The sequence below is a fragment of the Mirounga angustirostris genome, unplaced genomic scaffold (genome assembly GCF_029215605.1).
Source record: "Mirounga angustirostris isolate CCGP_5_RB_7025 unplaced genomic scaffold, mMirAng1.0.hap1 SCAF_3, whole genome shotgun sequence".
Taxonomy (NCBI): Eukaryota; Metazoa; Chordata; class Mammalia; order Carnivora; family Phocidae; genus Mirounga; species Mirounga angustirostris.
The window spans coordinates 186,849,358-186,919,298 of record NW_026991711.1 but is presented as its reverse complement, the minus strand read 5'-3'; the positions used below and the strand labels follow the sequence as shown (position 1 = coordinate 186,919,298).

Genomic DNA, 69,941 nt, shown 5'->3' with positions numbered 1-69,941 from the left:
AATTGGATTCAAGAGAATAATTTTTTTTCAAAAAGGATATAAAGGACATTTAGGAGATAATTGGGGAAACTTGAATAGGGACCGTCTATTACATAATATGATTATGTCCCTGCTACATTTCCTGTGTGCAATGATGGAATTTTGGTTATATAAGGGAATTATCCTCCTTTTTGTAGAAGCAAGCTAAGTACTTAGGGGTGAAAGTGATCTTATGTCTGCAACTTACTTTCAAAGCATTCAGCAAAAAAAGGTGTGGATATACATATATATGCGTAGCTAGAAAAAATTGGTGAAAGGTAAACGGGTATTTGTCTTTCAACTTTTTTGCAAGTTTGATATGTTAAAAAATTAGAAGTTTGTAATAAAACCCAGGTTCCAGATGAATGCTAGGACAAGACTTCCCACTGGCCTAGGCATTGGGACTCCCTCCTTGGGAAAATTAGAGAGTGTCTGTCTTGAAGGCATAGGCGTAATCTTTTCTGGCTGCATTTTCCTGTGTGTCTTCTTTATGGACATCTGGTCCACCAAGGTAAGTAAAATCATTCTGTACACTTGAATTATATTTGGTTTTGCTGTACAGTTCCAAGAAGATTTCCATTGAGCTAATGTTTACTAGGCTCCTGAGTCGTGATACGACTAATGCACTACTATATTTGGACACTAGGACTGCCTCGAGCAGGCTCAAGAAAGAGTGCAATGAAAAAAAGCATATGTTTATGTTGTGGAAATTTCACAATTATGTGGGAAGAACAAGGAGTCTGTGTGAAAGCCACTTTCCTTCCCAAGAACATCCAATCTCCCTGTCACACATGCCTGTAATCATGACTCAGACCCTTGGTCCCCTCAGGGAAACATAGAAAGTAGGAAGTTAAGATCTTTTTACTGGGTGATCCCTAAAGAAGTAACAGAACAATTAGACAACTAACAGTGTCTAGGTTGGTTTGGATTGTCTTACATCATGTCAATAGCGGACTACGATTTATTCTTTTCTTTGCCACTCAGAGCAGATGGAGATGATCATGTCACAGGAAGGATGAATGAGATGGAATGCCAGTTCTTGGGGACAGAGGAAATTACTGTCACACAGTAACGGGGAAGGGGGGTAGGGGGTGTTCAAAAGATGAATCCATCCCTAACGGCAATTGCATTAAGGGATGGCACGTTGGTTTATTTTCACCTGCCGATTCCCATTGTTTGATGAGGACTGGTTCTGGAGGATGAGGTTAAGATGGATTCCTGGCTCAGGGAGGCAGAGGGCACTGGCTGATTAGTGACATCTGTGTTACGATTTTTGAAAGACCATCTTGGTGTTCATGTCACACGGCCATCTTTGAATTCCCAACACAAACTAAACTGAATGCTGGAAAAACACTAAAGTCTTCAAAAAAGCATTTGTTAAAGTAGTGATTATAACAATACCTAATATCTGTGAAGCACTTACAATCGGCCAGGCAGTAACCTGAATGCTTGGTGTGTATTAACTTAATTGATCCTCATGACGATTGATGAGGTAAATGCCATTATTATCGTGCTCATGTTACAAACAAGGAACTGAAGCCGGCTTCCTCAGGTCTTTCCTCACCTTCATAGTAAGCCCTTTCTGGCTATCCTATTTCAAATTTCAACCCCCATCACTCTTCTCTGCTTTAACTGTCTCATTGGCACCTGTCACCGGCCTGACCTTGTATGTAAGTATGTTAGTTATTGTCTGTCTCTTCTCACTGGGATGTAAGCTCCCAGAGAGCTGGGGTTTTTTGTTTGTTGGTTGGTTTGGTTTGGTTTGCTTACTGCTATATCTCTAGCAGCTTTTCTAAGTCACTGCTTGGCACTTAATTGGTGCTCAGTAAATAGTTGTGGAATGAAAGAAGGAGGCGTAGAGTAGTTAAATCCCTTACCTTGAAGGTCATACAGCCATGTAGTGGTGAAAGGTGAGGGGACAGGGGAGACCTCATGGTTGGCTTTCTGTTGGGATGTTGACAAGGATGCCGAATATGACAAAGAGCCCTTGAAACTACAGAGTATCTGAGGTTTACAGATTTTGAGAGGAAAATGTAGAGGGAGGGACTGGTCTTCACGCCACAGAGGCTTCCAAACTGGCAAAGCAGGAGCAACTTGGGTAAGAGGTGCTAGGTGGCCCACACTGTGGGGCTTCCATTAAAGACAGGTGAAGCTGGTATTCACAGCTGGCTGGGATGGGGACAAAAGTGGCCTCTGGGGGCACCCAGAGCCATGTGGATGCCCAGGCTGTCACAGTCACACCCCTGTCTCTGAAGATTTTTTTTGTCTCAAGAACAAATAAATTGGGAGATGTTGACAGTGCACAGAAACTTCTAGGCTTCTGCCAATGACGTGGAAAGAAGGGAAATAAGGCTGTTGTCTGAAAGCTAAGGTTTAAAATCCACAGATAATGGCCCATAAGAGCACTAAGCCAAGTCCCCTTCAGGAGCCGGAATGGCTCCCGGGCCAGAACAAGGGCTTGGTTGTCATTGTGAGAACACTGAAAAAGGACTGTCATGGATGGGCCATTGGCAGCTCCATCTACACTCTGTAGGGGGTGGGTAGGCTGGGGAGACCAGGCCCAAGGGTACACAAAGCAGACCTGGTGCTAGTGGCAATATTGTGGACACGATTGTCAAGCTGTGTAGCAATGGTTATAAAATACTCAAGTCACAGAACTTGCTCAGAAGCCTTCTGGTTATGATTTTGCTCCCTGGGGATCTTGGCTCCAATGAGACAAGGCTTGCTCATCAGAAGCCCTCGGGCCTGCAGCCTTGGGAGCTGTGGTTCTCAGCATGAGCTTGGCTAACGTGAGCGCCCCGAGGCCCACCCACCAGGTCTTGGAGCCTCTAAGAATGAGGACCTGCCTTGGGAACCCTCCCAGGGCAGGTGGCTCCGGGAGACCCAGCAGACCACCAGCCCTCACTTCTGGTCGTGTGTAGATTCAAACTTACTCACGTTCCTGGTCTTTGACGGGGTCTACACTGGGCATTTGTAGCCTGGATGTATCTCACCTCTACAGCTTCCTGGGTGATCCTGCCTTCAGTGCCCTCATTACAGTCCCAGAGACCCAAGATAAACAGGCCTTTACCAGGTTCTCTTCCCTGATAGTGTCTATGAAGCTGTGTCAGTTTCCTCTGGCTGCTGTAACAAATGACCTCATATTCGGTGACTTAAAACACCACAAATTTATTATCTTACAGCTCTGTAGTTAGAAGTCCAACACAGGTCTTACTGGGTGGAAACCAAGCCGTTGGCAGGGCTGCATTCCTTCTGGGGGTTCCAGGGGGAGAATGCCTCTTCCAGCTTCCAGAGCCTGCTCTGCCTGACATCCTTGGCTCAGGACCCCTCCCTCCATCTTCAAAGCCAGCAACATAGGGTTGAGTCTCTCATATTGTATTCCTCTGACTTTCTCTTCTGTCTCCCTCTTCTGCTTTTAAGGACTCTTGTGATTATTGGGCCCACCTGGATAATACAGGCGAATCCCCCTATTTTTAGGGCAGCTGATTAGCAACCTTAATTTCATCTCTAAACTTGATTCCCCTTGCCATGTGACTCAACACATTCACAGGTTCTGAGAGTTAGTAAGGGGATATCTTTGTGGGGAGGGCGTTATCCTGCCCACCTCAGAAGCCCTGAGGAATGCTCCGTGATCCACAAAACCTTCCTGGTTGCTGCTGGTGTCTCTCCTTCCTCACCTCTGGCCACTTCAGAACCAGCTTCCCTGGGGCATCCATTCTCCCTGAGCCCCTGCAACCCAAGGGTGGGACCAGGCATCACTGAAATTCCCCAACGATGCTCTCCCTCAGGCTTCCCCCTCTCTGTAGGCCTACTGTCCCGTAGAGGACTCACCTTTGACCATTTGTCTCTACCTGAAGTCCAGTACCCTCCTCCATCCCCAGTTTAATCTTCTCAGGACCCAAAGATGGGGGGAAACGTTCTTTCTAACTCTCACTTCTTAGCTTCCAGGCCATTCCAAGCTATATCTGGTGCAAAGTGGAACTGTAGACGTTCATGTTACTTGGGGTCAAAGGGTAGGCTATTTTTAAGGCTCTTGATACATGTTGCCAAATTGCCTTCTAGAAATCGCCTGAGAAGGTCCTTCTCCCTAGACCTCTGCCAGCACTAAGAATTGCCATTTAACAAATCTCTGCCAATTTAACATGAAAAAAACACCTCATTTTCATTTTCAGTTCTTTGATTACATGTGAAGATGTGTTTTTAAAATATACACATTACCTCTTTGAATGGGATGAGCAATAATGAAAAGCTTATTTCAAATGTCATTAAGTCTCTATTTAGATATGAGAAAATTTCAATTCATATGAAGAAGGAAGGTGTTGTTATCTGTGCCACTTTTGTTATGAGAGTTTTGGCTAGGGGAGGAGACAGGAGAAAAATGAGAGAGCAGTGAGGAACAAGAATGGAAAGAGCAGAAGAAATAAAAGTGGGAAAGAAGACATAATAGAGAAGAGATAAAAAGGACAATACTCAGAATTGAGGGGGGAAAAAAGGTTTTCTCTTAAATGGAGTACAGAAAAGGGAGAGCAGAAAAAAAAAGTATGAATTGATCTTTTCATGAGACTCTTCAAATAAATTGTAAATAGTACAATGAACTAAAAAAAAAAACTAAAAACAAAACCCCCAAGAACCCCTGAAGACATCAAATCCAGCAACAGACTTGGTGTGAGTGGGAAAGGGGGGAGGGAATGTGGAATGGGTCCTCTTTCCCCTGAGCTGAAAATACAGGAAAATCCCTAATTACATCTTGCAACTTAGATGCACTCTTCCCGGATTGTGCTCGAGCTCTGGGATTGGGTTCTTGTCCTTCACACTAGAGCACACCTGGCTCACCTCTCAGATACGGCTGGCTGAGGTTCAAGGTTGGCAGCTTCTGCACACCTCACGACTTCCATCTCCCTGCATTGCTGTTTCCTACCACCGGTGTCGATGCTTTCACTTTTCCATTCACAGTCATAAACCAATAAAGACTAACCTCGGTGAAATAGTCCCATGACCAGCAAAACTACAGCGGCACAGACCAAAACTACAGCAGACGCACTATTGGTTGTTGGCCGCCAGGCAGGTGCTCGAGGCGAGAGTTCCAAATGGCCATTGGACAGCTAATGGCTCTCTCCGGGTTGGGGGTGTAAAAGGGGCAGAAGCTGTTGGTCTGTCTGGTGGCCAAGGGTGATGAGGCTGCTGGAAAGCTGAATGGACCAAAATCAACGACGGGAAAGCTGATAGTAGATTAGGTCAACCACAGTTAAGTAGGAACCTCTGTCAGTTCCTACTTACTTTGTGGGGTTCACTAAAATAGGTGACTAAGGTGTTTGGTTTGGGAGCGCGTCTCAAAGACCTTCAGTAGAGTCCTAAAGAACCACACTGAACACCCACCTGCCGTGACGCTGACTGGCCCAGGAGGTCCCCAAGGGCCCGGGGGGCCAGTCCTGTTTGCTTGTGTCACTGCTAGGGGAGAAAATACCTCCCCCTGCAGCCTGGTCCAGGTGTGGTCAGCAGCCGGGCCCCACCCCGCCTCCCTGGGGACACCATGCCACCACAGTCAACTCCCACCAACCTTTTTCCATGGATTTCATCCCTCCACTGGCCTCATGTCATCTCAGCCCAGTGCTTCAGGGGGTGTCTGTTCTGTTAAGGACACTTTAAAAAAAAAAAAAGATTTTATTTATTTATTTGTCAGAGAGAGAGAAAAAGAGTGAGAGAGAGAGACAGCGAGCACAAGCAGCGGGGAGCTGCAGGCAGAGGGAGAAGCAGGCTCCAGCCTGAGCAAGGAGCTCTGTGCAGGACTTGATCCCAGGACCCCAAGACCATGACCTGAGCTGAAGGCAGATGCTTAACCGCCTGAGCCACCCAGGGGAAGGGCACTTTTTTTTTTTTTTTTTTTAAGATTTATCTATTTATTTGAGGGCGGAGGCAGAGGGAGAGAGAGAATCTCAAACAGAGCAGACCCCCCTCCTGGGGCTCAGTCTTATTACCCAGAGATCGTGACCTGAGCCGAAATTAAGAGTCAGATGCTTAACCGACTGAGCCACCCAGGCGCCCCTGTTAAGGACACATTTAATGCAACTGCCATGTGCCATCATCATAGGAAACAAAGTCAAAAGTCATTCTTTAGGGGCGCCTGGGTGGCTCAGTCGTCAAGCGTCTGCCTTCGGCTCAGGTCACGGTCCCAGGGTCCTGGGATCGAGTCCCCCATCGGGCTCCCTGCTAGGTGGGAAGCCTGCTCTCCCTCTCCCACTCCTCCTGCTTGTGTTCCTGCTCTCGCTATCTCTCTCTGTGTCAAATAATTAAATAAAATCTTAAAAAAAGTCAGTCTTTAATATCATCTACCACCCAGTTCATACTCAGATTTCCCCCCAGGTGTCTCAAAAGTGTCTTTTTACAGTTGGTTTATTTGAACCAGGTCAGAACTCAAATGAGAGCACCTTTGGAGGGAAATACGTTGAATTCTCTTAACAGTCTACCCCCCTTCCTTTCTTTTCATGTCCTTGGTTTGTTGAGGAAACTGAGTCACTTGTCTGGGAGGACCTGCTCCATGCACAGCAAATAACTGGAATCCTCTCTCCAGTTCACCGCCTGGAAATGCTCCATACCCAGGGCTGCCTCCCTGAACTCCCTCCCTCTCTGGCTCTCCCTCTCAAATCCCAGCCACCCGACCGCACTCCCCGGGATGTGTTCTGCAGGGCTTTCCTCTCTACCCCCACTGTGTTTTGCACAGATCACCTGAGCCTCCGGCTCTTCTTTAGTGTTCTCTCTGCTTGCCGTTGGCCAGGATCAGTGACCACAAAGGAGACCCCGGGGCCTGAGCCAGCCGGCACCCTCCTTCTCTTAGAGGCTGGTGGAGGAAGCGGTGCAGGCCCCAGCGAACACGGAGGAGGATATGGGGACATCTTATCTGTGCGGATATCTGCCTTCTGCACCAGGGGAGTGCCTGTGGTTGGGATGCAGTCTTCATTCAGCGCCGCACTGCGTCTGAGCGCCTAGTGCTGTGCCCATCGCCGGCAGGGCATCTAGAAGGATGCCCCGTGTGACCACAGACAGGGGGCCTTCCGTGTCCTCTCTGAGACAGTGGCCTGTTCCTGACGAGTCGTGGCGGGCAAGCCCGGTGTAAATTTGTGACAGAGCGTTCAGGTACATTCTTCCCACTCCCGAGAGAGTCTGAACGGCTTGGCTGACATCACGCGGTGTGAGTCACTCCCAGGGCCCCCGCTCACACACGGTATTCTCACTCTTGCTCTGAGGGGTCACTCTCGTGCTGTGGCACAGTCATCTCGGCTGTGGGCTGTGGATGTTTCCCTCTGAACTAACCGCAGTGGTTACGGGAACCATGTCCCCTCCAGTCCCCTCTGTAAGCTTTCTTCCCTTTGCCTCCAAACTTGTGGGGCTCCCCCCGACCGGGATCTGAGTCTTCATGCTCATGAGGCCGGGACACAGCCCTGCTCATAAACTCAAGTGTGACAGGACCATAGCGTCTTCATTTTTTCCCAGGACTTAACTTCTGTTTTGAGGACCCCAGTCCTGGTTAACTCGGGATTCTCCTCTGTCCCCAGGATTGCATGCGTATGGGGGTGAGGCTGTGTAGGGAGTGTGGGGCCCGTCAGCCTCCAGTCCTTGGGACTTCTTTGATCCATGCTGAGTGGCATCCACAGAGATGCCTGGCCCCACGTGGCCAGGGCCATCGGCTCCCACAGGCTGTGTTAGCCCATCCCCACTCCTTCTATCTTGGACGCTCAACGTCTTCCTCCCCGCTCATGAACTCAGGGTTCTGCTGTGGTCCCTGATGTAGAACCCCCAGGGCTGACAGCATGAGGCACCTCATGGTTTCCCATGCCTCCTTGGGTGTGCGGGGCTCAGACAGGTGCTCCCATGCCAGGCTGGGCTGCTGGGATCTCTGGGAGGCTTGACGGACTGCCCCTGTCTCTACCTGGGCAGGGGGAACAACCCCACCAGCCTCGCTTTTGGATCCCCACACCCTACCCTGGGCTCTGTCATACCCTCCCCTTGGGGCTCTGTTCCTTCTGTGGGCACGAGGGAGGCAGGCACCGGGCTCCTTCTCAACGACGTGCCGGCATCTTGGGTTGTTTGCAAGGAGACCTTATAATGAGGTCAGTGAGGTCAGGAGGGGCGGGGAGGTCAGTGAAGAGATGGCAGAGGAAAGATGGTGGCCCTGGGGACTTGAGAATTGTTGGACAGCAGCTCCGAGCCATGGGTGGTGGTGTGCAGGAGCATGTGACCCGGGGGTGGCCGGAGGGGTTCAGGATTCCTTGGGCATTTGCTAGGAGACAAGGAAAGATCTCGAGGAGAGACTTAAGGGTCAGCTGCTCTTGCAAGGAGAGTCCACTAGATCCTAGTGGACTCTAGGATCTAGGGATCTAGGAACTCTAGGACTCTAGGATCTAGGAACTAGGGAACAAGGTTCCCTAGTCCCGGTCGTTAAGCTCGAAGAAGTTCTAGGAAAAACCATTCGGTCACAGGTGGGAGAGAAGTTGATTCATCCCTCCCCCCATCAGGTTTGTCCTTGCCCGGTGTCTAGTCTCTGGTAATTTCCATCACTGTCCCGGGAAGGCTTCTGGAGGTCCGTCCTGGAATCCCAGTAGCACGAGGATATTACTGTGTGAGTGACAGATGACAGAAGGGGTCCAAGTGGAGAGGTTTTTCTCAGTTGTCCTTACTACTAGGCCTGGGAGAGGAAGGCAGGGAGAACAGGGGCAGCCTGGGGCACCCCATGCCTGGCTCACCATGTCCCAACACAGAACCCTCTTGCCAGCTGGCCCCCTCCTCCCCGGGAAGCCCAAAAGGCCCGCTGTCCCCACAGGTTCCCTGGAGTCCCCTGCTGCCCCTGCCCTGCCAGCCTCCCTTCCCCGCCCTGCCCGCCCCGCTCTCTGTCTGGCTTCCCTCTCTGCTCTTCACTCTGCCTTTGCCCTGCACCTCCCTTCTGGCCCTGGGCTGGCCTCCAGCCACCTGGCTAGACCGCTCAGCTGCCCCTACTCCCCTCACACCCAGTCACCTCCTCCCACCGTCTCTCTACCCTTGGGCCATCCTGCAAACCTGCCCAGGGAACTGGCATCTCCGCCAGGGGGCACCTGGATCTCTGGGAGCTCTGGGAGTCGGGCACCTGCTGGGCACAGGGAGCAGCACGTGCCTGGCTGCTGCGGGGCAGCCCCGTGGGCCCCCTGGCCTCCCCCCCGTCTCCCCAGTGAGTTCTCAGCCACGTGGGGGTCTGGCCTGGGTCATCCAGTGGGTGCCCTTCCTCAGGATCAGTCCACAGGCCCAAGAAAACGTGACAAACTGCTCTGTGTCCACACTCGGGCCCCTCCAGGCCCTGGCTCCATGGGAAAGGAGCTCTGCACTCCAGTCTCCTGCTCAGGGCAATAGTAAGCACTGGGTTCTCGGAGGCTCAGCCAGGCCCCACGGCTAAGCAGGGCTCATTGTTAGCTGGTCCTTTGCTGTCCATCGTGTACGCTTGTCCTCTTAAGACAAGCTTCCAAGATGCATGATGCTTCCAACCTCAGGTGCTGAGATGATGAAAGTCATGTTGTAGTGCACTTTCCTTCTCAAGTGCTATTTGGGGGCAACATTCAATGAGCTCTTAAGAAAGGGAGTTGTTTACCGAGACCCGGAAGAGATGCAGCTGGAATCAAGATTCTCATGAGCAAATGATTAGACTTGGAGGTCTTATTTCCTCCCACCCAAAATGGTGTCCTTCAATGGCTCAAGAGGAATGAAAAGAAACAAGGTCATGAGATCCTATGGAGAGCTTATGGCTGCCCCAGTGCATGGGCCTCCTCCAAGCCCTGCCCTTTGCCTACTGCTTGGGATTCTGTAGAGTTTCATAGTTTCCAGAGCTGGTAGAATTAAGCCAAAGGAGTATCTGGAATCTTCACTTACAGTCCTCCTGATTCCAGTATCCCCAGCACCAGCTAGGCTGCCCCTACCTTTCCTTCCTTCAGATGAGATGCCCTCAGGAAATAGCAAATATTTTCCAAAGCAATATAAAATCCTTGTTCAGGGCACCTGGGTGGCTCAGATGGTTAGGCGTCTGCCTTCGGCTCAGGTCATGATCCCAGGGTCCTGGGATCGATTCCCGCATTGGGCTCCCTGCTCAGCGGGGAGCCTGCTTCTCCCTTTGCCTCTCTCTCTCTCTGTCTCTTATGAATAAATAAATAAAATCTTTAAAAAAAATAAAATAAAATACTTGTTCAAACCATTTCATAGAAAAACAGGACAAAAGGCTAAGGTACGCAGGGCTGGCTCAACCATCTTTTATTTTTTCGGTAATTTGGTTATAGAAAGAGAACTTTGATTGTACTTCTTATATATTTTAGAAGGAGTAAACAGCATTACATGGTCTATGGTAAAGAAAAGGGATCCTGTATGAAGCCCATCCCGACAGCCTCACTTTCTCAAGTGGCTGTTCAGAAGGTCCTTGCCTGACCGGCTTTTTATGTGAGGTCTTACATGACCCCCTCTCCCAATTATTAATATGAGAATGACTCACCCAACTTTAAAGGATTCAAGCATCTTCTCTCTTTGGTCAATTCTCTATTTTATTTGGTGATTTCAATAGCATCTATGCTACATAGTTTACAGATTTTGGGAAATTAGCATTAATGTTCTCCTAGATGAGGACTTTTGCCACATGACTTTTTTTTTTTTTTTTAACAAGTCAGGGTGAGACTTTTCAATGGCTCACGTTTTTACCCAGAACCACACACAAAAACTTACAAATTATTATATACTACATTTTTATTTAATGTTTCTAGTCATAAGGCCCAACCTATAATCAGGGCCATCTTATTCAAGGACACCAATTTAAAATTTGTTAAATTTGCGTTTAACTTGTTAACGTGTTTTAAAATTTATTAATAAACTTGGGAGACTAGAGAGGCAAAAAGAAAACCAGGGAAACATTTTTTGGCATAGGAGATCTGGCTCAGTTTAGACCGAAGAGTTACTACTTATATAAGAGGAATCATCATAAATATTACTTACCACTTAGTCTCCAGCCAAGCCATCTAATAAGCCCTGGGTAGCCTGGCTGATAAATAAGTTTCTAGTAATTCATTTTTGTGTTATGACAAGCTTTGGCCAATTTATCTTTAGGGATCATGTTGGACTCAAAGTTTTGATAGACAATTGATTTCCATAAGCTGAAACCTACTTTTTGATGTTTTCCTTGGTGCTCTGAGTGGGTAGGACCTCTAAAAGCATCACTGTCAATAAATGTTCTTGATTTTCCCTCCCAAAATTTAGTACCGGCCCCACCTCACCTTCTAGGCTCCTTCGCATGTTGGCTAGCCCTTTGCCTTGGCGCTTCCTTTGCCTTTTGTGACTTGTAGTTCTACCTCTGACCAGCTCCTTTCTGTCTTCATGGGTTCCAATCTTTCCACCAACTCCTTTACTAGTTCTCTTCCATGGAGTTAGCTCCTTGATTATTTTCTTTCTTTTTTTTTTTTTAAGATTTTATTTATTTATTTGAGAGAGAGAGTGAGAGAGAGCAAGTACATGAGAGGGGGGAGAGTCAGAGGGAGAAGCAGACTCCCTGCTGAGCAGGGAGCCCGATGCGGGACTCGATCCCGGGACTCCAGGATCATGACCTGAGCCGAAGGCAGTCGCTTAACCAACTGAGCCACCCAGGCACCCAACCTTGATTATTTTCTTACACTATGAATTATTTCCTACAAACCAGCAAGCTTCCTCTGCTATCTTTACCCTGACCACTCCCCTTTCTATATCCCCATGGAGAGTGGGTGGGACTTTGGGGTACCCCAAACCCTTGGGCCCAAAGTGGAACCGCTTCCCCCCACAACCTAGTCCTGAAGCCCCATGTTGCATGTCCTTACGAATTCTCCCATGACCCATCTAGTCCCGGTGTCAGAAGCCTCAGAACCACTGTTGTCTCCACATGCTTGCTTCATTTTCGTCCCCTGGTCTCCTAACTACTGCTGGAATCCACATTTCCTTCTATATTTCCTCCACCCTCAGTTCAGACATCATCTCCTCCAAGAAACCTTAGAGTTTCATCTGTGTATCCCCAATGGTGTGCACATGGCAGGTCCTCATTAATGCTTTATCAGTGAACTGAAGCACCATACATAAAGCTGGATCTTTCCAAAATGGCAAATTAGCAAGAGTGTGCTCAGTGTCAAACTCAATAAACTGGGCTCCTTCTGCTTCTACAAAGAAAGTATCTCTAAACGTTGGAGATATTGACCTTATTCTCTGTGGCTGGCTAGATTTAATTTTTATTTGCCCATTTGGCAGAAGTGTAGGAAAAGAGAATTTCCTCCCATCACTTGCATTTTCTTTCCTGTTTCCCTTCATCAACAGCTTGTTTATTCATATCGTTGTAATTCTTGTAAAAAATTCCACCCAAGTTTATTTTCTTAAAGCTATGGTATAGCTTATGTATTATTCCATGTAGCTAAAAATCAAATACAATTTTTTCATGCAAGATACATCATAATTAACCAAATGTTTCACTTTCATAAGCACTGCGTTGTTATTTTCTCATATGTAATTCTCCATAGGATTCATTCTTTAGTTGTTTTGATTGGGTTTGGGACTCTTTGAGAACCAAAAGACTTTTGGAATGCAGGCTGCAGGAATATTTTCAAATTTTCCCACTGCATCCTGAGGTGGTCGGAGGTCTGGGGGCTGTCCCCTGGCCTGTGGGCTGCCATGAGTAAATTGGATTTTGCCATATGGCAGGAAGGTGACTCTTTATGTCACTGTCACTGGCTCAGGCCAAATTTGCCCCCTGGCTCTGTCCTCTCTGGGTGCCTCTTGAATGATCTGCTATCTTTTCTCCTGCTAAGGGCTCCGGGCATGGTGTGCTTGGGACACCAGGACTATGGTCATGGGGAAGGACAGGAGGCTGTGGGTCAGTTATGTGGTTAGACAGAGCTGCATAGGATCTACATGTGGTTCGGGACTGTGCCATTTGAGAGCGTTAGTTAGCTCTGCGTGTGTGTGTGAGCGTGTGTAGTTTTCTGACTTTAGATCTCCATACGCATTTGCCCGATTTGTCTGAATATTTTGTGTGACTTGACAGATACACGTATTTGAAAGTGAGTGTGTGTATGGGGGAATAAACGTGTGTGTGGGGGGAGGGGTGGGTCCTTGTGTCTCTGCACATGTATCTTTGGATGAGTTTGTGTGTGTGTGTTTCTAGGTTAGGGTGTGTCTCTGGGTGTGTACGTGTGTGCGTGGGGGGGGTACATACCCATGTGCATGTGTGTCTATGCGTGTGTGTGCGCATCTCGGGGTCGGCATGCGTAATTGTGGCTGTGAGCCCATGAAGTTCTGAGGAAAGACCACAACACCCAGCATAATTATTCTGGACTCGGGGACTTGGGGACTCAACTAATTGCAGAAAGCCCCCTTTTATGGCAAAGTGGTATGCTCCCCATTTGCAGCCCCTAGGAGCCAGTTAAGAAGGACGCAGACTTTCTGACAGAGAAAATATTGGACAGACATGTGGAGTCCCATCATCCTTCACCACCTGGGCCCCTCATCCCCACAGGAGGCTGAGCTGGGGGAGGCTGCGGGGCCCAGCGACCACACACTCTAGTCTCGGCAACCCTGCTTTGTGTAACCTGAAGCTGCTTCCCTGATATGTTCCAGACTTTCCCACGGGCTGACAGCCAAGTGCAGCCCCAGGTAACACACAGCCCCTTTGTCACATCGTGGTGCTTGGAGCTTTTTCTTGGAAATGTGGTTCCCTGTGGTGTTGAAACCGGGGTGCCAGCCAGCCATCTGTGAAGACAAGTACCTCCTACCCACTCAGAGCACCAAGGAAAAGTACCTGCTGCACCCCCGGCGTTGGCTCTCAGACCCAGGGTTCTCTGCAGGGAAGGCTCCTGCGTGGGCTCATTTGTCCAGGTGGAGAAAAGGAGGGACCCATGTGCATCCCAGAAGCCAAAGAGCGTCAGGGCATCCTGGACACAGGCAGCTAGAAGCGGGGACCCTGTGGGGAGAGAAAACCACAGACTGGAGCCAGGGCCAGTCCCCAAGCTTCCTCACCGACCCGTGGTGGCCAGCTCAGCCATGTTTGTCAGGGACTGTCCTGGAGGTGCCCATAGCCCTGGGCACCGAGGATAGTTGGTCGCCCTCACCCCACCCCAGGTAGCATTGGGGTCTCCTGAGGGGAAGCTGCCTCTTGCCCAGGAAGTATCCTCGCTGAGTGCATTGGGTGGGGCCTAAGGATTGGGGCAGGTCTGGGGATTTTGCTCACCACCCTCAGACTGGCCGAGCCTGGGTTTTCCTGCTGCGTCTGGCCTGTGTCCACCTTCCCTGCCACCAGAAACGTGGGGCTGGGGCTTTCGGTGGAAGATTCAGGCTGTGAACAGCTGTTGGTCACCTCAGTTTGGTCTCCAGACCTATCTCCCCGAGGTCCTAGGGCAGAAAAAGCCAGTGGAGCCGGGGGATGGGGGTGGGTGGGGAGCTGCTGAGAGAGTGGCTGGGACCAAACATTGAATTTGAGATCCTTGCCCAGCTTTCAGTGAGAGAAGTGCAGAGAGGTCCTGGGCTTTTTGAAAACTGAGGTTTTGGGCGCCTGGGTGGTTCAGTGGGTTAAGCGTCTGCCTTTGGCTCAGGTCATGATCTAAGGGTGCTGGGATGGAGTCCCGCATCAGGCTCCCTGCTGCGTGGGGGGGACTGCTTCTTCCTCTACCCCTGCCCCCTGCTTGTGCTCTCTCTCTCAAGTAAATAAAATCTTTAAAAAAAAGAAAAAGAAAACTGAGGTTTTGTGATTCTAGAGCCAGGGCTGGGTTAGAAACCACCAAGTTCTGGGCACTGGGTGGCTCAGTCGTTAAGCGTCTGCCTTTGGCTCAGGTCACAATCCCGGGGTCCTGGGATCGAGCCCCGCGTCGGGCTCCCTGCTCGGCGGGAAGCCTGCTTCTCCCTCTCCCACTCCCCCTGCTTGTGTTCCCTCTCTTGCTGTGTCTCTTTCTGTCAAATAAATAAATAAAATCTTAAAAAAAAAAAAAAGAAACCACCAAGTTCTGTCATCAGCGGAGGAAGGCAATCAGCCTTCTGAAAGAGCCAGGGTGGCGAAGGGTCCCCCCAACAGGCGACACAAGTGCTGAGGCCATTGAGGGCAAACGAGCTGTTGCCATTGAAAGGGAGTTTACGAGGTGGATAAGGAAAGCGTCTGATCCCAGGGGCAACAGGGGCAGGCAAGGTGGGTGGGAGCAGGACGGGCTGACCGGAGGCCCTCTAGGGGGCAGGATGCTTTAGGGTGGCTGCAGGTGTGACCTCAGAAACCAAAGTCAGGCACTTCTGAGGCCAAGCCTTGGTAGGGAAGACCTGGTAATGCCTCCCCCCAAGTACCCAGACGTCCCTTCCTCCCCCTCCTTGCAAGTCTCCAGGCCCCAGCACCTTCTAGCAGGGCTTCACCACTCCTCCCGCCGCCACAGCTTCCCTCTGCCAAAGGGAGCCCTGGTCGCTGTCTCCTGGGGAGGCTGGCTTGGGGAATGGGGTATGTACCAGGCACAGGGCACCGTCGCTCCTTCTGAATGAGGGGGGCCGTGCTTGGCCCCAGGGAGGGAACAGCCTTGCAGGGAAAGGTACCCTGAGTCCACTGAGCCCAGCCACCCCCTCCCAGTGGGAACTCTGAGGGCCTGGAGGGGCCCAAGTGTGGACACAGAGCAGTTTGTCACGTTTTCTTGGGCCTGTGGACCGATCCTGAGGAAGGGCACCCACTGGATGACCCAGGCCAGACCCCCACGTGGCTGAGAACTCACTGGGGAGACGGGGGGGCCAGGGGGCCCATGGGGCTGCCCCGCAGCAGCCAGGCACGTGCTGCTCCCTGTGCCCAGCAGGTGCCCGACTCCCAGAGCATTCAGAGATCCAGGTGCCCCCTGGTGGAGATGCCAGGTCCCTGGGCAGGTTTGCAGAATGGCCCAAGGGTAGAGAGATGGTGGGAGGAGGTGACTGGGTGTGAGGGGAGTAGGGGCAGCTGAGCGGTCTGGCCAGGTGGCTGGAGGCCAGCCCAGGGCCAGAAGGGAGGAGCAGGGCAAAGGCAGAGTGAAGAACAGAGAGGGAGGCCAGGCAGAAAGCAGGGCGGGCAGGGCGGGGAAGGGAGGCTGGCAGGGCAGGGGCAGCAGGGGACTCCAGGGAACCTGTGGGGACAGCTGGCCTTGTGGGCTTCCAGGGCAGGAAGGGGCCAGCTGGTAAGAGGTGGGAGCTTGGCTGGCGAGCTGGGCCAGCAGGAGGAGGACCAGGCCAAGGGCCCAGGGTGGGGGTCTGCAGAAGGCAGGGCTGGAGGACAGCAGGTAGGGGGAAAGGGGCAAGGGAAGGAAGAGGGGAAGAGGGTAGGCTGTGGCAGCAGGATAATAGTAACACTGCTTTTTCTTCATTGCTGCCAGTAACAGGAGAGAGCCTGACCCAGGGTTCTGGAATCTGCCTGCCTCTGTTCCTTTAGGATTTCTGAGGTCCTTGTGACCTCAGGGGCAGAGAATTCTTGAGAGAGAGACCTGGAAGCCCTGCCTGCAGCACAACTGTGCCCATTGCAGAGAGGAGGAAACTGAGGCCCCATGGGGGCCCGGGGTTGCAGTGCTTGGGCTGGAACCAGCCAGACAGAGGTGGCATCAGGGAACGGGGTGTGGAGTTCTGGATCAGGCTGGTGGGCAGGACTCAGCCAGAGAGCCAGGCTGCAGACACATCTGGGCAGCTGAAAGATGCTGGACCTTCGGGCCCGGTGGAGACTGTCCTGGTCATTGCCATCTTCTTGAGTTGGGAACTCTGAGGTTGTTTGCCCGAGGCCTGGGGGCCTTTCATCACGTGTATATTCATACTCATGTGCTCTTCATTTAGAAGAGGTGTAGGTCCAATTATTTTGATGAATACTTTTACAGAGGTCTCTGCAGTTTTTAAAATGATTGAATGCATAAATGAAGACTTCTGGTCACCTTAGAACAAGTACCCACCCAATTCATGAATAATTTCCTACCTTCAAAATCCACAAGTAGGGGATGAATTTCTGTTCCTGGGACATTTGGCGAACATTTTCTGCGTCCTGCGGACAGCTGTCACCAGCAGCAGGGACAACTGGCCGGAGTGAGGACGTTCCCCGAGGAGACAGGTGGGATGGGCTGCCGGTGGGGCTGAGTTCCCCTAAGCAGCCCAAACGCCTTGGGGTTACTGGCTGGGTGCACTGGTTTGAGGACAAGTAGCCCGAGGGTCAGACCTGACTAGCCAGATTTTCTCTGTGAAGTTGGAAGCAAAGGTGTCGTGGATGTGGGGGGGAGGGGGGATGGGGCCGACCTTGTGCCAGGAAAGGGGTCCTGGAGCTCCACCACCACCATTTTAAGCACAACCCTTTCCGACGCCAGCTCTGCTCTGTTGCTCCTGGGGCGCCCTGTAGGCTCAAGACTGCTGAACCTCAGTTTCCCCATCTGTAAATGAGGCTCATGATAGTCTATACCTCATAGGCGGTTTGGAGAATGAACTGATTTTGTTTATAAAGTGCATTGCCGGCTGACTAACCCTGAGGACTCTTGATATAAATGGTGGAAGCTGCTGTCGCTGTCATTAATGAAGTCTCCTTGCAGGGTTGGGGTGACAGCTGAGACTGAGCCCAGCTGGGCAGGAAGGGCAGGGATTCGATGACAATGAGTCAGCAGAGGGGGAGGACTCCAAGTCTGGGGGCAGGAGGCCCCAGGACAAAGAGATTTTGCACGAGAATGGGAGTGTTGCCTTCACCCTTAGAGAGGACTTGAGGGGGTGCCTGGGACCCCCCCATAGCTCTGACCTGCCAGGTGCTCAGTATTGGAGAGGCTTTTTTTATCCTCTAACCTAGGATTAAAAAAACAAATCTATTTGAAGATTTTCGGGAAGGAAATGAGTACCGTACTTTAACTGTGGCACAGTGAAGATACACACATTATTAAAGTGCCCAAGACAGTTTATGGGAACAAAAGGATATACTCTTACACCCGAATGGACCATTTCCATGCAGCAAAACAAATATAAAAATGTTCGCCTGTGGGGGAGGGTTGGGAAGGGGTGGCGTGGGGAGAAAGAGCTCACAAAAAGTACGGTAGACAGTTAATAACGGAAGTGTGAAGGAGAATATTACACACCCGATGGACATGTGGGCTAGAGACTTAGTACACTTTATGCAAAAGGAAACATGAAGAGAAAAATATTTCAAAAGGATTCACCCTTCCCAACCCCCCACGTGTCCCTAGGAGACATACAAGTGCAACTCCCCGCTGGCTATGGCCTCTGACAGGTGCCAAGGAACCCAGGGCCCAGGCAGGAGTGGCAGGGGGCCCCATTTGTCAGGTGGGAGCAGAGGAACGTCCTGGAAGCTCTTTCCACCCCCACAGGGCATCAGGGAGCCTAGACCAGAGAAGCCCTTCTGTTAACCTGGGGGCCTCTGCTTAGAGTTCTGAGACTCCCTGGAAGTGGGAGGTCTTTCTGCTATAAATCACAGAACCTCTTCTCCGGAGTTCAGCAGGAGGGGGAGCTTTGCATGTCCATCTTTTCCAGAACCCCCGGATCTTTATAACCTTCACGGGAAGGGCCCCCTCTGCATGCTGGCTTGAAGACAGCTTTTGCTCAGGGGGACTTCGGGCCCCATCAGGGCCATACATGGTTGCAGGCAGGACGATATGGGGAGTGGGGAGCTCAGAAAACAATTTACAGAAGTAGTGGTGGCAGGAATGGAAGGAGAGCCCACACCCAGCTGTCTGAGAGTCCAGAACTTTATGCCTTAACCTCACGGCTACATTTCCAGTGAGAGCCGGAGGGGGCGTGTGGGAGGGGAAGGGGTGAGTTCTAAAGGGTTGCTGTCCCCCTCCCTGCTCCCCCCCCCCCCCGCCCCGTGTGTTTACTCCACCTCGCCTTGACGTAGCTGCTGTCAGCTGCCCCGTGCCCACCTTCAAGGAGGCTGAACGTTTTCCATCTCTACGGGTGGCGATCAGGGTCCAGCTGTCCTTCGGAGCAACTAGGGGGCAGCATGGGAGGGAGGGGTGTCGGGGACTTGGTTCAGACCCCAGGAAAGCGCCTCATTTCTGCTCCAGGGGAGTCGTGAGGCTGAATGCATAGGACGGGCTTGGGGACAGAACTGTGGCAGAGCCTGGAGGTTTGGGTCAGAGGGTGGGAGGGCACAGAGGGGCTGGACCCATCGTGCTCTTCCTGCCTTTCGGTCCTCAGTTTCTCTGTTGAGGCCTCCTCTTATTTCTGGGACCGTACCCTTGGCAATGAGGAAGGTCCTGTTCTTTATGTTGCTCTTTTTCCAAAGACCCTTGAGGCTTTCATATTGTCAGTGGGGGTTCGGGGGCTCAGTGTCGTCAAGTACCGGACACTTGCTGGGTGCCTTCACCCCCCCTTGTCATGCCAGCTCCTGAAAAGAGTTTTTGAGAGAGGTGCTACTGTCTGTCTTGATCACCACTGCCTGGTACAGACTAGTGATCAACAGATACTTGTTGACTGAAGGAACGTACGGCTGCAATTTACCGCAGTGAAGCAGTGAGCCAAGTTTACAAAGCAGCTACATGAGGGCGCGGCTCTCACTGGAATCAGGCTGCCTCAGATGATGGCGACCCTTCTCTCAGACACCCCCTTCCCATCCGACTCCTTCCTGTTTCTGCTATTGCCCTCCTCCCCGCCGGCCCTGCCACCCGAGGGAGTCTGGCCTGTGTCCAGTCCCTGAAGTGCCGATCCCACTATAGCTGGTCCTGATTTGGATGGGTGTGAGAAGAAAGGCATTATACCATTCCAGAACTTTCTCTTTGATGGGATGGCTTCTGGTCCATTGCATTTGTTCCCTGGGTCCTCTGAGCACCCCTGCTCTTCTCCGGTCTGGCCAGCCCTCCAGCCTCAGCTCCTGCCTGTCTCCCCCATACCCAGGCTTCAGCTGCACAGAGACTCCTGGCCCTCACCCAAAACATCACATTTCTCCCTCCTCCTGTCTGCTCTTAGGCTGTTCTCTGTGCTTCTAGCATCTTCTGTCCCCACTTTGTCCTTTGTCCCTGGTCCCTGGTCCCTGAGCAGCTCCCCAGTGGTGGGATTGGGGGGCATCCTGCATGGCTCTGGCCCAGCTCTGACGCCCTGTGATGCCCCAGGGGCAAGCCTGGAGGCGATGCCCCATGAATGAAGGGTGAACTTTAATCACTAAGGGAGCAAATTTAAGCAGCAACGGGAGATGGTGTGGTGAGTCCCCAGGTGCTGGGGAACCGATCTTTGGCAAAACCAATCAGGGTGGCTTGTTTCTCGCCCTACACGGAAGTGGCTCGTGGAACTCAGATGCTGCTCAGGACGTTGGTCAAGTTGGAGGTACGAGCCCCCTACTCTGGGCTTCCCAGCAGGCAGGACCGCCCCCCCCCCCCCGCCCCCCAGGCTCCCAGAGCCTCTGGTTTGTTCTGAAAGATGAGAGGGTGGGCAAGACCAGAGGGACTGGTTCTGGGAGGTTTGAGGAACCTCTGAGAAAAAAAGTCTTCATATTTGTGATTCCCCAGGGCCAGGGCAGGGCCAGGGCGCAGAGAGGAGCTGGGAGGACAGGCCGGAGCCATGGGTGGGGCCTTGGGCAAGTCCCTGCCTGGCCTACCCCTTAGGAGTCTCTCTGGCCCACACACTCTCCTGCCGGGGGTCCACCATTACGCCCTTGATGAGGGCCATTAGCAAAGCTCTTCAAGAGAGGGAGGGTGAGAGATGACTTGTATGCAGAACAGCCCACGTAGGACTCAATCTTTCATGTTAAAAGAGGGAGAAAATAAGAACACGTATGTCCGTGTGGTGGTTCAGACACTCTGGAAGAAGCTGTCGTCAGTGGTAACCTGAGGGGCAGGTGGGCACTGGATTCCGGGGGGCGGGGGGGCGGGCAGTGGTGGGGCAGAGACATCTTACTGTATGTGTTTACCAGTGTATTTGAACCAGGTGCATGTACTCAAAATTTTAGATAAGAAGCAACAACAATACAACAGAAATATTCATTAAAAAAGAGAAGATAGCCAGAAGGGGAGGTGGGCGAGGCTCTCTTTGAGGAGGGGCAGAGTGGAGAACCGCTCTCCGCGGGCCCCTCAGTACTGACCCCTCCCAGGCCAGCTGGGGGCCCGGAGCAGGGGGCGAACTTGGTTCTGCCTGAGCAGAGTCATAGTGACAGCTTAAAAGGGTGTCACAGTCGGCTCTGTCAACCCCTTCACCCAACGATGGGGGGCCCATGCTCTGAGGGCCAGGTGACCTCCCCGCAGTCACACACAGCTGCTATTTCTGCAGAGATGCCCATATGCTGGGATGAATTACCCAGGCCCACTTCGGGGAGTTTCCATTCCAGTAGACACCCGAAAGTCACAGCATGCCCGGCCTGTAAAAATAGCCCGAGCTTTGGTCTCTAATGGGATCTCCTGGTCCCTACGCCCCTCCTGTGTGTGGGCAGCAGTCCTGCGTCCTAAAGCCCCGACAGGGCTGCAAGTCAGGACAGCCTTTCCTGACGCTGGCTGTCCCTGGGTGACGCCCGGCTTTTCTACAGGCTTCTTAACACCTCTGTGAGCACCCCTTGCTCCTTGTACCCCCACAACCCCCACCCTCTTTTTGGAAGCTGAGTCAGCACGAGAGGTCATGGGAGGGAGACCCTCTTCCTGGAAACATGCTCCCCTGCCCCAATCTGGTTCTGCACTCAGTGGGGAGGGACCCTCTGCAAGGCCCCTCTCCAGACCCAAGAAAGCCACTTGAAAAGCATCTTGGTCCCACCCCCTCATTTCACCGATGAGGAAGCTGAGCCCCAGAGAGGGAAGTGGTGCTCTCCGGAGCAGACTGGTGACCAAGCTGGGAGGACAAATGACGTCTCGCAGCTCACTCAGCTGCACTGGACCCCGAGCAGGTAACAGCCCCCCGCGCCCCCCACCAGGGCCACTTACAAAAACCGAGGCACAGAGCCACGGACTGACCTGGCTTTCCGGGATGGCAGGTAACTTTTCTGAGGCCAGCGGGGCCTCCGTGGTCTGGGTTCTGTCCAGATCTGCCCAGACCCAGTGTCCCCGAAGGCCGGAGCCCCAGCAGCCTAGCAGCCCCCATGAATCTCTATGAAAATAGCAATGGTAGGCAGAGGACTCCTGATGTTACTGACATTTCCTACGAGCCCTCAATTTCCTCCTGATCTGACTCAGGGTTGCAGTTTCTTGCTGGGGTGGGGAGACCTCACGGTAGGTAGCCCAGGAACCGTCCCCAGGGGAGCTGGGCTTGCGTGCCATCATCCATGCTGGCCCAGCTGCCTGCTCTCCCTGAACCCGGCCTGGAAAGCACCCACAGCCCAAGATGACACACTCACAGGAATCACCTGATAGCCCCTGAGCAACGGGCTCCAGGCAGGCCACAGCAGGGCTTGGGAGCCCGGGCCAGCCACTTACCAGTTGTGTAAACTTCCCTTGGTGTACCTTGGCCTTGTACCTCTCTGGAGAATGGGAGCAATGATGGTTTGTTTCCTCATGGGGCTCCTGAGAGCAGGAAGTGATGGAAGCGCTTGATCGTGCAGGAAGCAAATGGGCAGCTCTGACTGCTCTTATGTATTATAACTGGGTTATTCCCTATGTGTACCCCTATGGGACACTGATGACCGGCCCCACTTGGCCACAGTAGGGAAATCACCTCAGGTGATGCAGGTGGATCAGGGAAGTGGGCATTTGAAGGAAAGGATGAGGTTCTTAGGAGGGGAGGGGAGAGTCTGAGGGGAAAGAAGAGAAGTTAAGTGGAACCAGGCATGCTGGAAAGTGAGGAGGGGTTGCTGGGGGGCTCCTGGATATATTGGATGCTCTTGCTGGTGGTGCTGATGGGGAGCTGGGGTGGGCATGGGGAAGATAAAGGAGAAACTCAATGTGAGTACCAGTGAGGCCCCTCACCACCTGTTTGATCTTGGGTAGACTCTAGCTTCTCTGAGCCTCACTGTCCTCATCTGTAAAATGGGCATGATTATAACAACGTTCCAGGAATGTGCTGAGTTCCCACCACAGAACATTAGCACAGGGACGGCCACATCTCAAGTGCCTGAACTGAACCCCCTACTCCCCCAACTGCGTTCCAACCCGTGAGGCTCAGGGTGCAGCTCCAGCAAGATTTTGGAGTCTGGGAGATGCTATGTGCTCTGTCCCCTCTGTGTCCTGTTCCTTTTCACATCGTGTCCCCCAAAAGCCTAGCTCAGATGTAGACAGATGGACTTATTTACACCATGGTGTTAGTGGCAGGTAACTGCATCCAAGTAAATATTTATGTTCTAACTGTGGGATTCAGCGCTGCACCCCAGAGGAGACAGGAATTGCAGGCAAGGAACCTGGACGACAATGGTCCAGGGGAGTGTTCCTCCTCATACTACATCCCTCAGGCTGTACCAGCTCTGCTTGGCCATGGCTGGCCCTCCCTTCTCTTAGGTGGCTCACACCACAGTGCTCCCTGTGGGTGAGGAGTTTGGCAGGAAAAGAGAGGGGGGCTGGGGATCCTCAGCCCGCAAACCTCCTGAAGTTCCATTCTTACTGTTGCTGGCGTTTCTGCAAAGTCCGTCTGCTGCTGGAACGAGGGTTGGCTTGGCCTGGGCCACACAGCTGGGTTTAGGTGTCACCGCTGGGCATAACATGCCTGGGGCTGCCCCAGGTGGGACGCGGGGCCCAGGCAGCTGCAAGAATCAGAGCCCAGAGCCTGGCCCGTTAGCAGGGAGAGAGCCAGCTCGGGGAGGCCATGTGCTCCCGCCTTGCTGTTCGGAGGAGAGAACCCAGAATCCAGACGGAGGCCCCACAGCCAGAGAGAGCCAGGAGCTGAGGCCTCTGGACTCCCAGGCCTGTCCCTCTTCACACACAGGCTATTTTCTCTCCTCTTCACTAAACATTAGAAAACGTTAATATATTGACAGAAGATTCCATTTTTTTGGAAAAAAACAAAACAAAACAAAACAAAAAACAAAAAACCTTCTGTATGTGTGAATTCCCCTAACAACATTCTGGATAAATGGATCTCCTGCCTTTGCTTACATACCTCTGGTGACAGAGAGCTCACTACATAGCAAGACTGCTCTGTCTGCTGTCAGATACTCTGTTAGCAAGGCAGGTCCGTCTCGATGGCATCTGGAGCCCTTCTATTGAGTCATATGGTGGAGCATGTCTGAGCATTGGGGGATGCTAAAATGTATATTCTTTTATAGATCGTGAGCAACTCTAGTCCTTTCCACATATTCTCCTGGACTGCGGCCCCCTAGCCTCTCCACATGCAGCCTGAGCGGAGAGACAGCCCCCAGGGCACAGGTGATCAGAGCAGTGGAAGGGTCACTGTCACCCCAAGTTCCTCTTCTAGATTCTCAGTATAGCCCGGTTCTTCTTGTTTCTCACCATCTTTCCTGTTTGCAAGAATGCTTAAGAACTCCCATTTCCGGGGCGCCTGGGTGGCTCAGTTGGTTAAGCGACTGCCTTCGGCTCAAGTCATGGTCCTGGAGTCCCGGGATAGAGTCCCACATCGGGCTCCCTGCTCGGCAGGGAGTCTGCTTCTCCCTCTGACCCTCCTCCCTCTCATGCTCTCTGTCTCTCATTCTCTCTGTCTCAAATAAATAAATAAAATCTTTAAAAAAAAAAAAAAGAACTCCCATTTCCCCATAAGCTGTGACTACCTCTGCGTTTTGTGTATACAGATTCGTTCTTTCTAATATTTCAGTAATGTAGTTCTGATTTTATCTCTGACACACATTATTGAAGAGATCACTTAAGAGAATGTATAAAAGTACCTATTATATATTATTGATATCATGGTGCTCGGCAAATAGTTGTGCTTTCTTTGTGGTCTGAGACAGAAAGGGTAGACTTGCCATTGTCTTGAAGTCCCGGGCTAGGCCCAGGAATGGGATCCATTTGGTGAAAGATCCTTGTCTTCTCCCAAAGAAAGCGTATTCCCTTGATTTATGATTTAGTCCTCACTGATCTGCCTTTTTAATTGGGCTGTCTGGAGCTCAAAATTTCTCTACTTGATTGATGATACTCCAAGAGGGGAGCATGAAGGTCTCTACCTACAATTATATTTCTGTTTCTACTACTTTTTGCATTTCTGGCATGTTCCCATTATGTATTTCTTTGCTATGTGCATTAGAACAGAAATTGTTTTCTGTTTTAATTATTCATTGTAACTTTTACCTCTGTAAAGTCTCTGTGTTACTCTCTCAATTCTTTTTATGAAAAAAAATTACTTTGTCATATTCTCTTTTTGCTTTCTAGAGCTCTGTGTGCCTGATAACCCAAATTGCCCTATCATTTTACTCTGTCTATGCCTTTTTGTTTTCTCTGTGTTTCTTATCGGCAAAAAAAATTAGGTTTGGGCTTTTTATTTTTATTTTTTTAATGAATGCCCCTTTTTAGAGGGAGTGTTATCATTGTTAGGGAGTATTGTAATTCTATTATGTAATTGTTACATTTGTGTAAACCTCCACGGGGTTACCCCCCTGCTGTCTACATAGAGACCTGGCAGTTTTTTCACGTTTAGTTTCTATTGTGAATTTTCTCTTCCTTGTGTCCCTTTACAATAGACAAGATAATTTAACCTGAATATCCAATTTAGAAAATATTTAAGTTTTAACTCCGACATTTGTTTCTCTTAACAGCTATCCAAGCTTTGGGAGGATTTATGTAAATATCTTCCCTTCCCTTGACCCAATCTCCATGGTGAAATCTGCAGTTTGAATGTCTTTTGTGTCAGTCTTCACTCCTTATGCTGTGCACAATTTTTATTGTGCTCCTCTTTGAGGTGGCATCTGCTCTCTCATCTGTCACTTCTAATTCTATCATGCATTGTCCCCGCGTCCCTCAGATGCAGCCTGTTGAAATGTTCATCTTTGGCCCGGCAACACTGATGTCTCATCAGCTGAGCCTGGGTTAGTCCAATGCATTCCTTTAAATTTTGTGTGACCCTCATTCCCGCCCCTGCCGTGCCTCAAACACACACCCAGACTTTTCTTCTTTTTAGGGAAAGTCAAAAGCCATTCTTATTTTTCTCCTTTTCTCCCAGCATTTACTACAACTTAAAAAAGCTAAGTTATTTTCATATCATCATTAATTAAGTAGAAAAATATATACACAGAGAGAGCAAGAGGAGAGAGAGAGAAAGGGAGGGAGATCTAAAAGATTGAATAAGCACCCACCATCTAACTGTTAGAATGTAACCAATGTTGGGCATATGGAAATTTTTTTCTAGGTTTTTTTCCCTATGTGTGGGTTTTTTTTTTTTTTTAATCACAGCTGAAGTCATTCTGAATGTATCGTTCTATAGTTTGTGGGTTTTTTACTTAACATAGTCAGCATAAACATAACATAATCAGACAGAAAAATTTTCCATTGAGTAGATTTACCATCGTGAAATTAAGCTCTGGTTGGCATTTAAATGCGTGTGTGTTTTTTGCTATTAGAAAAAATGTTCAAGTAAACACACTTTCTGCACACAACTTTTCTTTCCTTTTCTTGATTTACTTAAAGTAAATTTTTAACCACTGGATGAAAGATTAATAAGGTTTCTCTGACTTGTACTCTAAGTTATCAAATCTAGAAGCTGTATACATTCACCAGCATATCGATGACTGTTTCACAGAACCGTTACCAGCTTATTTGTTGAAATGATGAGCAAAAGTTTGATCTCTTTGTAAAGCCTCTTCTGGGAACTGTCTTTCCTTTGCCTGTTTGTCTCCTGAGGGTCTTCGTATTATATATTTTTTATACTCTTCATAAAGAAAGAACATCATTCATCTGATGTATCTGTGTATTTTCTTTCCCTGGTATATTACTTGATGTGAAAATGTTTTAACAAAAAAAGATTTTTGTTCAAAAGAAGGTTTCTACATATTGTGGTCAGAATATAGCCAACATCAGTTCCGCTTTTTTTTTTTTAATGGAAGACTTTCTTCTTGGTAGGCAGATAATTCATTTTGGGAACCGTTTCTTGGGTACTCGAGGAAAAAGTGGATTACCTCTCTGTTTAAAACCAACTTCAAGAGCTATTAATTAAATTGCATTCATTCTATTGTTCATATAACTCTACATCCTAATTTCTATTTTGCCTGCTTCATCTATTCAGATTTACAGTATATGAGAGTCTGCCACTCAGGTGTGTCTTTGTCAATGGCCCCTGAAATTCTAGCAATTATACTTCATGTGTTCTTATAGGATGTCATTCCGTGCACAAGATAACTATATAGGCCTTCACAAGTTTTCCTTTATTAATGTAAAATAAATTTAGCTCTGATGTGTGGGTTTATTATGAAATTCTATAATGCTGGATATGAATATTGCCAGTCTGACTTCCTTTTTGTTCATATTTGTCTGCCATATATATCACCATGGGACTTTTACTTTGTTTTTCTTTTTTAAGATTCTATTTATTTATTTGTCAGAGAGAAAGAGAGAGAGCACACACAAGCAGGGGGAGCGGCAGGCAGGGGAGAAGCAGGCTCCCCGCTGAGCAGAGAGCCCCGATGTGGGGCTCGATCCCAGGACCCTGAGATCATGACCTGAGCCGAAGGCAGATGCTTCACGGACTGAGCCACCCAGGCGCCCCATGGGACTTTTTGACCATTTCTCTATCATTCTCTGTGATCTTCAACATAAACAATGAAAAGTTGTATCTCATAATTGAACTAAAAATGTTAGTTAATAAAGGAAAGTGTAAATTTTTCACGTTTATCGTCATTTCTATCCTCAAATCCCTTTTTCCACTCTATTTACTCCTTTGTTATAGGGTCTGATTTGTTTGTTTTTATCTTCTTTGGTGATTTTGAAGATAGGCATCCTGTTTTTAATGGTCAGTGGTTAGTTACTTCAAGGTTTTTTAAAAAAAATCTTACACTTTCTGTAATTATCAAAGTGAAACAAAACAGAACAATAATTTTAATTTTTTATGGAATATTTGCTTCACCCGTATCCTATTATTCCCACACCCCTGCCCCATACACCCCAAGGATATTCTTCCTTCTTTGTGAATTGATCTAAGGTATTAACTCTTGTTTTTTTTTTTTTTAAGTGACCTCTTTTACGGTGTTTTTCTTTTAATTTTACATCTGTAACTATCTTCATCGTAACTGTGTTTTTATTCTTCATTGTTATTATCTCGTGGAGGTCTAAATATTTGCCTCTTGGAGTCCATTTCCTTCCGGAAGCCACACCTATCTGATGATGGCTTTCTGTGATCTTCACACCTTCACAGAAACCCAGTTGGGTAGGAAAGTCTTGTGTCCAAATTTTCTCCCTCAAACCTCTTCTGCTGTGAATCAGTTTTTCAGAGAAGTTTCCAAGGAATTTGGTTTGTTTATTCACAGATGTTTGTAGGGCTCGATATTAATGTCATTTAAATATGTGAGCAGGGGCGCCTGGGTGGCTCAGTCGATCAAGAGTCTGCCTTCGGCTCAGGTCATGATCCCAGGGTCCTGAGCCCTGAGCCTGCTTCTCCCTCTCTCCCACAGCTCATGCTCTCTCTCTCTCTCAAATAAATAAATAAAATTAAAAAAAAAAATAAATAAAGATGTGAGCAGATCATCTGGGAGGGGCTCTCTCTCCATAAATTTTGCATGAAACTCAGCTCCTCCCATCCAAGTTCTCCCCTTCTCCATTGTTCCATTCAGCCCCACCTCTCAGGCACCTCGCTGCCGGTGACTAACGAAGGTCATCACGGGCCCTTCGGGTCTATTCACAGGCCCGATTTGCTTGACCCATGACCTCTCCCCGCTCAGTTCTATTTCCTTCCTGGTAGGAGGCTGGAGACGGGCCCGATCAAATGCTGCCGGTGAGGCAATAGAACCCCCCATCCCTGCCGAAGAAAGCTAACACCTGTAGATGGTCCTGTTTGACATGGTAATTGGGAATGTCCCCACCACTGCCTGTCACACAATAGTCAGCTTCTGATGTAAATGGAGGTGTTAGGACAGCCTCGGTGGTGGCTCTCGGGGGGCTGCTCCAGCTTCCCTTCAGGAGAACGTCCCTTCAGGAGAACCGGCTGCCCCCTGGGAGCACAGGTGACAGCCCAGTGTGGCAGATCCGTTGGTGTGGGTCCCTGGGCTGCCTGGCACAGGGACTATCGAGGGGTCCCGGCAACAGGTCAGGTGTGGGGAGCTTGCTGGCTCCCACCTCAAGGGGGCTGACTTTTACTGGCGGCCCATCTTTGAGAAAAATGACTCTTTTATCTCTAGCTGCAGCCTGGAGCCTTTTTGTCTTATTCCAGAGAAGTTCCTGATCTTTTTTTTTTTTTTTTTTTTTTTTAAAGAAGATTTTCAAAAAGGTGGTTTCCTTGAACTTTCGGAGGGAATTCAGAGGATTAATTTTTCAGATTCTCTGCTTACTCTGCCATTAGCTGGAAGTTTTTTTTTTTTTTTTTTTCCCCAAACTGATTTCCTTTTGCCAGTCCAGAGTGCTTTCTCTGACTTCAAAGATTAGCGTTTGAAAAGTTCCCATTTGAAGTCTGTCAGTAATTCAAATGTGACCTTTAGGATGGTCCCGCTGGAGAACACCGAGGGCTGAGTTGTGTCTTTTTTCCACACATCCACCTGGTACCATCGAGTCAGACAAGCCCCAGCATCCATCAGACCATTTTCTCCCTTCCTTTTTTTTTTTTTTTAAGATTTTATTTATTCATTTGAGAGAGAGAGACAGAGGGAGAGAGAGAGAGCATGAGCAGGTGGGTAGGCAGAGGGAGAGGCAGGCTCTACCCTGAGCAAGGAGCCCAACGCAGGACTTGATCCCCGGACCCTGGGATCACCACCCAAGCTGAAGGCAGACACTCCCTTCCTTTTTCATTGGTGTGTTCAATTCAGCCGTATGCTGGGGTTGGGTTTGGGTTTAACTTTGAGCATCACTGATTTTTTTTTTTTTTGCTGCTGTTGGCCCTTTTAGTTCTAGTCACTGAACCACCGGTGATGTGGTAGATTCGTCCATGGAGTGTGCCTGAGCATGACCCAGCCCCACACGGATGCCCTAGTTCCTTTTTCTACAGTCGTGTTGAATCTCTTTAAATACAAACCTGTATTTGAACTCCTTTTTTTGTGGTTCTTGGTTTACTTCTGTTTCTGCTGCTTAAGTGAAATCTCTGAACCAATTGCGCCTTCCTGTTTGGTGTTGCGACACTTTCTGGTGAGACCTGGATTGAATATTTGCCTGCTTTTCTTGTCATTTTTGAAATTTCTCTTGCTGCCTCCAAGTTATTCTAGCTAGTTTTTTGAGGTAGGCCTGTGGATCTTTTGGCATTTTTAGTCTGGAGGAAGCAGCCTGCCAGCTTGTTTTTCCTGCAGGTGTGTTCAGGTAGGAGCAGTTACACCGGGCTTCCACGCCGCACAACGCCAGGGGGCGCCATTCACGCCGACCTCAGGGGCCTAAAACTTTGAATGTGAGGAAATACATTTTCCTAGATCTTTTGTGACATCAACCCCTGAGAACAGTTAACACATAGGAAAGCCACCAACTCGAGTAATGTGTGTTAAATGTTTAACACATAATCTCTCCATGGAGGATATAAAAATATATTCCTTTTTTAGGGAGGGTTTGGGAATGGCATGATAAGGTCTTAAAAAACCCAAATATAGGGTCTTAAAAATGCCCAAGTCTTTCCGTCCCTAAAACTTTCAAGGGAGCTCTACTGATGAGAAACAATAGCAGAATGGGGATTCTCTTAATGATATCCGTGTAGCAAAGAAATAAGTCACCGGGATGGTCGCTGTGGAAGTTTTTGTTTCCTAGTAAAACCCTATGAAACCTGAATGTTCGTCAATAGCTGTTGGCTAAATGGGTTGTGGTAGCTCCACACAACAGGATGTAAGTGTGCCATTAAGAAGAAAAAGCCAATTCATAGATGCTGATGTGGAACAATTTCCAAGAAACGTTGTAAAGTGAAAAAGCAAGGGACAGAGCTGTGGGTGTAATATTTTCCAAATTTAAAGAAACATCATATATACATATATATATATATGTATGTACGTATGCATATCTGTGTGTGTGTATGCATATCCTTGGAAAATTTCTGGAAAAACTATGCACAGAATGGTTAACTGTGGTTGTCTCTAGAAAGGAGAACCGAGGCTCTGGGGTACAACGGAGGCTTCTGTCCTCTTTCTTTCTTTCTTTTCTTTCTTTTTTTTTTTTTTTGTACCATCTGAATATCTTATTGAATGCATGGGATACTTTTTCAATAAAAGAAAAAAACCAGTAGAATAACAGAAGCTCAGCAAATGAGTGCATTGGTCGCTAGCACAAGATTCTTGGTAAAAGGTGATGTTGGCGCCTAATCTCTGCTGTGTCTACATTTTGGGCCCCCTGCCCCTGCTGCCAGAGAGTCCCTGAGGGTGGGAGAGGCGCAAGGAGAAGCCGTGGCCAGCATGACTGACCTCTCCCACGCAGCGGCCCTGTGTGCTCTTGGGCCTGGCACAGACCAGCCATGTCAGCAGGTCTGCGTCCTTTGGGGTGGGGGTGGGGCATGAGAAAGGAGGGGTGCGTGCATGGAGTCTGGGTCATCTTTGATTTCTCTGTCCAGCCTCACTGGTTCTGCAGGCAGGTCGAATGTCTCCTGGGTTTGATCTGCTCCAGGGCCACTGTTATGGACGGAATGTTTGTGTCCCATCCCCCTTCCCAAATTCATATGCAGAAATCTAATCCCTACCCCCCCCCCCCCCCGCAAGGTGGTGGTATTAGGAGGTGGGGCCTTTGGGAGGTGATTAAGACCTTCTGAATGGGATTAGTGCTCTTAGAAAAGAGACCCCAGAGAGCCCTCTTGTCCTTTTTCTGCCATGTGAGGTCGCAAAGAGAAGTTAGCAGTCCGCAACCTGGCAGAGGGCCCTCCCCCAACCGTGCTGGGTCCCTGATCTGTGACATCCAGCCTCCAGAGCTGTGAGAAAGGAATTTATGTTGTTTATAAGCTACACAGTCCATGGTATTCTTTTTTTTTTTTTTTAATTTTATTTATTTATTTGACAGAGACAGAGCGAGAGAGGGAACACTAGCAGGGGGAGTGGGAGAGGGAGAAGCAGGCTTCCCGCCGAGCAGGGAGCCCGATGTAGGGCTCGATCCCAGGACCCTGGGATCATGACCTGAGCCGAAGGCAGACGCCTAACCGACTGAGCCAGCCAGGTGCCCCTGGTCCATGGTATTCTGTTACGGAAGCCCGAACCAAGGCAGCCACCTACGACGGTGTAGAGATCCCCAGTGGCACACACCTGCCCTCCACACCCCCAGATTCAGCTCTGCGGTGAGACCTGGCCAGGGTCTGCCTTGGACCCTCGTCTTTGGCCTGTTCGGAAGCCCTGACTTGTCTCCGGCTTGTCACCTCCAGCCCTTATGTCTTTCCAGCTTCAAGTGTCACCGAGACAGCCCCAACCCCCTTTCTGGAAACCCAAGTAAGAGTTACTGTTGCTTTTCAATGCCTCTGGGTGGGTCAAATGTCCATCCCTGAACCAGTGAACAACTAGTCACCGTGTCCGAGGGAATGCAATGTGCCACCCTGCCCTAGTTATATTTTCAGTTATGTGAAATTCTGTCCTTTGCTTAAGCCATTCTGGGCCAGGGTTTGTCATTGCTACTACTTTCAACAGGAGTTCTGATTGAAAACAAGGGACAGACGTTCACACACAATTCCATTTTTGTGAAAGAGAAAAGCACTCATGCACACATGTGTGCATGAGTGTGTGTGCGTGAGAGAGAGAAAGAGAGTCTGGAGCGAAATGCCCAAAAAGGTAATAGCGCTTATATTGGGCAGCAGGATTAGAGGCAATTTGCTTTCTTGCATTTTCTAGTTGTTATTTAGTAGGCACAAATGGCTGTGTTATACAGTCACTGGGGAGCCGTCGCTTGCGGGGAGCCGTCGCTTGCGGCGAGCGAGAGGGACTTCATCTCATCTGTTGTTGGTGTTGCAGGAAAGGACATGAGCCAGCAACTCAACAAGAGCCAGAACTGCTCCTTCAGGGACGTGGATGAGCTGATGAAAACCGTGCAGCTGGTGGTCCATATCCCCACCTTCCTCCTGGGCCTCCTCCTCAACGTGCTGGCCATCCGAGGCTTCAGCACCTTCCTGAAGAAGAGGTGGCCGGATTATGCGGCCACCTCCATCTACATGATCAATCTGGCCATCTTCGACCTGCTGCTGGTGCTGTCCCTTCCGTTCAAGATGGCGCTGTCCAATGTGCGCGCATCCCTTCCTTTCTTCTGTACCTTGGTGGAGTGCTTCTACTTCATTAGCATGTACGGGAGTGTCTTCACCATCTGCTTCATTAGTCTGGACAGATTCTTGGCCATCCAGTACCCATTCCTGGTCAGCCACCTCCGGTCCCCCAGGAAGATCTTGGGGATCTGTTGCACCATCTGGGTCCTGGTGTGGGCCGGGAGCATCCCTATCTACAGCTTTCACGGGAAGGTGGAAAAGTACACGTGCTTCCACAACATGTCCGATGGCACCTGGAGTGCCAAGGTCTTCTTTCCCCTTGAGGTGTTCGGCTTCCTTCTTCCCATGGGTGTCATGGGTTTCTGTTCATCCAGGAGCATTCACATCCTGGTAGGCCGTCGGGATCTCACCCGGGACTGGGTCCAGCAGAAGGCCTGCATCTGGACAATCGCGGCCAGTCTGGCTGTCTTTGTGGTCTCCTTTCTTCCGGTCCACCTGGGTTTCTTCTTGCAGTTCCTGGTACGGAACGGCTTTATTGTGCAGTGCAGCGCTAAGCAGAACATCAGCTTGTTCTTGCAGTTGTCCATGTGTTTCTCCAACATCAACTGCTGCCTAGATGTCTTCTGCTACTACTTTGTCATTAAAGAATTCCGCATGGACATCATGGCCCACAGGCCTTCCAGGGTCCAGCTTGTTCTCCAGGATACCATGATCAGTAGGGGCTAAGGAGAGAAAGACCTATGCAGAGGATGAAAACCCCAGCCCAAAATTCTGGTAGCAGATACCCTGTTCCAAGGTTTCTGATGTGGTGGACAAATGTGGCACGTCTACTGGTATGCTTTCCCTTTTGATGCTCACCGAACACTGTCTTTGCTCCTTATGCTCCAAAGACCTTTCCCCCGCACCCAGGCAGCTCAACATAAATCACCCAGTATTTGGGAATCTCTAAGGACCCAAGAACCAGGTGAATTCTTTATAAGCTCAAAAACATGAGCCAGAAAAATTGAAAAAAAGGAGACCATCTGAGCAAGGCTGTTTCCCAGCTCCCCCCATCCTTCTGTTAGACTAGAAGATTCTGGAGAGGAAGAGAGAGGAGTTAGGAGAGAGAACCAAGAGGGTTGGTCACAGTGGAAGGTGTTCTGGGCAAAGAAGGAGGAGTAAGGATGTATCGAGCTCCGTTTTGGTTTGGGGGTCTCAGGGTAGAGCAGACTTACCCTTCCCAGTCCCTTCTCAGGCTCTGGTGGCCAATAACCTCATAACAAGTGGGGGTGATGAGGGCAGAGCAAGAACATACAGAGAGCCCCAAGTTTCCTATGGGGAAGAAAGGTCCAGACAGCCAGCCAAACCTTCCTGTGCCCACGAGAAGGTGGCAGAAGGATGAGGGAAGCTGATGTGAACCAGGCCGTGGCGAAGCTACAGATGCATTGTGGAGGCAGTGGGGACAGAATGGAAAGGTGTTGGTGGCACCTAGGGAAGGAAGGAGACAGGCCAAGGGCTGGCAGTGGACAGCCACCCCCCATTGCCATCATGGCGTCCACGACACGGAGCTTTAGCTCGGACCCAGTGGGAAGAGAGGCGGTGGAGACAAGACTAAGAGAGGGGAAATTCCTGAACGTGACCAACTTGCTACCTTGAACAGACTGGGAGATTGTTGGTTAGGCCGTTTCACTGAGATCGAGGAGAAAGAATCAGGCTTGATTGGGCTCCGCCAGAGGAGAATAAGTCACTCATGCTGTCTCGCCCACCTGAGTCCTGTCTGGGCGGCTGGCTGGGTGGCACTGTCCCCAGGACTGTCTCTCTCCAGGGGCCGGGAGGGAGAAAATGAGCCAGCCAGGACTTGGAGGAACCATCTCGATGGCAAGGAGCTCCTGGCAGTTCCTGGTTGGAGACTGTAAACAGTCGATCACGGTTTGGACCGGGCTTCTTGGATGATCTTGAGGAGGCGCTGCCGTGACAGTCGAAAGCCTTCTGATGACTCAGGCCACTCCAGAGAATAAAACAATTCCAAGGATCAATTGTGGGGTGGTTTTGCAAGGCAGAGAGTGGGATGAGATGTAAGAGATGAGACTTTGTGTGAAAAAGGGGGAGGTCTTGAGGAAGAAAAGAACCACTTTCTACCTGTAGGGAAAGAGGCTTCCACTGCCAATTGGTGGACGGAAGGTAGGGTGGCAGGGTGGCGGGGAAGGGGGTGGTTTAGATAAAACCCTGACGGGAGGCAGGGGCAGAGGCTGAGGTCGGGTGATTACCCCAGGCTTGCAGCTACAGGGCTCTGTGAGGGGCTGGGGAGTGGCAGGGAGGAAGGATGGAGGGCAGAGCTGCTTCCTGCTTGAGAATCCCCAGCTCGACCGAGAGCAGTCCAAGGCCAGAGCCCCTCTACCTCCTGCTTCGGCCGCAGCCAGCTCAGTGGTCTGGTGCAGGGAAGGGTGAGGAAGCAAGTGTCAATGCAGGGGTGGAAATGGGTGTGGAGGAGTGATCCCAACCAGGATCAGAGAGGCTCCGGCCCCGCAGACTGGGCCTCCGGGAGGCGGCAGCCCGGGGCAGGCACTCTGCAGACCCAGCTGCCCCAAGGTGCCATGGCCATCCTGCACAGAGGCTCTAAGGAAGCCGGTTGTTAAACCCAGTAGGACACTTGTGCCGGCCGGGGGTCAGAGCCCATGCATGTGTGTAGTCTTCTCCTCCAATTTCTCTCTTTGTGCTGGGAGCTGGGAGCTGGGAGCCCATCGTGTGGCATTTACATCTCCCAGTGTACTTAGGGCTGGACAGACTTCCTAAGAGAAAGGAGATGGCAGCGCCCTGACCACCCCCATCACCCCCTGTGATGTTCATAAACATAAAGTTTGTCTCGTGGGCAGCCTGACCCTGCCCTAGCTGGGTGACAGAGAAGGCAGGACGGGGGGAGGTCCATGAGCCATGTAGGTCCTTGCAGGGAGATAGCAGCCTCAGGTCTATGTGGCAACTGTGGGCTTGTGGGTGAGCCTTGGAGAATGCCCCCTTCCCCCACCGACTGATCCCAACACTGGGGGAGGACACAGGCCTCTTCTCTCTCTCCATGCAGACCCATCCTGGCTTTCGAGTCGTAGGGGACTCATCGGGGCCTGTGGGAGCAGGATCAGGCCCAGGACTTCAGGCCAGCCTGCTCTGCAGGGGGATCCACACTCCTTCCCAGCAGGCAGGGAAGGGGCAGAGGTCAGGGCGCGGGTTAGGGCTGGGTGCTGGGGCATCCAGGGGCCCACTCCCGCCAGCAAAAGGCAGTCAGTGAGTTGGGGAGCTCTGAGCTCAGTTGTGGAAATGGCTGAAATGCCTGCCCGTAAGGGAGGCCTGGGGACATTATTTGGTCGTAAATGTGACCATAGTCTTCCTCCTAGTCTGGAAAAACCCGAGACGTACTTGTTATATGTATATGTGTGAAACTAGCACAATTCATTGGGAAAATGATTTGATTATCTGGATTTGCCAAATAAACGGATTCCTATAATGCTGTGTGACATGGTCTTGGTCCGCAGTGGCTCCAGGGAAGAACTGGCCCCTGAAGGCCCTGGCCTGGTGACCCAACCGTCTTGGCCGAAGGGGCCAAGAACGGCTCAGGCCGGAGCAGCTGCACGGACGCCGAGTGCGAGGAGGTGGGAGCTGCCCGCGGCATAGTTCCCCGCACCCACTTCGGGGCTTGGCTCCCTGTGGCAGCAGCTGGGCCACAGAGACCCCACAAGCCCAGCTCCTGTCCCTCTAGGACTGAGTCCGCCACACCCTCTCCCTCCATTTTGTCCCACTACCACCATGATACTGGAGCAGCTTCCAGAGGCCCTGGTTCCTTTTACAGACATTGCGTGGCCCAGCATAGGAGACCTGCTCATCACCAAGGGGCTAAAGACACAGGGCCAGCCCCCAGAGGTCCTTCGCTGTGACCTCTCCCTTTGCCGACCACCCATGGTGTGAGTCTGACTCTCCCGGGTTAACTCTGAGTTTTCCTTCATGGCTCCTCATATGTGAATCCTGCTCCCCTATCCAGAGCTCCTGGAGAGTGTGAGCTCCTAGATGCTGGCTTGGGCCACTGCTTTCTCCTAAATTCCCCACAGTCTCAAGCACAGCCCAGTTACGGCCTGGGTGCCGAGGGCTGGCTGGAGACATCCTCGCTCCTGACAGTTGCTGTGTGTCTCCCCACACCCCCCAAATCCATATGTTGAAGTCCTAACCCCTAGTATGATAATATTTGGAAATGGGGCCTTTGGGAGATACTTCGTTTTAGATGAGGTCCTGAGTCTGGAGCCCTCACAACGGGACTAGCGTCCTTATGGAAGAGCCACCAGAGTGTATGCTTTTTCTCTCTCCCCCTGCATGTGCTGAGGAAGGCTGTGTGAGGACTTGGGGAGAAGGCGGCCATTTGCAACCCAAGGAGAGAGCCCTCAGCAGACGTCAGCCCTGCTGATACCTTGATCCTGGGCATCCAGCCTCCAGAACAGTGAGATACATTCCTGTTGTGCAAGTCTATGGTCTTTTTTTAGGGCAGACCAAGAAGACCAGTACCACAGCCAGCTCCTGCTGACCCCGGAGCCACCGCCCACCTGGGCCGAGTCCCCTCAGGGGCAAGGACTGACCCTCCTTCGGGATATCGGCCCCCAGGGAGCACTTGACATGCAGAATGCTAGTCCATGAGCTGCACAGTCCTCTTGCATCCCTCTGTGGGGACGCTGTGGAGCTGAAAGCCGGTCTATTAATGCTACATAGCTGCTGTGGGTACCGATGACATTGGCAAGAGTAAGACAACTTGTCGCAAGTCGCCACAAATAAACACTAACTGCAAAGATGCTTGAAATGGCCGAGGGCCGGCAGGTGACTGTGGAGACCAGCAGAGACTAAAAGGGCTGCAGTTAATAGGCCCGTGAGGAGAGAGCCTCGTGTGCGGAGCAGGCTGGAGGCAGGGACACGGTACCACGCGGAGATGGGGGACACCCCCACACGGGACTGCCCTCCACCGTGAGGACCCCACTGCTGGGGGGGCAGGGGCCTCAAGACCCACAAGAGTGGCACTTTTGGGGGGAAGCATCTACCCCCCCAACTACGATCACAGCCCCCTCTCTCCTTTTCCCGCCCGCAGCCGGCTTCCCCGTGAGCCCAGGACACACAACCGTGAACAGGCATCTGAGAGAGTGTGGGTGGCAGGGCCCGGAGGACTCGTGGGGCTTGAAGCAGAAGGACAAACGGACAGCCCCCCCCACCCAATTTGAGCCCGAGCATCCCATACCCAGCCAAGAGCCCTGCAAGGTGCATTCTCTTCACAAACCCCCCACTGGAGGGGCCCCGTAGCTCCTTGCTCGTGAGCTACAACCTAAGTGTGGCCCTCTTGCACTTTGAAGTCTCGGCAGTAAGATCTGAAGCACTGTCACTTCAAAGCCTGATGTCGGTTCTGCTTGGCGGAGGGGCCCCAAGTTCACCCGAGGCCTCAGACAGCCTTTGTTCTTGGGGGGCCGTCACCCAGACGCTCCCTGTGAGGGGGAAGCTGTCGAGACGGGGCTCCAGGGGGCGCCTACAGTCACGCAAACCCTACAAAGCGCGTGCCCCGGTGAGAGACCTCTTCTCTAGGGACAGCTCGGGCCGTACATCCGGGCCGGTGACGGTGCTCAGCTCTGTGTGTGTGTCCGCCGGAGGCCCCACAGGATCGAGGAGAGATACTCAGGAATCAGGCTTGACTGGGCTGAATGCAGATGGTCCAAGGATCCAAGATCCAAGGATCCAAGCTGCTTCTCATGGACGGTGCATTCACCATGGCATGACTCTGACTTGGGGACCCTATTGTGTCCAGGAACCCAGTGATCGTGTGGGAGGTTCAGGGTCAAACCACAGCTCTGTCAGTGTGTGGTGGGGTTTCCCCGCAGGGCAGAGAAGCCTTATGAACTAGAGGCCTGGCACCAGATGGGTGGAGAAACCTCACCCTCCGCAGGGGGTGCTGGGCTCTGGGCTCTGGGTGTGGCCACCTCCGGGGGCGGATACAGGCCCCTTTGCTGTGCTTTTCCTCTGGTTTCCCTAAATCTTAGGCATGGACTTAAAGTGGCAGCCGGAGCTGAGCTGATGGGATCCAGTGTGTGCATCGGAGCGGGGCATGGCCCAAAGGCAGAATCAGGAGGCATGTGGGGAACTAGGCAGGAGGAGACCCAGGAATACCTGGGGAGGGGAACCCAGCAGAAAAAATGGACTCCCTGCACTGAGGGCCTCAGAGCGGCTGGGCAGTAGGTCGTCCTTGGACCCCACAAGATCCACCCAGAGGAGAGCAGGCAGAACATTGGTCAGCAGCTCAAGCCACTCGGCTGGATCTACTCCGTGAGGAGAGGCTGGGGCTACATATGTAGCTGGCCCCGAGAAGTAGAGAGGCCAAGTCTGAGTCAGGGTGGGAAGCCACAGAGGGCAGAGTGAGTGGCCTCGTTCTGGGAAGGAATGCAAAATGGGCAGGTAGAGAAAGTCCCTGGGAGCAGAGGCAGCCGGGGACCTTGGTGCCCAAGTGTGGGCCTTTACAGAAGTCAAACCCAGTGTCTTTGCCTTGAAGTGCCTTGGAGACTGTCCAAGGGCATGGAGTGCGTTCAGGGCAAAGCCCTACCTCGAGGGGGGTGGGTTTAGGTGGTGGGTTTTCTTAGTGCTCAACTGATGGTCCATGGCTTCGGGGAACTGAATGGTGCCAGAGATCAGCCGAGGAAGCCACAGTGCCAATGACGTGAATGAGTGATTTGATTTCCAAGAGGAGTGCACATCACCTCCCCATGGGTCCCACCTCCCTCAGGAAGGGGACTTGGGGCCTGTTACGGACTGAATGTTTGTGTCCCTCCAAATTCATATGTTGAAATCCTCACCTCCAATAGGATGATAGTTTAGGAGGTGGGGCCTTTGGGAGGTGACTAGGTCATGAAGGTGGAGCCCTCAGGAGTGGGATTAGGGCCCTGGTGAAAGAGACCCCAGACAGCTCCTTTCTCTGCCACGTGATGACACAGCGAGGAATCATAGTCTGTGGAGAGAGAGAGGGCTCCCCGCAGAACCTGACCATGCTGGCACCTTGATCTTGGACTTCTAGCCTCCAGAACTTGTAGAAATGAATGCTTGTTGTTGAAGCCCCTAGCCTACGGTGTTCCATTATAGCAGCCCCAGCCAAGACGGGACCCAGCTAGCAGCCCCAGCCAAGACGGGACCCAACTAGCAGCCCCAGCCAAGACGGGACCCAACGTAGCAATGAGTTCGTCAGATTGAGAAAATGTTATCTACCAAAATCCCCCTGCAGAAAGGAAAGCATTTGGGGAAGTCCCTGGGGGTGAAAGTGGGAGAAGCTGTTCCAGGTGAGACTCTATTACTTCAGAAAGGGAGGAAGGAGGAAGGCAGTCCAAAGAGGGTCAGAGAGCCCGAAAGAACTAGAAGGATGGCAGAGGGCATGTGTGACCTGGAAAATCTCTAGTAAATGATGGAAAGTCGTGCAGTGCCCATCATGAGCAGAAGTGCAAACAGGGATGGGAGGCTTGGCCGGCAGCTGGGTGTCAGCCAACGAGTGTGTGGTTGTCACCGGGCAGTGACCCTGGGGTCCCAGTCAGGCTTACCCAAGCCTGCAAGGGGCAGGGAGCCGGGGTGACCCCGGGGGACTGCAGGTTGCTTGGTGCCTGTGGGATCAGAGCAGGCCATGGCCGCCCCTGTGGGCTGAACGCTGGATTCCCCCGAGACCACCTCCCCCACTTTGCCCGGAGCTGGCCTTGACTCCGAGCTACACTCAACCGAGGCTCCCCAGGCCTTGGGGGCAGCCGGACTGAGAATGAGGAAAGCTCAGGAGCTGGGTCAAAAGGTCAAGGCTGACTCCTGGCTCCAGCCCTGACCGTGTGTGGCCGGGCCCCCCCCCCCCCCCCCCCCCGGGCCCGGGGACCCCATGCAGCGCACCATACCTCAGCTGGGCCTCGGATGCAGCCACCCATGCAGAATGTCTTGCGCTGGCGAGGGCTCAAGAAACAGAATTTATTTAGAATTAGAATTGAAATGATTTCGAATTCGAACTGAATTAGAATTAGAATTGTGGCGAGTTCCTTTTTTTAAAAAAGGAAGAAGTGGTGACTAGCTGCTGTCAATGTAGGTCACAGGTCTCCAATCAATTTTGTACCATGGATTCCGCCTGCAGCCTGGAAGGCTTGTGGGCTTTCCCCAGGATAGCAGTTTTATTATTATTTTTTAAAGATTTATTTATTTATTTGAGAGAGAGAGAGGGCGAGAGAGCACGTGAGCAGGGGAAGGAGCAGAGGAAGAGGGAGAGAGAGAATCTCAAGCAGAGATGCAGGGCTTGACCCCACAACCCTGAGATCAGGACCAGAGCCGGAATCAAGAGTTGGATATGCAACTGACTAAGCCATCCAGGTGCCCCCAGGCTAGCAGTTTTGGTTTTTTGTTTTTTTTGTTCTATTTTACATCAGCTGAATGTCTTTTTTTTAAATTTTTTATTATTATGTTAATCACCGTACATTACATCATTAATTTTTGCTGTAGTGTCCCATGATTCATTGTTTGCATATAACACCCAGTGCTCCATTCAGTATGTGCCCTCTTGAATACCCATCACCAGGCTAACCCAGCCCCCCGCCCCCCTCCCCTCCAGAACCCTCAGTTTGTTTCTCAAAGTCCATAGTCTCTCATGGTTCATCTCCCCCTCGGATTTTCCCCCCTTCATTTTTCCCCTCCTGCTATCTTCTTTTTTTTTTCTTAACATATATTGCATTATTTGTTTCAGAGGTACAGGTCTGTGATTCATCAGTCTTACACAATTCACAGCACTCACCATAGCACATACCCTCCCCAGTGTCTATCACCCAGCCACCCCATCCCTCCCACCCCGCCCCCCACTCCAGCATCCCTCAGTTTGTTTCCTGAGACTATGAATTCCTCATATCAGTGAGGTCATATGATACATGTCTTTCTCTGATTGACTTATTTCGCTCCAGGCGCCCCCAGGCTTGCAGTTTTAAGTGCATGAGTAAAATGCGTAGGATCACAAAGGAAACCCAATATACTGAAATACAGTTACCAAATTTTAAAAACCGTGATACGGCTACGGGTGTGCTTCTGAATTTCAGGCTTGCCTAAGAAGGTCTGGTACTGTGCTTAATAGCTATCATAATTTTGGGCGCCTGGGTGGCTCAGTCGGTTAAGCGACTGCCTTCGGCTCAGGTCATGATCCTGGAGTCCCTGGATCGAGTCCCGCATCGGGCTCCCTGCTTGGCAGGGAGTCTGCTTCTGCCTCTGACCCTCCCCCTTCTCATGTGCTCTCTCTCATTCTCTCTCTCAAATAAATAAATAAAATCTTTAAAAAAAAAAAAGAAAAAAAATAGCTATCATAATTTTGAGTGAGTGATGAGCTGAGCTGAAACAATACTTTGAAATTTCTGCAGCAACTGTGGTGTGATGTGAAATTTGCTGGGACTTCTGTGGTGGCAAAGTCCCAGGGACTGTCTACACGGCTGTGGTGTGATGCCCGCTCGCACAATGGAAGGAAATGTTAGTTTCAATTAGCGATTAGCGCAAATAAGTGTGTGATGATTTTCCCCGGCCAGTTCATGACTCCTCTGAGTTTGACACCAGACCTCCAGGTTAAGAACTCCTGGATTAGGCAGAATACTGGAAACTGATGGTCCTCCTCTGGAGAAGGATTATTTGTGTGCCCTCTTGGTTATGCAAATGTGGGCCACCAGAGTGTCATCCTTTTCCTCTGGGGGTTGTGGGCAGTGGGGCTTAGCAGAAGCTTCGTCTGCCCGGGCTGGTGGGCAGCACTAAAGGGTGAGGCTGTCTGGGGCGGGCCGAAAGCAAAGACACCCATAGCCCCACCCCTGATCTCGGAGATGCACAGTCGGGCGTACTCGGTCGGGTGGGCTAGGGGTGACCCAAGGAGCAGTGGCAGGGAAGAACAGTGAGGCCTTCAAAGTAAATCACCTTGAGTAAAGGCGGGGAGGCTGACAAGCTGTTCTCATTTCAAAGGGGGAGGGCTGAGACCCGCATGGAATGTGGCTGATGCGTGAGGTCCCTTCCCACCCAGCCACCCTGCCCCCAGCGTGGTGTTTTAGGAAATGACGGCTGGGGGTGGGGAAGTGGCCTATACAGAGCCGTAAACAAACCTGAACCTAGAGCACCAAGGGCATCCCAGCCTTGGGGCGGTAGCATCCCCTGTGCGAGCAAGCTTCAACAGTGACACCTAGTGACCACAGGGGGCAACAGTAGCCGTGGGCTCTTGGGACCCTGCTTTTCCTCCTGGTGTGAGGAGGAAGCTGACTTCCTCTTTGGGCTAAGGACGACCCTTGGGTTTGGGGAAATTGGGGCCACCCCCCTGCCCCGTGAATTTGGGCAAGAAAAAAAAAGGTAAACATATCTGTAGTCTAAGCTAGTGAAGCGAGTCATACTAGTTACATCATTATCATCATATTGTATATGATGTTTCACTATTATTACTGTTCCTTCAATGTGTTGATGTAATGAGTTCCACTCTCAGAGGATAACCTTGCCTAAACTTATGTAAAAGTTCTTGGGGCACATTATTGTCAAGCCGTAAAGCATCTCCAAGGTCCTATCACGCCAGAACCTCCAGTCTTTGGCAGGATCCTGAATTATTTCCCTACACCCCACTCCCTCCTCTGGTGCCCCCTTCCCCCCGCTCACCGCTCCCCACTCAACCCAGGCCATCTGTCCTCTTTCTGCTCTTCATCATCACCTCATATTAGTGCTTGGCCATATGGTTTTTCTGTCTTGGGATATTTACAATGAAACCGGGAGAAAGCTGTAATTTAAACAAGACAGCAAAGGGGAGACAGCTGGGTCCGCCAGCATTTAAAGTTGCAACAAAGAGCCTGCGCAGGTGAGGTGCTGTGCTGATTCCTAAGGCTGTGGGGCATCTGGAATCAGCAAACCTGGAGAGGAGGCTGCACAAGGCAAGTGAAAGATATCTTGTCAGAGGATGGGGCTCAGATGCATTAAATTTCTGTGCATTATAATCCGTCTCCATTACCCTTGGCTTTCCATAAAGCCCCCCACACTCAGCAGCCTTATGACAGTTGTCCTTTACGGGAGAAAGGAAGTGGGGAGATTTCCCATGTAGGGACAGACCCACAGACTTGTAGGACCAGGGCTAAGATGGAGAATCGTGCAGTTTCCCCCGAGACTTCTAGAATTGTGGTGGGGAGTGCCAGGGTCCCACTGACGTGGGATGAAATCACAAGCCCTTCTGTTTGGAGAGTAAAGGGAGCGTGACCCCATAAAGCAGAGGACTTGGGGCTAGCGATAGGCGTGTCCAGGACCTGCCTTCAGAGGGAACTGGCCCCCGCTTTCGGATTCCCAGGGGAGTGCTCTTTTCAGGGCAGCATTCTGGGTCTCTGTGCCCTGGCCCACCCTCCCCAAATCCCCTTGGGCTCTTCACAGACCCTGAGCCATCCCAGGGTGACTGACCCCTCTGCTCCCCAGCAGAGGTTAGCACAAGCCCACCTGCCAACCTCTGCCTGATTGGCACCTGGCGGGGAATAGATTTATTCTCTCCTTGTCTGTTCCACCTCATTTGGCCCTCCATGGCACTCCGCACCAGGCGAGGAGTTCTAAATAGAGGTGGTCCTTCCTAATTGTCGCTCGCAGCAGAGCCCATAAATATCTGGGGATTGACCAGCCCTTGCTTCAAACGAGGGGCAATTGGAGGCTTGTGTACCCCTGGATCCGGCTCCCCCATAGCACCTGCTGGAGATAACAGAAAGCCAGAGTCCTGGCCCAAGCCCCTCATCCCAGCTGCCCCCCCCACTCTCCGCCCCCCCCCCCCCCCTACATGGCCACCACGAAACTGGTGGAAGACAGCTCTCCTAAGCCAGGGCATCCAGTTCCCCGGGCTCTGAGCCACCCGAAGGGGGCCACCCAAGGCCTGGGACTCGTTACAAGTCACCAAAATTCTGTTCTTTCCACCTAGTGTTTGCCCCAGTTCTGGTAAATGCAAGTTTTATTACCAGCGACGACAATGGGCAAGAGCACAAAGACAGAGTCGGAGAAGATCCAACTGGAAACTTTCCTGGTCTCAGAAGCACAATCTCTGCTCAGCAAAGCCTGGCCCGGGGTTCCTGGGCGACAGCGGTCTCCTGGGTAACCGTGGGCCGGAATGGGGAGCTCAGGCTCTGCTGGGGGGGGGGGGTCTCTCAAGCCAGCTGTACAGGCTGTGTGGGGCCGCTCTGCCGCGAGGGGTTTGCGTGGGGCAGGAACGACCTGGGTGGGCGCCGGGGATCCATCTACACGGCAGACCTGGAAGGTGGCTACGCCTGGGTGGTCAGGGGCTAGGACGTCCCGTGACATCTGGGAGAAGGGGGCGCTCCTGAAACAGGATGCATCTCACCCCCTCCACCCTCAGACGACAAGTGCCCCAATCTCCCCAGTCCAGGCTTGCCCTGTCCCCCATCAACTGGACATTTCTGAACACCCAGAGAATCAGGTGTTTCAGTCTCTTGTGAAATGGGAAGAAAGTCCCCAGACTGGTTAGGGCTGCCCCATTTCCAAATTACAATCCCCCAATTTCCATCACATCGCTGCCCATTGCTTCTGGTGCCCTCAATCCAGAGAGGCCCGAGGGTCCCCCAGGATGGGTCACTGCGCCCCCTGCTTCCCACAGAAGGTCCACAGCCAGGGCGCAGTTGCCCAGGCAGAGGGCGAGGGAAGGGCTGGTCGATCCTCTTCAAAGCCAGATGTCTCCACTTCTTTCTCTTCCCCCGCTTCACCCTTTCCCTGCAAAGCTATGTTACCTCCGAGGGAAGACTCTGGAGGCCCCCAGGAGGTCGGTTCTAGTTTTATAAGAATAAATCACTCCCAGGTAGTGGGCGCCGGTGGGGAGGGGCTTTCAGGTCCGGAGGCAGAGGCAATGTGAGCAACATCGTCCCACAGGATGGGGGGTGTGGCTCAGACTGCGGAAACAATGGCTAAACGCCCCATCTGGTGGTGCCTGAGTAAGACACTCCAGGAGCAAAGTCCAGACCTGTGGGCACTTTGCTGCCCCGCCTCCAGGGAGAAGGGAATGAAGGGAGTGGGGGGCGGGGGACAGATCTCAGGTGAGGACACTAGAGGCAGGTGGGAGACAGGGAGGGGAGACGTCAGAGACAGATGCCCAAAGGACTAATAGGAACCTTTGCCACCATCTACTGGACGTTCTGTGTGTTCACGATTGTCTAATACCAACACTGAATTCTTTTGAACTCTCAGCTGTTCTTAGACATTCTTCCAACTGCTATGAGCTCAACCGAGAGCTTATTTAATCCTATCGACAGCCAAGTGCGGATAGATATTGTTTTCCCCAGTTTACAGAAGGGGAAACTGAGACAAGGAGAGCTTAAGTAACTTGCTCAAGTTCACTGTTACCACAGTCGCTGGGACCTGAAGATGGCCCCAAACCATTGTGCCCCTCCCTGTCCATGCACACCCCTCCTCCCCTCAAGAGGTGGAACTCATGGCCCCTCTTTCTGAATCTGCATTAGGCCCAGAACTGCTTTGACCAATCGAATGAAAAAATGGGGTGTCGGGACCTCTGAGCCCGGGCATGAAGAAGGCCTGGCAGCTTCTGCTTCCTCCGGGGTGGAACCCAGCTCCTGGGATGCGGGAGGCCCAAGCAGTCACGTGCAGAGGCCCATTTGGAGGAAATCGACTGGCCCAGCCGAACTCTGAACTGATGTGAAGCTCCCTTAGCAGTAGATCTTCTTGCCTCCATAAGACCATTCAGCTGATGACACATAAGGCAAAAACAAGCTGTCCCCACTGAGCCCTGCCCAAACTGTTAAACCTTAAGCAAATGCTTACTATCTTCAGCCACAGCTTTTTATGCGGCAACAGAAAACCAAAGCAATCACACAGCCAGTAAGTGGTGGCAGTGAGATTCAAACTCAGGTCCGATGGCCCAGGGTCCACACTCTTATGGCCATCGTCCGGGGCTGTATTGCCAACGTTGACGTGTAGGGCGTCATCCGGAGCTCTGAGCGTCCTCTTGGAGATGAGGCTGGGCAGATGTCCTTTCATGTCTGGGATGCAGTTTGGTTCTCAGTTCTCAGGAGCCCGGGGCATCAGAACATTCCTCCGCACGGGCTCGCTGAACTCCCAGCCCAGCCAGGGGGTGGTCCGATCCATGGTTCCTGCCCTCCTCAGCTAGAGAACCCACTGCCTGGGATGCCCACACGGGAGCCTGCAAGGCCTGCGCATTAAGCAAATCTAATGAGGTTTTTTTCACCCTCCGCCTCCTCACACCTGCCATCCAAGTGTAGCTGAAGGTCCCACCAGCTGAGAGAAAAAGAAGTCAGAGAGATTAAATGAGGTCCTGGAGGGGTTTCTGGGTCCTCCTGCCCCCCATCACGTGAGGTTAGCTCCAGGGAGACCTTTCAGCAGCCCTTGGGGATCTGAGAAAAGAGAGGGATTGTGCCCACTGGCACACATACCGAAACAAAGGACTTGCAAAGGAGGTGACCCCAAACCCATCCTGCAACTTGTGCCCATCCCCCACTCCAGCTTGCTGATTGGGCAGAACATTTCTAGGGAAAGAATTATCAGAGACCCAAGAGCCATCCCTCTGTCTTTAGTCTGGGGAGAAGGGCTGATGTGCCCTGATGTTGGGGGTGGGGGGTGGAGGGGGAGGCCCTGAGGACCCAGTGTGTGACAGGCTCCTGAGGAAGCTTTGGTGACAGGCTGTGGTTGGAGCTGGGAGCACAGAGCCAGGAGGGGTGGCTATGCCAGGAAAGGCCCACGCTCTGGGAGCTGGTGGCAACAGAGGATGTGGGAATGTTCCAGTAGCCGGTCTGGGTTGCTTAGCTCCAGCCCAAGGAGACCTGAGCTGGCCGTGTGTTCCCCTGCATTGAGTTGCAGTGAGAGGGGAGGATGGGGGTGGGGTCAGAGACTCCCCCAGGTGCCCGCTAGCACCGGTGTTCCTGCACCAAGACCTCCCCACCCTTGAGCAGCCTGTGGAGGGGGGCGGGAGCGCGAGAGCAGCAGGCTGGGGGGTGGAGAAGAAACTGGCCAAGCTCTCCTCCCACGGGGCGCAGTTTTCAGATGGTGGAGGGGAGCAGCTTCAGCTTCAAATGAACTTGGAATCTGGGTTATCGTTCATAACTAGACGCTGTAGTTACCGAAATTGGATTTTTGTTGTAAAAGTGACCCAAGGAATTTTTCTTATCTTGGATTGACCCAAAAAACCCAAGAAATCGTCCTTAGATTTCACCCAAGGTTGGGGGAGAACCAACCCCACAGAGCAGGTTTGAAAAGGAAGTGGGGAAGAAAGAATGAAGGTGTTCCCTGATAATATCCCTCACGGCTCTCTTGCTCAACGACACTGGGACGCAAGCAACAGGAAGAAGTCTAGCTAATTGAGGAGAAAGGGTTTATCGACAGGGCGCTGGGTGGCTCAGAGAAGCCCTGGAAGGCAGGGGAAACTGCTGTAGTAATCAGTAATTGGGAGGTGACACGGAATCCATGGTTGAAAGCAGGTGACGGGACCACGGACAGGATGCCACCACCTCTCTGCCCACGGATGCTGGGTGATGTGATCTTTGCTGTCCCCATCCTGGGCATTTCTAGCAATTCCACAAGGAGAGAGTTGCTGTCTCCATCAGACTGTGTTGGTGGGAAGACCCCAAATACAGGAACATGTTCTAATGCTGGGCCCTGGGTGGGGGTGGGGGGCAAAATTAATATTTACTAAAAGGGTGAACCCTTCATTGAAAGTGAAGTAATGGCAGAGTTTACCCCCAAATGACCAAGAGTACATCTTCTGCCACCAGGATGAATGGGGATTTGAAAAGGAGATTGTTGTACAAAATAATTATAGGGGCGCCTGGGTGGCTCAGTCAGTAAAGCGGAAAGCGGCTGCCTTTGGCTCAGGATCCTGGGATTGAGTCCCGCCTTGGGCTCCCTGCTCAGTGGGGAGTCTGCTTCTCCCTCTCCCTCTGTCCCTCCCCCTGCTTGTGCTCTCGCACTCTCTGTCTCAAATAAATACATAAAATCTTAAAAAGAAACAAAAAACCAAAAGAAACAAAAAACCAAAAATAGATTATTATAGGAAAATAAAAATACATTTTTGCAGGCCTGACCTGAGTTTTTGGCTGTGGAATTCATACTCACCCAGAGATCATGCAAGAAATGAGCAAAATAAATCAGTGAAAGCCCTAGGCATACACTTGAACATAGTGGGCCCTGCTCAGTAAGTGCTGGACAAGGGTGCTGGTCAAAGTCACAGCCCCCCGCCCCCTTTCCTCACTGCCATCCCTCTTCTCAGTCCTCCTGCAGGGACGGCCCAGACAGGACTTGTTAGCTTCCAGCGACAGGACTCTTTGTTTCCGGGGTGGGAGGCCGGCGCCGTGACCTTCATCTGCTCTGGTGTCTCTAGCCCTGTGGCTCAGGCTGCCAGGGTGTGGGTGGCATGGGGCGAGGATGAGATGCCGGTGGTGGGCAGCAGAGTCAGGGCGCCACCGACACTCTGGACCCACCATCCTGGGGCAGCACCGTGCATCCCTGGCGCCCCAAGCCCTGGACTTCGAGCCTCTTTCCAGGCCCCAGGACCCCTTAAGGAACTTGGTCCCAGGAGGGCCCATGGCTGTATAGCTCCAACTGAGTTCTCTGGCCCTGGGAGGGTGTATTTCCCTTCCCCGTTGCCTTTTCCCTCCCCCTGCCATTCCTCCTCACGGTTCTGCACAGCTCAGGTGAATCCCCCAGAAGGCTGACCGGTCACTGTTTGGTCTCCCTCCTCTGAGCCCCACGCTGCCGGGCCGCATGCAAGCCACGTTCGGAATGACTTAGTTCAAACGTTGCAATTCTATAGAGGGGCAGGTTCGAGCCCTGAGGTGCCATTGGCTCACCCCACCGGTGGCCATTAGAGGAGTCCAGATGCCCCATGTCCACTCTGGGGACACTGCATACCCTGCCTCGGGTGTCATATGTGCTCTGCTCCCCTTGGTGATGGACTCACTCTCCTTCCTGGGCCAGCAGCGAGGGGTGCCCAGAGCCCACCAGACATCCCTGCAGTGGGCAGGGACCTGTCCACCATTTTCTCCCTAAGCATTTATTGAAGCTCTGAGGTCCCTGCAAAGTAACACTTCAACACCAGTGGGTGGTAACTCCTTCAGGCAGAAGGCTGAGAAGGGTTTCCATGGAGACCGCCCACGCTCTGGTTTCCATAGTAACACTTGCACGAGGTTACAGAGCTTCCTATATGTGTCAACTTAACATTTCCAACCACTCTATTCTTCAGGCCAGACCTGGGCCCAATACAGGGATTGCTTTCTAGGAGGGGTTACGGACCTCGAGAGCCAGAGAGGGGAACAGGTGAGACGGTGTGCAGCTGGCTGACCGTGAGGGCATCTCCTCCACCACCAGGCCCTCCCCCATCTCAGCTGCAGGGTGTGTATGTATATACACACACACTCACACACGCTTAAATTATAAAAAGAATACATCTTCATGACGTGGAAGGATAGAAAGCCCTACACCCCCCTGCCGTCCCTGCTATCCAGAGGTATTACTTGGCTTTGAGTATGCTTCTAGAAATAGTATATGCACATCCATAGAGCTATCTTTTAGAAAATTCACTAATGGGATATATATTCTCGCCCTGCCATCTGCTTTACCCTAATTATAGATCTTGGAGAACTTTACACATCAGCACAAATAGATCTATCTCATTCTTTATAATGGCAAAAAAAAAAAAATACTGCTCTTTTTAAAAAAGTAAGTCCCCAATTGAGGCACTTTTGTTTTCAGTTTCTTGCTATTACAACAATAAATACCCTGTACATATATTTTCTGTATACTTGTTTGAGTATATCCATATGGTAAATTCCTAGCAGTGAAATTTCTGGAATTTTAAAATCTGATTCCTGTCAAACCAATTTTACTGCCATTATTGATACAAGAGGGCTTGTCCACACTTGAGAAGACTGGGTATTATTAAACCGAAACAAAACAAAACCATAAAACCAATCTCCCCAACTCATTCTACAAGACTAGTGGACCATTAACACTAGAGCCTGCCAAGGAGAGTGTGAGAAAGGAAAATTACAGGTCAGCCTGACTAATGAACATATATCAATAACTCCTAAATGAAATATTACCAAACAGAATCTAATAGTGTAGAAATAGGATAATACGTTATGACTAAACCAGTTACTAATGTTATACACCACATTAGCAAATGAAAAGAGGAAAGATACATGATCATATTGGTAAGTGCAGAAAATAATATTTGATAAAAGAATTCAACATATATCCTGATTAAAAATGCAAACTAGGGGCGGCTGGCCAGTTAGCTCAGTTGGTTAGAGGGTGGTGCTGATAAAAATGCAAACTAGGAATTGAGGACGACTTCTTCAATTAACTTCAAAAAGAGTATTCTCCCAATATAGCTAAAACGGTGCTTTAGATGAATTCCCTTTAAGAATCAAGAACAAATAAGATTTATGACCATTACCATGATACCAGAGCTCCTACTCAGTGAGGCAGGATAAGAAAAACAAATGTTTTAATTATTTGAATGGAAGAAACAAAACCTATTCATAATCAATACAGGGCCTATGTAGAAAGTACAAAAGAATCCTCAGATAATGTCTTAGAACAAGGAAGACAGCTGTACAAGTTCATTGGATCAATACTCAAAATACGCAAAAATAAATTATATTTCTGTGTGTTAGTGACAAAGAGGTATAATTACTATAACAACAAATATAAGAGACTCAGGAATCAATCTAATGAAAGATCTGCAAGACTTCTGAGAAAAGTATAAAGTTGTATTGGAAGAGATAGAAGATCCAAATAAATTTGTCAAGTGTCATGTTCATAGATCAGGACACTCAGTATCATAACAATCTCAATTCTCCCCAAGTGGATATATAGGCTCAATACAAGTCCATTAAAAACCTCAACAGAACATTTCATAGAACTTGATAAATTGGGGGCGCCTGGGTGGCTCAGCCGTTAAGCCTTCGGCTCGGGTCATGGTCCCAGGGTCCTGGGATCAAGCCCCGCATCGGGCTCTCTGCTCGGCGGGAAGCCTGCTTCTCCCTCCCGCACTCCCCCTGCTTGTGTTCCCTCTCTCGCTGTGTCTCTGTCAAATAAATAAATAAAATCTTAAAAAAAAAAAAAAGAACTAGATAAGTTGTTTCTACAACGCATATGAAAAGAAAGGGCTGAGAATAGTCATGGCGCTGCTGGAGAAAATCAAGGTAGGAGACTTGCACTCCCAGATATCTGGACTTCTTTTTTTTAAGATTTTATTTATTTATTTGATAAAGAGATAGACAGAGAGAGAGCATAAGTAGGCAGAGCGGCAGGCAGAGGGAGAGGGAGAAGCAGACTCCCTGCTGAGCAGGGAGTCCGATGCGGGGCTCGATCTCAGGACCGTGGGATCACGACCTGAGCCGAGGGCAGGCCACTTAACCGACTGAGCCACCCACTTTTTAAAAGTGTGATTATGGTCCAAAGGATAGACCTAATAGGACAGAACAGAAAGCCCAGAAATAGACCTTACACATAGGGAAACTTGATCATTGTAGACACACACTGCAACTCAGTGGGGAAAAGAAAACAACAAAAACAGAACAAATGGTTATCCCTACCTCACACCATACCAGGGAATAACTTCCAGGGAATATTTAAATGTAATATACCACACATTAGAAGGATTATAAAATAATCCTTAAGGATTAGAAGAAAATATAAGATAAAGTCTCTTCAGTGTTGGGATAGGAAGGATTTCTGAAACAAGTACAATAAGCCAAAATCATAAAGAAAAAGATGGATGAATCTGACTACATTAAAACCAATAATTTCTGTTCATCAAAGAAACAACAAAGAAAGTGAGAAAGACAAGTCATAAATTTGGGTAAGATATTTGCCATACACCAGTGACAAAACACAAAGATTACAAAAGATACATAAATATATAAAGAACTCCTACAAGTCAGTAAGAAGAAAACAAAGCATCCAATAGAAAAATAGGCCAAAGAACACAAAAAAGGCATTATTTATTTATTTTTAAAGATTTATTTATTTGTATGTATGAGAGAGATAGAGCGAGAGAGACTACATGTGTGAGTGGGGGGAGGGGCAGAAGGAGAAAATCCTCAAACAGACTCCTTGCTTAGTGTGGGCCTCAATCCCAGATCCCAGGAGTTGAACCCAGATCATGACCTGAACCGAAATCAGGAGTCAGATGCTTAACTGACTGAGCCACTCAGGTGCCCCAAGAACACCAACAGGCATTTTATAGAAAAGGAAATTTGAGGGTCCAATACACATACGAAACTTGTCCCATTTTCCTAGTAATCAGGAAAGTGAAAATGAAAACCATCATGAAATACCATTTTACCCTCAGTCCATTGGCAAAAAAAAAAAAAAAAAATCCCAAAGTTTGTTAACATTAAGTGTTGGCAAGGATGTAGAACAAGGAGAACACTTATGCAGCACAGATGGGAATGTAAATTGGTTCAATTCCTTAAAAAAAACCAATATGGCAGAATTTTGTGGGTTGAACGTTTGCTTACTTGTGACCCCATATACCACTTCCCTTGAACAGGTGCACCGGACGCCTTGTAAAAGAGATGTTCTTTTTTTTTTTTTTTTTTAAAGATTTTATTTATTGAGAGAGAGAAACTGAGAGAGCACATGAGAGGGGGGAGAGTCGGGAGGGTCAGAGGGAGAAGCAGACTCCCCGCCGAGCAGGGAGCCCGATGCGGGACTCGATCCAGGGACTCCAGGATCATGACCTGAGCCGAAGGCAGTCACTTAACCAACTGAGCCACCCAGGCGCCCCAAAAGAGATGTTCTTTAAAGCATTGTTATAATGGTAAAAAATTGGAAAGAACCCAAATGCTCATTGTGAGGAGGATGGATAGGTAGTTAAATTGCATATTCACATAATAGGCTGATATACAGCAGTATAAATGAATTAAATAATATAGGCATTAACATGGATGACTCTTAGAAATAAAATGTGGGAAGAGACAAGTCAGAGAATAAGACATATATTTTATGACTTTTTAATAATGTTCACATCCAGGTAAAACTACACTAGGAGTTCATAAGTATGTGGTAGAATTATAAAGCAAAGCAGAGAAACTCAGAATAGGCATTATTAATTAGCCTGGATTGACTAATCAATATAAAGAGATTGGCTACCATGGAAAATTGACATATTTTCATGGTTGTCTTTAGACCTAAGAATAGATGTTTCCTTAATGTCCTGCACAGGATAAGAAGGGGAAGAGTATGGAGGGGACGGGATGGGATATGTGGGGGGGGGGGTGTCTCCGAACATGGGAGCCGACATTCCCTGCATCCCTGCGCATGAACGCTTCTCCCACCATCTAGAGGTGGTCTACTTCCCTTCCACTTAAGTCAGGGCTGGTTTTGTGACTTGCTTTGACCAACAATGCAATGAAAGAACATTCTGGAACTTTGGATTCCAGGCCTTAAGAGGTCTAAAGCCTCTGGCTTCCTCTGGCTGGGGCTTGGTTGCCAAACTCTAAGGAAGGCCAGGGTATTGGTTGGAGGCCGTGCTGAGTGAGGCGTGGGAGCGGAGGGGCACCTTGGATGGGGAGTGCGGCCAAGCACCCAGCTGAATGCAAAGCGGGAGTGATCCTGAGAGCTGGCCAAACTCAGCCATCCCTGAGAACCAGGAAAAATAGTAAACTGCTGTGTGAGGCCATTAAGTCTGGGTGGTGGTTTGTTACCAGCAAATGGAGAGGTGCATACGAGGAAATCAGCAATATTGGCAGTCTTCTGTATCATTAGGTTGGCTGGTGGGTCTCCAGATACACACTGGTCATGAGGCTTCATCACTTACATCCTTGTGATTTATATGCAGCATTTTATATGTAGTAAATGCTTCACAGTGTGAAATATTTAATAAAAACAACTGCATCTAAACATCTTTTCACGTTTAAGCAATGACCCACTTGTATTTCCCTTACTCTGCACCGCCTGTTCACAGTCTTTGCCTATTTACCCGTTGGGTTGTTCATGTTTCATGATTTGTAAGAACGTTGCATATTGAGGAAAACAGCCCTTTCTATGTCCTAGGTTTCAAAAGCATCTCCCCCAGTTTGCCCCCCTTGTAGATCTTTTGACTTTGTGGTGTTTGGCTGTACGTAAATTCGTTTTCCATAGTCAAGTCGTAACTGGTGGGTATCATGCTTAGGTTTTCCCTCCTCTAAGAGTCCCTTAAATCATTTCTTAAGTACTTTTATGGCTTCATATCATCCTTAAAAACTTTGGTCTATCCAGAATTAATGTTACAGGGAAGTAGGATCCAGGTTAATTTTTGTCAAAATGGCTAGCCATTATAAAGAACCCACACGTGCCCCCATTAAGTTTCCTTATATTTAACACAACTTCCAGGCCCTCCACTGTCCTATTGACCTTCTCCTTTGCTACCTGTAACTCCTTAATTATGGTAGTTTATAATGCTTAATACCTGAAGGCTGTTCTTTCCCCTTCTGAGGATTTACCAGACCGTTCCCCATGTTGACTTTCCCAAAAGAACTGTGTCAAGTTAAACAATAAAGCCTATCAGTGTTTTGTGATTGCACTGCATGTAGATTGACGTCTGGGCAAGATTGCCTTTGAGAACAAGTGTGTCTGCACTAACCTGAGTCATTTACGTCCCTCACAGGATTATTGAGCCAGACCAGCTGCAAGAGCAAAGTACCCACACTCACCCGAGGTCCCGCCTCTGGGCTCCACCCGGCCAAAGCTCTGGGCTGGCTCTCCCACCGCCTCCTTCCCTGCAGAACGCGACCCTGTGACTCATGCCAACCTCAGCTCAGATCCACCGGGATGGTTACTAATTGCCTCAAAATTGTGTGGAACACTACATTGTCCTTGTGCTTAAGGACAAGCAATAATGATGTCATCTTCCATGTGGAACTAAATGGGGTGGTTTATGGGCACCTGAAAGAAGCATGACCTTGGGCAAGTTACTTCCGGTCTCCAAACCCCTTCCTCCTCCTTCCTGTAAAAACGTGAATCTACCTGGCTCGGCGAGGTGTGAGGACACGGACCCTCCTTGGCTGAACCCGGCAACGGCCCCACCTCTGCCCACCCCTCCCCGCCGCTCCTAAGTCCAAGTCAGAAGTCAAAAGATTTTTATTGTTCTATAGACACTTCTGAAAAGGGATCTAGTTGAGAAAATATACAAAGCATTTAAGAGTTTCATTTCCAGAGCGCACCTAAGTCTGACGGAGGCGTCGAAACCTCCTCTTCAAGGCTCAGGGCTGAGAACGGTTAGCATATTGAATGATCAGTAAAAACATGCAAAAGTGAGAAGGAAAAGGAAAAAAAGGCTGCATTCCCCCAAAGCCGAGGGGGACGGAATTTCAGAACAAGGAGGTGGCAGGGTGTACAAGTACCAGGTGGCTCTCCCTGTCCCCCACATTATCTTCTAAAACAGCTCCAAGCTTGGAGAAAGCGACGAGCCCACCCCCTTGCCTCTGCTCAGCGCTCAGCCGCGCAGGGCTGCCAGCCGACAGGGTGAGAGTGGCCCCCCCCCGTCCCATCCCTGTGGCCATGGCCGCAGGACCCCCATGCTTGTGCTCCTGGGGGGCCAGGGCCAGGGGGGCCCCGGCTCCTCCCTTCTTTGGTTCCACTCGGAGAACGATTGTGCTTGACAGACTGATCCCCACCCCTCACTCCAGGCTCCCGTTGGTGGGCTGAAGGCACTGACAAGAGCCCTGGGGGGAGCCCCAGGACCCCACCTTCCCTTGTGCTCTGGGTGGGTCCATCCCTGGGCACACTTCCCCATCCTCAGGCCAGATCTGGGAATCTGGACACGGGACTGTCCAAGGAACAAGCCTTGTGGGACTTCCCCAACTGTGCAGACATTTCTGAACACCACACCCCATCCCCTGCTGTCCCCTCGCCCAGGACCCCCACGAGCCTGGCCCCTCTGTCCAGCCCTTCCCCTGGGCTGCCAGCGCAGCTGGGGGCTGGCCCCGGTGGACCCGACTGCCGGACGGTGGTCACGGAAACCACCCCGTGGCGCCCTCCTGTCCCCCAGACCCGGGAGCTCAGAAGAGGTGGGGCCTCGAGAGGTCAAGGCTCTGGTACGGGGAGGCGGGCAGGGCTAGAAAGGAACCAGGAGACACGTCACATCTATGGAAAGGGGTCCAAAGTACAAGCTAAGCGAGGGGAAGGAGGAGGGCCAGAGTGGCCAGAAGAGAAACAAGAAAGAGGGCAGGGGTGGGGCCTGGAGGGGGAGGCCCTCACACCACCCCGCAGATGAGGGTCTCCACCACGAAGGTGTTCTCGAAGTGGCGGATGGCGTTGCAGTTCTTGGCCCCTCGCTTGTTGATCCCTGGGAGGGAAGAGAGAATTTCCGTGAGGACTGTGTCCTGGCCGGGCGCTGGCTGGGCCACAGAGGCTACCAGGGGGACCTCAGGACCCTGAGAGGGGGAGGGCGCGAGGGGAGGAAGAGGTGGCCCAGGAGATGACACCCAGACTCACCCGGAGGCAGTGCACTGAAGGGGTGAGAGAGCTCAAGAGCTGGAGTCAGACTGCCCAGCTCTGGCACCTTCCCTGCTGTGTGACCTCAGGAATTTCACTTAACCTCTCTGTCCCTCCATTTCCTCATCTCTCAAGGGGCAGCAAGAATAACGATGAGGATGACGACAACTTACAGGCTCTTGGAAGGACGTAGGGAGTGTGAACCTGGGCCTGGCCCATGGGAAGTGCTGAGTTACCATGAGCGGCTAGTACAGCTATGGTCTGAGCTCCAGCCAGGCACAGCTGGACGGTGGCCGTGGCCTAGAGCTCAGGGCAGGGGCCCCGACGGGTGGGGCCGGCCACTCACGCCTCCGGGTGGCCCGGCGCCGCAGCCGGTAGGTGTCCTTCCCACTGCACAGGTGGTAGATGAAGGAGCCCAGGGCCTCCTTGTCGCTGACGTGCTCCGTCACCACCATCTCCTCCTGGATAATGTACGTCTGTGGGAGGTAGGTCCCTCTCTGCGGAGGGGGCAGCCACAGTGCGGGTCAGCTCTCACGGCTCTCCCACCTCGGGCTCCCCTGCCCGCCGCCCGCTCCCCTCACCGCTGTCCTGCTCACTCGGAGTCCCCTGCCACCTGAAGTGCCGTCCACCCCCGTCCGCCACCCCATCCACACCCCCCGGGGCTCGCCCATTGGACGCGCGCGGGCAGTTTCTGGTTGTGCCCTGGTGCTGCATGTGGGGGAGTCTGGTCTCCCTCCCCAAGGGGGGAGTGCTGCTGGGGGGGTTCCCTGCACTGCCAACGGGAGGGCATGGCCTCGGGGGCTAAGGAAACTGGGCTCTTCGTGAGAGAGGGAGGGAGGCAGAGCACGGTAGGGAGAAGAAAAGGAGAGGCGTTGACTCTGGGCATGGGAGAAGAAGATGGAGGAGCAGGGGCCAATCTGGGGTGCTGGGCCCAGCTGACAGCAACACCCCCACCGCAGGACCCTCCCTTGCCCCAGGCCTGGCGTCCACGGGGCGGAGTGCCGCAAAATGCCACGAGGGCTCCTGCTCACCTTCACGTTCATGAGGAGCTCCCAGAAGTTTCGGGGGGGCAGCACAATGGTGGTGTTGAGCTCGATAACATAGCACTTGTCCAGGGAGATGTCATGGTAGGCGGTGAGCCCCTGAGCGGGAGGAGGGGCCGTGTCAGGCTCTGCAGGCGAGGGCCTGGCCCCGACGGGCCCCTCGGGCCACCAGAGCCACCCCGCCGTGCCAGCGTCACGCGCCCCCGATTCCTGCGCCTCGCCTCGCCCGTGTCTGCGGGAGCTTCCACGCACTACATGAAAAACACCAAGTGTCCAGCGCCTCAGCTGTTATAAAGGCCCTTCTCTGAGGTCACGGGGCTGAGGTGTGGGGAAGACAGTCATGTTCCAAGTATGCATTTCATCACCCCTGTGAGGTCCTGTCATCCCTGCGGACAGCCTGGCCCTCAGCAGGAGATGCTCCGTCCCTGGCTCCCTGTGGGCTTCAGCGAGAAAAACGTCCAGGATACAGAGCAAAGGGATCCTTCTGGAGAATCCCTAGGAAGCTCTGGGAACCAAGTACGAGGGACAGACAGCTGGGGAGTCTGTGTTTCACTAGCCTCAAAACCGTCGCTGGCAACAGAAGTGTGAAGGGTGGGGGCGCCTGGGGGGCTCAGTCGGTTAAGTGGCTGCCTTCCGCTCAGGTCATGATCTCGGGGTCCTGGGATCGAGTCCTGCAGGCTCCCTGCTCTGTGGGGAGTCTGTTTCTCCCTCTCCCGCTGCCCCTCCCCCACCCCTGCTCGTGCTCTCTCTCAAATAAATAAAATCTAAAAAAAAAAAGAAGTGCAAAGGATGGCTACCTCCGGGGAGGGGGTATGGGCTGGGGGAAGGGGCACAAGGGAACCTTCTGGGGTGCTGGCAAAATTCTAAATCTTGATCTGGGTGGCACTGCATGTAGCCTCTGGCGAAATCCACCAAGCTGTACACTTAATGCACTTGATAGTAGGCGTGCTACACCTCTGGAAAACGTCAAGGAACACTGGCCTGGCCCATGATGGCCAGCGTCTGCAGCGGTCAGGTGGCCGAGGAGAAAATCCACCGTGGCTGGTTCCCATTCAGTGATAAACACTGGCTCTATAACAAAAGCAGGGTCTTCAAAATCCTGAGCAACCTAACCCGCCGCCGTCTACTTCCCATACTTGCCATCACACAGTACATACTCAAAGGAGGTACTAGGGACACTAGCCTTCTCCTTTCGCTCCTGTTCTTTCTCATGACCCCTGGTGGAAGGGGGGCTCTGGGTCCTCAGGACACCCTTCCACCACTCCTGTCCCAGCCCCGGCCGGCCTCACCCGCTGGAAGTCATGAATGATGTCTGCGGGGTCACCGCCGCCGAACTGGGGCACTGGCACATTGATGCGCTCATAGTTCTCTTCGAGGTAGATCTTCACGTCCTCCTCCAGCTCCATCCGCGTGCGGACCTGGGAGGACAGGGAGTCCTCGTAGAGAACCCCACAGTGGAAGAAGTTGTCTCGGGCCAGCTGGGGGGGGCGGAGTGGGAGAGAGAGACAGACCGGTCACACAGCGCCCTCGGCACAGCCACCCTGCCGACCCCACCGCGCCACGATCCCAGGACCTTGGCAAGCGGGAAGGGTGGGGCAATGAAACCCATTTCGCAGATGGAGAAACTGAGAAACATGGAGAGTCAGGGAGAGGGAGGGTGAGCCGGCTCTGCCGGGTCCGAGGTGGACAACTTCCTTGGCTGTCAGGGGCAAACACAGGAGCCCCTGATTGAACTGTGGGTCCCTGTGGGGTGCCCAGGAGGTAGCTCTGTGTCCAACCTCACACAGGTCCCACCGCCTTCCCTGGACCCCGGGCCCCTTGAGCAGTCCTGACAAACACTGAGCCCCTATGTGAACAGCCAGCCAAATCATCAAGGGTGGGGAGGCATGTGACATGACTGAGGCCAAGTGGCTGAGCACGTGGACCAGTGTGCCCACCTTGTCCCTCTCCAGGGGCCCCCAGATCTGTGCGCAGACTACTGGCCTGCCATCAGCAGAATTGCCCTTTCTCTGTTTTCGTGTGCGCTCTCCCAGGGGGATGAATCATCACACATGAATCACACTGTCCAGGGCACAGACTCGGAGGCTGCTCTGAGGTGCCCCCATTTCCCAGCAAGTGGGGTGGGGTGAGGAGCCCCAGGAGAGCACAAGTTGGGGCTGGGAACAGAGGGGACCAGGAGCTAGAGCAGGAGGGTCCTAGGGTGCTCAGGAAGGGCCCGCAGGAGGGGGAAGATGGGGAAGAGGTGGGGGGACATGCCAAACAAAAGGGAAGTCGGCAGGTGTGTGGGAGCTGAGGATTCCAGGGAAAAGTCACATGGAACACAAAAACTCTTCAGTAATTTCCATCACGGAAAAAACGAAGTAACAAAGTTAAAACCATTGCTTGAGGGTGGGAAGAGGTCACTTGGTCGCACGTGACTGGCAATTCCCAGCTTTTCTGTCACTCTGAAATTCCCTGTGCATTGCACTTAAAAATTATTCTTTTGAGCTTTAACTGAACTACCTTGGTGGCACCATCTCCCACCCTAGGTCTGGACTGATCACAAGGTCACCGTGACCATGACCAGTTCTCCCGCCCAGCTGCAGGCCCCGACTGGCTGTGTGAGTACTTAACCCGGGGTGCCAGCATGGGTGGAGGCCACCCCTTGCAGGAGGAGGTGCTGGTGGGTCTGTCCATTAACCCACGGTCTACCTTCCTTGTTTTATAATCCAAATAAACGTCCGAGGAACCCAAGTCCTTAAAGCATGACCCCTGGGCACAGGGTCCGGCTCTGGAGGGATCACAGAGTTCCGATTTCTGCTGGATCTGGGTTTCTGGTGAAAACCCTCCAGGGTGACAGTGTGGGAAGGGGCCACGGATTCCCATCCCGGGTCCCCCACTTGCTAATGTGCTCCTGGGAGAGTTCCCGGTTGGGCGTCAGCTGGGTCTGAAGGCAGGTGAGGGCAGTCTGCCAGGGTCCGCGGGAGTCAGAAGACGGGGCCCTGCTCCCCCCTCCAGGCAAGGGGCCGGGTGGGCTGGCGCATGCCCAGGGAGGCCCCATGGAGGGAGCATGCAGGGTTTCTGGGCTTGGCTGGGCACCCACTCCCACCCAGGGGCAGATCACCTGCCGCCCCTCCCCTCACAAGCCCCGAGCACCTAGCTCTCAGCTGCTCCTGCCACCTCCCTGCAAGCCCCTCTAAACAGCACCTTTCCCTGAGCGCTGTGCCTCCCTCCCCGAATGGCCTCACCTGTGCGAGGAAGAAGTATCTGTAGATGTAGACGGAGGCGAACACGAGGCCCATGAGCAACACGACCATGCCCATCGACAGGTAGCACAGGCCGCCCACAGAGCCCCCCTTCTTGTAGCGCTGCAGGGGGGCTCGCTCCTCCTGTGGATTGCAGGGCCGGCTCAGCCAGATGGTGATCCCGTACCCCCCAGAAGCCTCCCGTCCCTTTCTCAAAGGAGACCTCACCCTGCTGGTGGGGACTGAGCCTTGGGACAAGGCGGGGGGCATGATGGGGACACACAGCATCATCTGGAAGGAATGCCCTGCCAGGGCCTCCCCAGTCTCCTCCCAGGTAAAGATAAACTGAGACCCACACTGAAGCCACGCAGAATGATCCCCTAGGATCAGGCAGGCCCATCTAGATCACCCAGGCCTTTCGTCCTCTTCATTATCTCAGCTGTGACCACAGTGTCACCCTCTTAAACACAGAATGGGGGAAGCAGAGACATAGCCTTAATAATTGCACCAGACCCAGGAACCTGCAGGAATTGGGGTGCACTGGGGAGTTGCTGCTCTGGGCAATGGGGAGCCAGGGAAGGCTTCGGATCCACCCAAATGTGGCAGTGCACAGGGTGGACAGGAACCGGGCCAGTAGGAGGTGGCTTCTGGGCTCCACCAGGAAGGCTGTGGCAGGGTATGGTCACTGGCTGAGGGAGACGGAGGTCCCAGGAAGCCCACGGGGTCTGGGCACGGTGCTGGTCTCCCTCCGGCCAGGCAGCCCTGAGCCTGCGATCCCCGCTGGGCACAGCTCCGCCTGCCAGGGGGGCAGCTATGGCCCCACACTGGCATCTGGCCGGCAGCATCGAGCAGACTCTCGGGAGTGGAGCCTGAAGGGTGAAGTCTGGAGGCTTCCGGAAGCCGGGGCGCTTCTGCCAGGAGGGAAACGTGGCCACGGTGCAGTTGCTGCCGTCAGAGAGGCCAGGGCAGGAGGCTCCTGGAAAAAATCTGCTCTGGGGAGCCAGACGGGCTCACGACAGTAGCCTTGGGGCTGCCAAGCAGCAGTAAGTCAAACGGACCGTACTCCCAGCACACATGTCTGGGCTGGTGGACCACGGTGTGTGTGTCGATCTCAGTAACACTGCTTGACCCGGAGCTCCGGCCTGAGAGTGTCATGATTCAGGCTCTTCAGGAGCTGGGTGACCTGTGCCATCTCTCATGTCTGTGCGTGCCCCCCTCCCCCGCCCGAACCCAGGCCCTCACCTATCCTGGGAGCTGTTGCAGGAGCCCAGGTCTGCTTCTGCCACCACTGTCCCCATTCAATCCCTCCTCCATGGGGTCCAGATACAGTCAGGATGAGGGCAGAGTCCAGTCCCAAAGATCCCGCAGCCTCCAGGGGCTGAGGCAGTGTGGGGCAAGGGAAGGATCTCCAGCCTGGAAGCCAGAAGCTTCTCACTCCACATATGCCACGAACTGCCTGCTTAGCCCGCTTTGTGCCATGTGTCCTCTCTCCCTTTACCCTGCGGGCTGGGGACCCAGCTCAGGTCCAAGTTACCTTGGACAGATAGGCCCTTATCTCAGCACGGTGGACCTGGCCTCGGGGTGGGGCATGGGGCCCAGGCCTCGGGGAGCAATGGGGAGTACCATCAGAGAGGCAAATGCCTCCCTGCTTGGGGCTCTCCCACTCACCCACACCCAGGAAAAGGACAAAAGCCCCTGGAGGCCCCTCCCCTTCCCTGGGCACATCTGTCACCAGACCAGCTAGCCCCCAGCCTCTGCACCATGGGACAGAGAGGTGCCCTGGCCCATCCTGCTCCCCAACACCCCCGCCTGCCCTCCAGGGAGCTTACCTGGCCAGGATGGGAGGCCAAACCCATTGCCTCAAACTCACCAGCTGAGTGCTGGGGCTCCCACCAATCCAGCCCTGCTGCGGTGGGGCTTGTGATCAAGACCAGAGAGGCACCCACCTGGCTGGCATCTGCTCAGCACCTTGGGGTTCCCTAACCAAGGTCCCACGGGGACAGCTGCTGTCACGGGGGGGCCCAGAAGGAACAAGCCACCCAGGGGCTCCTGCAGATGAGGTGGTGGCCTTTCTGCTCCTCCAGAGTCCCGAGTGGGTCCCAAAGAACCATGGCTGACCTGGGAGACAGGCCAGGCTGCCTGCACCAGCCTCGGATCCTGCCCCTGGGGTGGGACATTTGAGTGCAATGGGGTGAGCGGTCACTGGAAGTTGAGAGGGGCCCCAGCAGGGACTAGGATCCCTGCAAGGGGAGCATTGCAACCCCACCCCCCAGCTTCTCTCTGGAAATGTGAAGACGCAGGGATTAAAGGAGACAAAGAACCTGAAAGCCCTTTGTCAAGGATGAAGTGCTAGATAAAAATAGCAGATCTTTCTCAGCTGAGCTTCTCCTTTGCAGGGCCAAGGCCCTGGACAGCTGCTGAGGTTGCACACTGGCCATGCTTTCGCTCCTGCATTCATGAAAACCAGAGAGGCAAGCTTGTGAGAACTGTTTTTAAAAAGAACAAAACAAAACAAAGTCAATGGGCCACAAGCGAGAGAGCCTCAGTGCCTGCTCCGCGGCTGAAGTTCACAGACAAGGAGGCCTCTGGTTTTTAAGGCGGTTTTAATGCGGCCTTTCTGCTTCTGGCTGGGGGAGGTGTTTTTAAGGGCCTGGGGAGGGGGTGGGCATGGGGTGGCTATGTGGCTGAGGAGAAAACGGCCTCCAGGGCGCCCCCTGGATACCACCCTGCGTCCTTACTCTGTGGGGGTCACTAGGAAGGCTGAGGATCCCCCACCTGTCCTAGATGTGCAGTGGACATGCCCCTCACGCGTCTGAGGCTAACACAGCTCCCGATCCCACCCCCCTCCCGATCTGAGGCTCAGCTACCCTGCTCCCCTCCCCTGCCTGCGCCCTGCTGGAAGGCAAAGCAGGACGGGAGCTTGCCAGGAGGCAGACGGGGAGCCATGGATGTTCCTGCTTCGAGACAAAAGGGACTTCAGACACCAAGCCCCACACAGGATGGAGGGCCCCTCAATCCTCCCGGAAGCTGTCACTGCTTACTGGGCCCCACACCACCCAACAGAGAACCTGGGATTCCTGGCTGTCTGTGGAGAAGCCTGCTTCCTGAGACCCCCCCCCCGCAGATGCTTCCCTTGTCATGCTGCAGACCCAGGGAAATGCCACCCCCCCCCACATGGAGCAGCCAGGCCTTTGGGGGGGCTTCCATTTAGAAAGTAGAAAAACACTGCCTACTGTTTCCAAGGCAACTGGGCTTTCTGAGCAAAGTGCCTCGCTGAGCACTCGTGTGGGGCACGTGAGCCGGCCGGCCGGGGCCGAGAGGGGCCTGGGCCTCCCCTACCCGCTGCACTGAGGCCCGCAATGGCTCATTAAACGGGTTAGCAAAGCCAGGGCCACAGCGGTCAAGGGGAGCCCAGCCAACTGGAGCATTAACTCAGCGGACTCCCACGGCTCCTGGGGAGCCCCCCAGCTACAGTTCCTCAGTAACAATGTCCAAATTAACTACAAGCGGATTAAACTACAATTGCAGGCTGCTGGGAGGAGGTGGGCAGGGAGCCAGAAATGCACTTGCTGCCGCCCAGGCTGACAGCTGGAGGAGGAGGGGTTCTTGCCTGGCCCTCCTGGGCTTCATTCCCCCTCAGCATCTCGCTTTTGCAGGCTGCAGACCAGGTTCAAGGTCACTGATGTGTTGTGTGAGAGAGACAGACAGCCCGAGCGGGGCTGGGGGGAGTGGGCATCGGAGCACACAGAACTGGGTGAACTGTGGCCAGGTGAGGGCACAATAGGCCCAGACCGCTGGGTACGTGCCCACAGGGAGTCACGGAACCCCATTCCTGTCGTGCGGCTCGGCGTGAGCCGGTGGCTTGGGCTCACGCCGGGTGAGGAACCGCATGGGTCCCCGAGAACTCCCGCACCACCCTCTGCTCTGTGTCTACTCGGTTCCTGACAGTCAAGATGAGACTCGAGAGAACAAAGGCTCCGAAGGACGAGCAGCAAAGCGGGCTGCTGGAAGAGCTCTCCTGGGGGACAAACTTGGAGAGTGTGTGTGTGTGTTGGGTGGGTGGGTGGGGGGGAGCCGGGCTGCGCTTCCATGATTTTACCATAAACAGTTTTTTTTCTAAGAGGAACTCAGCCTCCCTGGCAGTCGGCTGACAGCCTTGAAACATGCAAGGACCGGCCCAGAAGAGCGAAGAGAAAAGAGAAGGAAATAGGGAAGAGAAAAGCCACCGTGGTGTGTTCAAAAGCCCAGGCCCCCCGGGAAGGCCCAGGCCAGGCCAGGGATGGGATGCCCGGGAGCACCACCCCCCTGCTCTGGGGCAGGACCACCTTCCTACAAAGGTCCCTCACCGGGCCAGCGGGTACTGGGGCACTGGGGCAGAAGCACTCCACGCCCGGCCAGGTCCGCCTTCCCGGCTGGCAGGGAACCCTCCCCCAACCACTCCGGGAGACCCAGCTCCCTCCCGCCAACGCCAACGGCCTGAGGCCAGGACTCCGAAAGTGAAATCTGATCCCCAGGTATGCAGGCTGGGGGAGGGGGCGACGCAGGAGTCATTAATCAAAGGCAAAGCCAAGGAGAAAATTAGCCAGCGCTGAAGAGAGGATGGTATTGAACATGTCTGTCTCTCTCCTCTTGCAGCCCCCCAAGCCCAACAGCAGCCCCCCGCCTCAGTCCGGTCTGCACATGCCTACACCTGGCTGTGTGTGTGTGTGTGCGCGCGCACGCGCGTGTGCGCGCATGCACTCAGGCACAGGCAGATGGAGGGGAGAGTGGAGCTGGGTGGAGAGGTGCAGGGCTGGCGGTAGGCCTCCAAAGGGGAAGAAGGATCTAGCCAGCGCATGCCAAGAGGGGATGCTTCCCGGGCAGCCCACTTTCCAGGCTGGCTCCCCGCCAGTCGCCCATCAGCACAGGCTTCTCATTACCTCCGAGGCAAGCGCCAAGGAGAGGGTGGGCAGCTGGAGGCCCAGCTGGGCCCCCACCCCCATCCCTTCCCGGCCCACTGAGGCACTTCCTCCCAGCAGCAGGTCTGGGGACAGAATCCTCCTTGTATTTGAGTTTTTGCTCAAGGCAGGGGGGAGCCCCGCCATGAGGGTGCTGCGCTGCCTCCCCTGGGCCCCTGGGGCTGCGCGCAGGTGGACATTTTCATGGAACAGCCACAGGGGAGCTCACTGCTGAGGGCATTCACAGGCTCATTCCCCAAGTGGTCCCTCCAGGGCTTTACTTCTGATTTGAGTCCAGTTCAGTAACCAAGGAGGGTTCTCAGGTCCCCTTCAGCCAGAAGAAACCTTCTAATAAACTTTCCTCTGCGTCCCCATCAGCATGGGGCAAACCTCAAATGCTCTGTCTTGATAAAGGAGAAGGCTGGTCCTCCCAGTCGGGCCTGCCTGTCCACCCACCGTCTGCTTCAGTGCCCTACTAAATGGTGGCCCTCTCTCTGAATGCTTGGCACCTGCTGTGCTCACCGCCAGAGGCAGGAGAGGGGGGCTCGAGCCACACCCTGGTTACTGGACACGGGAATGTGCCCCTTGGCCAGGTGAGGGCACAACAGGCCCAGAGCAGTGAACTCTCCCCTCACCCCCCAATTCCAGTAGGCGACTAGCAGAACTGACACGGAACATCCAAAGCCCCCTCTGTATCACCTCAGGGCCTTGGGGAGCTATGATCGTTTACTGATATGCAGTTCTGTCCTAGAGGTACCAGGATTTTAATCCTCCCCCTCCGTGCCAAATTAAGACAGCCAGGGGACCCTGTGCAACTAACAAGGTTTGGGAGGCAGGCTCACGGCCTTTACAAACAGCACCAGGAAGATGTTGTTATTTCCATTTCACGCTGGGTGAGGGGGAAGAGAGGATGCTGGCTTTCAGCGCCAGAAGCTGGGTATCAGTTACTACCCAGGTGATGCGGGCACCTGCCATCCAGCCCCACGCCATCAGCATGGAGAATGTGCCACTCCTGTGAAATTTGGTGGACCTTCTCAGGGTTTGAATTACATCCTCCTACTGCCTGGTTGGTCCTCCCTTCTGCTGGAATCCTACAGCCCTCAGAGGCAGGGTCTGAATTCCAGGCCTGAGCTGGGGAGTAGGCCCTGGGAGAAGAAAGGGGCAAGGTCCCAGCCCTGCTCCCTCCCTGGGCTGAGAGGAGCAGAGGAAGCTGGTTCCTTGGTGAAGGGAGGAAGGAAGCTTGAAGAGACCCTTGCAAACTTTTAAAGCTGCAGACCATGGTCTTCAAATATGGAATGCCCCCTGCCCATTTAACATTGGAGGAACATGGAGTTGCTCTGTTTGGGGGGTGCACAGCAACCCCCAACCCAGCCCAAGTGGTCCTGGATGATGCAGTGACCACATCCGGACAGGGGAGGGCTCCTCGGTGCATTCCTCACTCAGGGTCTTTGCTCGGGATGTGACACCACCCACCTCTGAGGCCCCTCTCAAGTGTCCCCTCTTTCTCCGCCTGCACCCCCCCCCCAATACTCCGGGCAAGGTTGAATCTGAGCCACAAAACTTGGGGAAGGACCCTGGCGCTGAGAAAGACTCATGAGAAGCCCGCAGCGGGCAGAGAAGGGGAGTGGACAAAGACTTTGGAAGTCCAGTCTAGATGCGACCGCTTGGTGCACCCCAAGACCGCCAGGGACTAGGGCTACGTGGACGCCTTTGCCGGAGCACAATACAGCCTGGCTGGACCAGCTCTCCCTCCCCTCCCCGCCCGCCACGCGTCCTGCCCTCTCCGGGTCAGACTCCACGCAGCTCAGACAGTTTTCCACTGGCGGAAATGCCTTCTCTCCCCCCGGCCGGAGGGAAGGGGGAGGAGAGGGGAGGACGCTGGAGGGGGCGGAGTGCACCGAGGCCCGCCCCCACAAAGAGCCTCCGGGATGCGGGAGGGCACCGGAGCAGTGGGGGGGCCTCCCTGCGGGATGGAGGGAGCTGCCCAGAGCGAGAGCCCGGAGGGGAAGGAAGAGGGGAGCAGGGAGGTCCAGACGGCAGGGGGTGGGGTGAGATCTGGGCACCTGGCCTTAGAACCTCGAACCTCGAACCTCGAACCTCAAACCTCCAATCTCAGACATGCAGCCGGGCCGGTTCTGGTTTATTTCCATTTTCTGGTCCACCAATTCAGGTGCAGACCAGCAGCACATTCCCCGCCCCCCGCAGGCCCCCGTTTGGCCCCTCCCCCTTCGTTGGCACCGGACTCTCTCCCCCCCCCCCCAGCCACTCCCCACCAATCCTGACCCATCTCCCTACTTTGGGGAAACAACGTCCAACCCTCCTCCCATCCCCCACCTGGGGCTCGACTCTCGGCCCCTCCCCCTTGATTAGAAACAGACGCATACCCCCCACCAGCATTCCTCCAACTTCTTACCGGCCCCTTTCCCGGTCCTGGGGCCAGCCGCTTAGGGCCCCTCCACTTTGGGAAGAGACCTCGAGCGCTTCCCCACCTGGGGACCAGCGACTCGGACCCCTCGCACTCTTCGGACTTTGGCTTTCGGCTGCCGCTTTAGGAGAGGACCCAAGCCCTCTCCCCACTTTCGGATGGAGGGCCCATTCCGGACCCTCACTCCCTCCGGTCACGGCTCCGGGACCCCGATGCGCCTCGAACACTTCCCGGGGCCCTTGGGGCGCGCCTCGCCCCCCCGACTCCAGCCTAAGCCCCCTGGCCCCTCTTACCCGAGCGGGCGTCAGCAGGATCTCGGCGGCCGGGGCCGGGGCCGCGGCCGACGCCTTCTCGGCCTTGTCGCCCTTGATGCCGGCCACGGCGGGCTGGAAGCTGATCTTCACCATGGCTGCGCCCGGCCGCGCGTCCGCCCTGCAGCCTCTGCCCGAGCAGCCGCGATCTGGGCGACCGGCGCTCCCCGCTCGGCAGGCACCGGAAGTTTGGCTGGTGTTCGCGTCCCTTTCCCTAACCCCGCCTCTAGTCCGCCCCGCCCCCCCCCCGCCCCCCGGAGGGCCTCGGCGCCCGCCGCGCCTGCGCCCCCTTCCCGCCCCCGGGGCGCGCAGTGACCCCTGCGGGGCGCGCCGCTCCCACCGAGGGAGGGCTGAGGTTTGCTCACGCACTCTCTCAGTCAGTCACTCACTCAGTCACTCGCTCACTCACTCACTCC

General features: G+C 52.6%; 2 protein-coding genes across 3 annotated transcripts; one reads left to right on the top strand and one right to left on the bottom strand.

Annotated features, from left to right (window-relative positions):
* The first annotated feature begins 32,644 nt into the window (after positions 1-32,644).
* On the top strand, positions 32,645-35,380 carry GPR55 (G protein-coupled receptor 55). The gene has a single exon (XM_045867324.3). It carries the CDS (start codon positions 32,764-32,766, stop codon positions 33,832-33,834), a length of 1,071 nt encoding a protein of 356 aa, XP_045723280.3. The 5' UTR covers positions 32,645-32,763; the 3' UTR covers positions 33,835-35,380.
* Positions 35,381-56,211: 20,831 nt separating this feature from the next.
* ITM2C (integral membrane protein 2C) lies at positions 56,212-69,719 on the bottom strand. Of its 2 annotated transcripts, XM_045867769.3 has the most exons (6): positions 69,508-69,717; positions 61,856-61,996; positions 59,918-60,106; positions 58,617-58,727; positions 57,932-58,082; positions 56,212-57,436 (listed from the first exon to the last, which is right to left on the bottom strand). In XM_045867769.3, exons 1-6 carry the CDS (start codon positions 69,619-69,621, stop codon positions 57,345-57,347), a joined length of 798 nt encoding a protein of 265 aa, XP_045723725.1. In that variant the 5' UTR covers positions 69,622-69,717; the 3' UTR covers positions 56,212-57,344. The 2 variants fall into 2 exon arrangements, with proteins under 2 accessions (XP_045723725.1, XP_064443282.1); XM_064587212.1 differs by lacking the exon at positions 57,932-58,082 and having other exon boundaries at positions 69,508-69,719.
* Between the last annotated feature and the right edge of the window lie 222 nt (positions 69,720-69,941).

Bases quoted from the DNA above. Each gene is read 5' to 3' on its own strand.
- GPR55 (XM_045867324.3), top strand. From the start codon at position 32,764: ATGGCTGTGTTATACAGTCACTGGGGAGCCGTCGCTTGCGGGGAGCCG.
- ITM2C (XM_045867769.3), bottom strand. From the start codon at position 69,621: ATGGTGAAGATCAGCTTCCAGCCCGCCGTGGCCGGCATCAAGGGCGAC. The intron at 58,083-58,616 runs GTGAGCAGGAGC...CCCCCTCCGCAG, and splicing joins AGCTCCTCATGAACGTGAAG to AGAGGGACCTACCTCCCACA. The intron at 57,437-57,931 runs GTGAGTGGCCGG...CTTCCCTCCCAG, and splicing joins GCGCCGGGCCACCCGGAGGC to GGATCAACAAGCGAGGGGCC.